The following is a 70000-nucleotide window of genomic DNA, read 5'->3' as shown; positions in this document are numbered from 1 at the left end:
GAAAGTTGTTCTGCCTGGGGCCCGATGAGCCGTTGTCCCGTCATCCAGCCACGTTTTTACAGTATTTAATCATCCATCCATCATGGCAGGTTTACAGTTTGGGTGTGTTGAGCGGTTTTGTAATCAGTGAGTCGTTTACAACATTTATCTCTGACTCTATCACGGACTCACATGTTTCCCCGACTCCTCAACACGGCGTCTCGTCCAGAGTCTTCACATTCATCACTCACGCCATCACTGCCACTCAGGTATGTTGATGGATGGCATCAGTGACTATTTGTGTCAGATGAGTTTTAATGGATGTTTTAAAGAGTAATTTATGGCCACTTGTCACGACCAGTTTAAACTTCCAAATGCCAAAGCGTCCCTCCCTCCCTCTGAAAAGAAAATACCCCCTGCTGCAATCATGGACTCGTCTCGCTGCTCAATACCTGTTATTATCCTGAGCAGGTATGAAGACCTACAACCCGGTTTCCCTCCGCTCACACGTGTTGGGTAATTTCCAGACTTTCAAAAACGAGACGAGGAAAAAACCCAAACCTGCCCCGGTGCAGCTCTGTCTGTACGGAGGTTTACTGCCAGGATTCTTCTGTCTGCGTTCATATATCATTATTTTCACGTTTCCTTCCTGGAGGGTTTGAAGTGCACTCTGAAGAATGAAGGTTCTACCAGGAGGGTCTGCAGCCGACTCCACACGATGGCTTCATCAGCAGGAACCTGTCGGGATTAAGTTGTGAGAACAGAATCGTGCAATTGTTAAAAAATATTTTCAAAGCTTAAGATAATTCATTTGAAAACGTTGCTGTTTGCTGAAGACACGTTAAAGATGAATCAGTTTAAAACAAGATCCACAAGTCGAATGGTTCTGGGAAATTAAATCATGTTAGAGTGGAGTTCAGCAGGGAACCTGTCTAGGTCCTTTGTGTTTGTGATCTGAACACTGGTTTATCAAAGCTGATCCTCAATCAGTTTATCATATATTACTCTTCTGATGCTATAACAACCGGTGCTAAGTAGGAATCTGTAGACATCTTTGTGAAGAGGCTCATCAGGAAACCGGTTTCAGTCCAGATGCAGTTTAAACAGGAACCAGTCATGTAACACAGGAATTTGTCCTGATTGACCTCTGACCTTATTACTACAATCACAAGTTTTCCTAAACTCTGATGCCTGTGTAGATTTAAAGAGCAGATCACCTGCGGCAGGTTTCAGAGTGTGGGGGGGAGGTGAGTCTGAAGTGTGGGAGGCGGGAAAGGGGAGGAGGGTCTGTTCTTATCTGATCCAGACCACTTTAGGAAGACACCTGTGCTAACCAGGACGATATATTACCACCTAAGTAGCAGTGAAGCCCCCGAGGCCCGAGCCGGAGGTGGGCAGCGCCGGCAGACAGCTGCAGGGAGGAAGTGAGGCCGACGGCAGGGAACGCCTCTTATTTATGGAGCGGTGAAACCAGGAGATCCAACAGTGAGCAGAGAGAGAGAGAGGGAGATCCGGTTCAGAGTGATGAATGAAACCAGAGAAAGAAAAGACGACAGGAAGTGAAAACAAGTCTCACATTGACTTAATTTAATTAGGTTCTGACCAGTGCCACGGTTCCTGCTGCTGATTCTCATCACTCACGTTCTCTGGGAACTTGTTCCTGCTCAGATGAATCTATCAGTTTACTCTGGTTCATTAGGTTTTGGTTCAGGAATCGACCTTCATGTGTAAATGTGTCAACGGAGCAGAGAAGGAATCATTAGACCGAAGGAAGTATTCAAATATCTTAAAATCATATTAAGTTCAATGCATCGTGAAAAGACGATTTGGAAGAAAACAAAAATGATTCCAGTTTATAACAAATGTAAAAGAACAGCGTGTGTGATCGTGAGGATTTATCATTTAGTCGTGTTTAGGTTATTTTATATTTACAGTGTTCATGTAAATTTAATCATTGAACTTAAAAACTGCACATGATGTCCTTTGACCTCTTTGACCTCCTTGACCTCCTTTGACCTCCTTGACCTCCTTTGACCTCCTTTCCTCCAGATGGTGTCAGAACCGGTTCTTTGAAGGATTCAGTCTCTGCACCGACACCGTCCAGGTGGAGAAGAGCTCAAACTGGTCCACCCTCCAAACCAGCTGGTGGCGCTAATGTACCAATTTGTTGAATCAGCAGAAGTGAAACCATCGCTATTTGTAAATTCACCTTTTTATATTTCAGAAATGGTCTCCCGGCTGCTGCTGGTTCTTCATCACCTGGTTCTTTCCTGATCTGTTGTATCGTTGGTTTAGTCTCAGTCCTGAGGATCCGGTTGGTTGGTTCTCTCAGAGAGAAGCTGATTGGTCACGAAGGCTCCTCAGCACTGACGCTGCTCCTCCATTGGTCGGAGCTCTAATCTGAAGTCGTCCATCAGGAGACGGAGTGAGAGCTGATCTGAGGTCGGACCTGACGGCCTCGGCAGCGCTTCCATTTGATCTGCTGGTCGACCTGTCAGACGAGCTCAGGGGATGTTTATTCCACAGCTAAAGTGTTGACAGGTGTCATGGGGAGGGGGCTGCTCAGGTGTGTGTCTGTGTGTGTGTGTTGGTGATTGACACTCCCTTTGTGTCCAGGTGTGTGTGTTGCTGAGGGACACTCATGCATTTCTTCTCATTTCTACATCTCTGTGTGTGTTTGTTGGAGTGAGTGTGTGTGTGTTCTCAGTCAGGTGTGTGTGTCTCAGGGAAGGTGTGTGTGTCTCAGTGGAGGTGTGTGTGTCTCAGTGTGTGTGTTTATGTGTGTGCGGTGGGGGGGGGGTGATCCTCCCCTGTGCCCCCGGGCTCTTCCTGTAGCAGCGTCTGTTTCCAGCCCTCCGGCTCGGGGACTTTCAGACTTTAACTGAGGTCGTCTCACGTCCCCTGTGAAGACAATTAGCTGCTAAACGCCTCCCTGCTCGCCGCTGCTTGTTTACCCGCTGACGGCCGCCATGTTTATGGCGTTTGCTTTGTGTCCTCGTTCATGTTTAACCTTCACGCTGCATCCGGAGAGTCTGAGAAGAGAAACCAGTTTGTTGATGAGACTCTGAAGCTTCAGGTGTTTCCATGAAGCTTCTCTCTGAGACAGAACGAGTGAAATAACAACGTAAATATCAAAGTTTAAATAAAGTCAACAAATGAAACTGATGATGTGGGATCGTTTTCTTCTGCTGCTGGTCCTTTGGTGACATACTGGTTCAAACTGGGATCGATGGAAGAGAAGAAGTGAATTTCTCACGTGCAACAGATCCAGAGTCAGTTTTAATAACAGCAGCAGCATCTTTCATTTGTTTTCATCATCAGTCGTCCCCTCAGGCAGCAGAACTGCAGTAATCAAATATAAGTTTAGATGTAAAACAAGACAAAGTAGAACTTGAGACTCACTTGTCTGTGAGAACTAATGTCTGAGTCAGTCTGTGTGGACATGTCCTCTCCTGCAGCCTCCTGGTGAAATGTCCTGCAGCTTCCCAGAGAGCGAGTGGACGTGTTGATGAGGTTTCTAACACGAGACGGACGTGAAACTGGAAGAACACAAAGATCTCAGGATGAAGAAGAGGAGCACAAGGAAGATGAAGATCCTCTGAGGTAGAGAAGACAACGTGAAGGAGCTGATAAAACCAACTTGTCTCTGTTCCACTGTCTTAGAAAGACAAGATGAAAACTAACGTGTTGAAGTTTGGATCCAGGACAAGAAGAAGGAACGAGCATCGGACCTGAAGCACGGAGCGTTCAGACATGTCTGTGGTGAGACCAGCGACATGTTGTTTGATTTTAGCGCCGAGACGTGGAGGCCATTTGCACAGGGAGCCGGGCGGCGGCGAGGTCGTGTAGAGACACATCGGCCATCATCGCCCATCAGCGTCCTCCTCACCCCCCCGCTGAGCCTCGGGCCCCTCAGGCTTCACATGAACACACGAGGTGTCACTTTGTAATCAGCTCGTAGTTTTCATTTTACAGTCGGGCCTGAGGAGATGGAACTTTTACACACCGACTCACAACTGTACACAAACCTCAGGATGGAAAAGTTTCACTTCTGAATGAAGGAATCAAGAGTTTGTGTTAAAATAGTCAAAGTGAAAATATTAAAGTTGTTTCTCTCATCAGGAGAACGTCCTGATCCAGGGTCTGTTTAATTCAGCCTGTTCACAATCGAGCTGAGGTCACCGCTAACACTCGAGTCCCGACCCACATGTCGATGGTTACCTGGTTAATACATGAGGTCAAGAGGAGTTGAGTTGTGTCTCATCAGTGAAACATCTGATGACTCTGTCTCTGTCTCTGTCTCTGTCTCTGTCTCTGTCTCTGTCCTCCGTCTCTGTCTCAGTCTCAGTCTCTGTCTCTGTCCTCCGTCTCGGTCTCAGTCTCAGACTCCGTCTCTGTCTCTGTCTCTGTCTCTGTCTCTGTCTCTGTCTCTGTCTCAGTCTCAGTCTCTGTCTCTGTCTCAGTCCCTGTCTCAGACTCCGTCTCTGTCTCTGTCTCTGTCTCAGACTCCGTCTCTGTCTCTGTCTCTGTCTCAGTCTCAGTCTCTGTCTCTGTCTCAGTCCCTGTCTCAGACTCCGTCTCTGTCTCTGTCTCTGTCTCAGTCTCAGTCTCTGTCTCTGTCTCAGTCTCTGTCTCAGACTCCGTCTCTGTCTCTGTCTCTGTCTCAGTCTCAGTCTCTGTCTCTGTCTCAGACTCCGTCTCTGTCTCTGTCTCTGTCTCAGTCTCAGTCTCAGACACCGTCTCTGTCTCTGTCTCTGTCTCTGTCTCTGTCTCAGACTCCGTCTCTGTCTCTGTCTCTGTCTCAGTCTCAGTCTCTGTCTCTGTCTCAGTCTCAGTCTCAGTCTCTGTCTCTGTCAGTCTCTGTCTCATTCTCAGTCTCTGTCTCTGTCTCTGTCTCAGTCTCAGACTCTGTCTCTGTCTCAGTCTCAGTCTCAGTCTCAGTCTCAGACTCCGTCTCTGTCTCTGTCTCTGTCTCAGTCTCAGACTCCGTCTCTGTCTCTGTCTCTGTCTCTGTCTCTGTCTCTGTCTCTGTCTCAGTCTCAGTCTCAGTCTCAGACTCCGTCTCTGTCTCTGTCTCTGTCTCAGTCTCAGTCTCTGTCTCTGTCTCTGTCTCTGTCTCAGACTCCGTCTCTGTCTCTGTCTCTGTCTCTGTCTCTGTCTCTGTCTCAGTCTCAGTCTCAGTCTCAGACTCCGTCTCTGTCTCTGTCTCTGTCTCTGTCTCTGTCTCAGTCTCTGTCAAATCTCAGCTCTGATGGTCACATTGTTTTAAAAAACTCTATCACTGACTTCCGTTATTTAATTACTGCTGTCGTCTCACAAGCTTTTCCTTCAACAAGGAGACGATGGTGGTCGGACGACATTCCCTCCGCAGGAAACACACACACACACACACACACACACACACACACACACACACACACAAACACACACACACACACACACATGCACAAAGACATTATGTCACTGTGTCAGCTGCTTTCATCTCGGTGGTGTGTGAGTCCTGCAGTCGGCTGAGCTTCCTGTCTGTCTCATCCCGACCTGTCGAGTTTCTCTGACACTAACGAACGGTTTGTGATTCTTCGCTGTGAAGAGACGAAGGAAACCGAAGTGAGGCGATGACGGCGCTGAGCCTCCGAGGCCGAGGAAACACAGACAAAGCATTTTGAAGACATTCGGCTCCAGTGACGCTGACAGATCATCGTTTAACAGCTGAGAGAAATAAAGATTCAAATAATCAGTTTAAAGGTTTGAGGCTTTAAAGATGTGTTATGATTCAAGTTTATGGTTGTGTCTTTTCTCCAGGCTCTGAATTGAGTTCTGTGCTGAGAACGAGGTCGTGAAAGGGCTGAAATGACTTCTCTCCATCGGGGACTCTGCCTGAGAGACACATGTCGGGGGTCGGAGGTGGACCGGGCCCGGGGCTGGACCCAGAACCTGCCGGAGGGACCACATTACCCATCAGGCCTGGCAACATCTCAGGATCCTGCAGGAGGAGCTGGAAGGTGAGAGGGACGTCGGGAATAAGTGGAAGACAACGGTTTGATTTAAAGAATAAAATAGAGAATAGGAAAGTTTACTGCCACTGAGGTATGTGCTCTGTCATGTGACTGATAAGAACCAATCAGGAAGAGAAAGTCTGCATCATCCTTTACGAAAGTCTCCGTTTCTGTTCGTTCAGACTAAAACACCAACCCAGAGTTTTCAGACATAAATGACGAGCGTTTAGAAATGTACGATGTGGAGGTGTGTGGACACCAGATGTAATGAATTATAAAAAAATTATGAGATTGAAAAAATATGAGCGACACGTCTCCACCTCCTTTGAAAACATCAGGATAAACAAACGCTGCCATCTTGTGGTGGTGATGTCAGAGTCAGTCTCAGCTGTCAATCATCTCGTCCCCGCCCCTTTTTTTATATCATCAAATAACGAATTCAAACCAAACTGATCAGAAACTTAAACAAACATCAGAGAGAAGAACGAGCTGGAATCACAGAAACATCTGTTGAACATCTACTTTGGTTTCTTGTTGTTTGGTCCATGTCCCAACTGCTAACATGGAGATTTATGACCTATACTGCAGCCACACACCAGGGGGCGACACTTTGGCTTCTGTCTTAGTAGCTGTGATGTCGTCCATCTTCATTCACAGTCTGTTGTGTGGACGAAGCCTGAACAGTGGAAGGAATCATTTATAATGTGTTTATGTGTTAACTGCAATTTTTTATTTTCTTTATTTCCTTATTTCTTTATTTTATTCTGAGACAGGTTTATTAATATGAATGAGCAGTTTTTGAACGATGCATTGTTCTTCTTGTGATGCCTGACAGATGTGTGACAGATGTGTGAGTGAAATCTTTCCGTCTGTAATTGGAGAAATTCGTGCAAATCAAAGTTGGATTTTAAAAGGGAACTCCCTGGAACCCCCTGCAGGGGCCCCGGTGGGGGGGTGGGGGGGTGGGGGGGGCTGGGGGGGGCTTGAGAACCGCTGCTGCACTCGCCTCAAACTGTCAGTCAGCGCCTCGCAGCGCCGGCGGCCCAGTCGTCTCCTAAACGGTAATTTATGTGTTGTTGCTGAGGACAAATTGCTGCAGGAGGTGCACCATTAGTTAAACTGCATTTCACAGAGACGTGTTTTCACCTGCAGCACAGCTATGCCAGAAATGTCATAACTCAGCGCCGGGCCGGGGGGGGGGGGGGGGGGGGGGGGACTGACAACCTGCGCTGTCAGAGGTTCTGTTCATGTTCTCACACATAAACTGTCATTAACTCACAAAGAACCACACACAGTCAGCTCTGATGGATCCTGGTCACAGGTCCAGTGACCCACATGTCATTGTGAGGCTGTGTCCACACGACACGTCTCACAACACAACACAACACAACACACACAGAGCTTCACAACACACACAGAGTTTCACAGCTGCTGAGACTGAGACACTCGGAAACGCTGCTCGACTCGTTTGAGAAACTGCTTCACACCTTGAGAACCTTGAGACCCTGAAGACTGGAGCCTTCACCTCGGAGTCCAAACGTCACCGGGTCAGGTGAGTGGCTCCTGCAGAATCCTGCAAACAAACCAACAAACCAACGAACAAACCAACAAACAAACAAACAAACAAACAAACAAACAAACCAACAAACCAACAAACCAGCAGACCAACAAACCAACAAACCAACAAACCAACAGACCAACAAACCAACATCCAACAAACCAACAAACCAACAAACCAACAAACAAACAAACAAACAAACCAACAAACCGACAAACCAACATCCAACATCCAACATCCAGCAAACCAACAAACCAACAAACCAACAAACCAACAGACCAACAAACCAACATCCAACAAACCAACAAACCAACAAACCAGTAGACCAACAAACCAACAAACCAACAAACCAACAAACCAACAAACCAACAGACCAACAAACCAGCAGACCAACAAACCAACAAACCAACAAACCAACATCCAACAAACCAACAAACAAACAAACCAACATCCAACAAACCAACAAACCAACAAACCAACAGACCAACAAACTAGCAGACCAACAAACCAACAAACCAACAAACCAACAAACCAACAGACCAACAAACCAGCAGACCAACAAACCAGCAGACCAACAAACCAACAAACCAACAGACCAACAAACCAGCAGACCAACAAACCAACAAACAAAAATCAAACAAACCAACAAAACAACAAACAAACATCCAACAAACCAACAGACCAACAAACCAACAAACAAACAACAATCAAACAAACCAACAAAACAACAAACAAACATCCAACAAACCAACAGCTGCTCCGCCTCCTGCACACGTCAGTTCAGTGATTGGCCTCAAGAAACGTCTGATTCAAACCTTTAAACATATTTTATTTTAGCTCATGAATATTAATCTCTCTTAATTCTAAATGCTCATCATGCAGAATGTTTTGATTAAAATTATTATTGAATCATAATAACCAAACTATCACTTTTATATATTTTTCTGTTTATATTTTAATTATCTTTTACCGTTTATAAATCATTATTTCGTTAGTTTTTATTTTTTATTTATGCTTCATTTAATATATTATTTTATTTAATATTTTACTTTATCACTATGATCATTTAAATATTATATTTAAAGTTTGATCTGAACAACCAGTCGCTCCTCAGCTCATGACACTAAAGCACAGCGCCCTCCAGTGGCCAGACACTGAATCACACACATCACATGTGATTTTAGTTTTACTGACACAAATGTCCTTAAAAATAAAAATAAAGTAAAAAATAAATCATCTTGGATATTACATGTCCCTACTATTAGATTGTGTTTAATGTTTTATATTTAATTAATTTTATATACGTTTTGAATTTGATTATTTCTATAAATCTGCACATTCTTTTTTTATAACTGATGTATTATTTTAATATCACCTTCCGTAAAGGTGCATATTTTCCTTGTAGCCAAATTTTATCCTACTGTCAACACTTTGCTTCCCTTTATTTATTATCTTTAAATATATTACCCTTGTATTGATTAATTCATTTTTCAATATAAAAGTGCAATATACATAAAACCTATAAAAAATCCATTTCATTCATAACCAGGAAATGAAAACACTGGTTCCCATTAAAACCTCAGAACTATGACGTTAACTTCGTTTCTGTCTGCAAATTAAATAAGTTTAATTGTAAAAGTAAAATGTTTCCCCTGATCGGAACTGAAGAGGAACAAAAGTGTAAAATCTCATAAGACTGAAGAACAAACTGTTTCTGTTTTGATGAATTAATTCACTTTTTAAAATTTACTTTACGGACTGAACGTTTTTCACAAGCGAAAACAACTAAAAGTACAAATACAAGGTTTTTTTAATCTGATTAATCTGATTTAAACAGATCATCACCTTTAATAACTCTGAGTGAGATTTGCTGGATGAATCTGGGACATGTTTCATGATTCTGGATTTCTTTATGTCTCTCAGATGAATATTTCCTTATCGTTCTCTCTCTGCTCGGCTCCAACAGATTCAACAAAGAGCAAATGAACGAGTTTGAATCTGAAGCTTCAGCCGGTTTCAGCAGCTTCGAGAAGTCGTTCGTACAAAAGGAGAATTCCAACGTGTGGAGGTCAAATCTTCATCACGAGCAGCAGACACCATCGTCTCTGCAACTCCATGTTGTTACTGCTGCTCTGTTCCTCCTGTACATGCCATACTGTGTGTCTGTGTGTGTGTGTGTGTGTGTGTGTGTGTGTGTGTGTGTGTGTCTGTGTGTGTGTGTCCGTGTGTGAAAATCTGTCCCGATGGTTCAGCAGCTTCCAGCAGCAAAGCAGCCAATCAGAGTGTGACAGACGAGTGAGAGTCTGACCATCTGTAGGTGGACTGATGCCGACACACACACACACACACACACACACACACACACACACGCACACACACACACACACACAGACCCACACACACACACACACACACACACACACACACACACAACTACCTGTTTACAGTGTTTTATCTGCGGCACCTTTTAAAGAACCTGTTTTTAATCATTAATTAAATCTTTAAATCAGTCGTTATCTTTTCTTTTCATCTTGTTGTGATGAGATTTAAATATGAAGCCGATGCAGCAGCACAGACACCAACATGTAGAACATCACGTTCATGTGAGTTAAATGATAAATGTGGTTAAATGATAAAGAAAAGCAAACTGTACATAACAAAAGTTCAAAGATTGTTTTTGATTCATCAAGGTGACGTTGTAACAGACGCTGACTCAGAAGGCGGAGCTACCAACTGATTCTGTGACGTCTTCATCACATGACCTCAGAAACATGGCGTCTTCCCCTGAGACCAACGAGCTTCCATCACATTCATTCAGCCAGGGATCGAACCACCGACCTTAAGGCTACTGGACGACCCTCTGTACCTCCTGAAGGCCTCAGTATGCTTCTCCGAGTCCGTTTCGGAATGACGGACGGACGGACGGATCGGACCCTTTTTGATTTATAGTTCTACGAGCCTTTTTGTTGTGAAAACAATTCACCGCCAGAACAGTAGATGGCGAGACGGAAGTCGAGCTTAGACAAGCCTACCTCATGAGATATATAGAAGAAGTCCACGCTGGTTTATTTACGTCCTCCCGGCTCCTCACACACAGTGAACGATGGCAACTAACAGAAAAAGGATGTTGATGACGCGACAGTTTTTGCTGAATAAAGTGACACCCAGCGGGTCAAAGTGCTTATGTTATCGTGTCTTAGCGCAGCGGTTCCCCGGTCTTGTTTCCAAACTGCGTTGCTAATTCAACAGCTGCAACAGCTTGAAGCTACACGGAGGCAGCTAGCTCCCCCCCCTCAGCTTCCACACACAGTCAACACGGACACCCGATACAACTACTACCAAGTGTTTGCTTCTAACCTGACGGTGTTTGAGAAACAGTGTCATGAGCCGTGGGATTAAAGTCAGCGGGTTTGTGCGCTGTTCCCACCGCAGTTAGCATGGTGGCTAGCCCGCTAGCCCCGTTATCAAAGTTCGTTATAACCGTATGTGACCGTACACACATGCTGTAAGTGATCTAACCAGCCACCGTCAGCCGGACAACGCCGCTGGCTTAACACACTTGTCACATTAATCATAGAGTCGTAGTTGTGATTTTGGTTTATTGTGATGTAGGGAATGGAACAGGAAGTTTCCATTCCGAAATGCTGGCGTTAGCGGACCAATCACAGCCAAGTGCTATCCGTGGGCTGTCCGTCATTTCGACGTATAGTTAGAAAAATGAGAGCTGCACGAAAAGCTCTCCGAGGAGCCGGGAGAGGCACGGAGAGGGCGTTCCACGTTGGAGAGGGCGGTCCTATCTGTCCGTGTCCGTCAAAACGCAGAAGCATACATTGGCCTTGAGCCTCCTTTCTCCTGCAGTGGTATAAACGACTGACTGAAGAACTAGCGCCCCCTGCTGTTTGTCGGTATGATGAGCCCCAGCGACTCAGAACAGCAGTTTGACTTCAGAATCCAAATGGATTTTCTGATAAGATTTCACCTTTGAATCCACTCACAGTGAAATGCATCTCAAACAGAGTCGTTGGCTGAAGGTCGACACACAGATCTCCAATCAGTCGGCTTCATGGTGACTGAACTGTGGTAAAGCACAGATTGACTGAAGCTCTGAGCTCAGAGGATTTACAGACTGGGAGCATCCCAGTGAAGTCCTGTCCTCATCCAACAGGAACACAACAGGAACACAACAGGAACACACCAGGAACACAACAGGAACACAACAGGAACACACGGTCACCTCGAGCAGGAAGTGAAACATCTGCTCAGAGCTGCAGCTTCTATTGGAGATGAAACAGTTGCTTGTGTTTTGACTGCGTCGGGTCCCTTTGTGTTTTATTAGACAAGCAGTGAATATGATTACATGATCTCATTGCTCTGCTTTATCTTTTATTTTTTGCTAATTGCACCATAATAGAAACATAATCTCCCACATTCATTAACAAAGGCTGAAAATGAAGTGTTGGCCCCACATCTGCTGTGGAGCTCTGCTCATCTATAAATACGTGTGAACAGCGCAGCCTGGCTCTCCTACTTATTACTTTACAATTTCCATTATCTTATATTACAGCCGAGATAAAGAATTATAATTACTGAGTGGGGAATTAAAAAATTAGCACAAAGCTGCAGAGCAGGGTGCTGCTGTCGTCTATTTGTGAGCAGAGGTGTCTTTTTATCTAATCATCACAGTCACCTCCAACAAAAGGTGAAAATTGCACCCGTGGGGGAGCAGCTTGGGGGGGGGGGGGGAGATTCACCCCGTCCTCTCTTTGTCTCTGTCGCCATCTTTGGCTCGTCCCCAAAAAATCCACAACTGCATCGGAACTGGTTTCTGTCGACAGGAAACGACTCAGGCATTTTGTCAAAGCAGCCGGGCTCTACAGGGGCTCTACAGGGGCCTCCAGGGGCCCGAGGGGGGCATCCAGGGGCCCGAGGGGGGCATCCAGGGGCCCGAGGGGGCCTGATGTGCAGCAGCAGAGCCACAGCAGGAAAATCGACGAGATCAACATGTGTTCAAACAGCACAGAGGCAGAAGTGGAGAGCAGAAGAATGTTATCTTATAATTCAGTTTATCAAATTAAAGTATATGTGATCTGAGGTTGTTTATATTTACAGGATATTTGGTTATTTCTATAAAATTCCAGATAATTTCCACAACAGCAGAAGTTGTGTGTAAATCTCCAGGATGTGTTGCTCCTCAGGTAGAATCACTGACTCCTCACGGGTGGATTTGGTGAATTCATGAGTTAATAATGAATTAAACATGAATAAACACATTATTTTCAGTTTATAAATTCTTTATCCCAACAATTCAGTTTAAATGAAATGCTGCTGCACAGGATCATTAACACAGAGAGAAGCGAGTTTGAAGAAGAGGTCGGGTCAACTCTTCTTCTTCTTCTGCAGTTTGTGTGGCGAGCGGCAGATGAGCAGCTCCACAGAGGCTCATTAGCAGGATCACAGGCTAACTGGCTGTTCCAGCTGCTAAAGGCTCCGCTCACCCTCCCTCCTCCACCTGTGTTTACCTGCTCTCCTCCCGCTGCTGACTCACACGTGGTGTTAGAAGTCACACCGGCTGCAACACGACATGTGAATGAGGAGCGAAGAGGAGGTGACATGTATGTGGAGGAGCTCACCGACGACCACATGTGTAAGAGGAGGAGACTCGAGGCTGTGAACTCGTCTGCAGCTGCTTCACGGGAACAATCCAGGATTCAGAGAGGAAACAGGGACAGAATGAGAATCAGACATGTTCCCATCATGTTCCTGACATGTTCCCATCATGTTCCCATCATGTTCCAGACATGTTCCCATCATGTTCCCAACCTGAGAGAACACTGATGTCTCAGAGTTCTCCTCCTTGTTGTTTCTAGTAGAAAACTGAACTTTGTGTCAGAGGAAGAATTTTCCAACATGAAAAATAACATGACAACAAAGAAAAAGACACAAACACACAATTGCTTCTTGTTTTTCTTGTATATAAATACTGAATACTGTACAAATAAATGGCACCATGATCTGTGTGAAAAAGAAATCTGTACGACATCTAAATACATTGCCTTTAAACTCCGTGGCGCCCCCTGGAGGCCGACCAGCACATGACAACAGCAGGGAAGAAGACAGTGTCAGCAGCCGAACAAAAACTAAACTAAGAACCAGACTGAAGACAGAACTCGGAGATTCATCTCAATAAACCAGCTCAGGGATCCTAGGATCATTATTTTGTGAACTCTGAGAATAATCAGATGATTGAAGCTGGTGTGAACAACACGTGAATCAGGACGAGAAGGTCTCAGTGTCGGTTCAGACTGAAACATCAGAGTCCATCAGTGAGTTCTCCTAGTTATGAGTTCATAGCTCATCATTTCTTGTATTTATGGGAAAATGAAACTATTCAATACAAGCTTTTGATTATGATACAGAATCCTGACTGTAAAGTAAAGTGTATTTTTCCTCGGGTGAATTCTGAGTCTAAAAATAGATCATGCTGTTGATGAGCAAACACTTAGTAGTCAGATGAATCTTCAATATCATAATTAACCATCTTCTGATCTAAAGAGCTAAAACAAACCCTGTGAGGTGACAGTGAGTTGCTAGTTTCTCCAGATGTGGTGGACATCTGGACAGACGTGTGTGGCTGGAGGTCGGTTCCTTAGCACAGGTCCACAGTAAGAAAACACACTTCAGGTTCAGGTCGTACCAGCAGGATCCTGCTCGTCCAGCTGGACTCAGATCAGCCACGATGTCGCTCTGCGTCCGCTGAGGTTTGAGGTCAAACAGGAAGTGCGTTTGTTCATGGTCATAAGTTTGAAAGCTCTGGTACATGGACTGAGCAGTTTGACAGACAGGAAGTCGCCATCAGGACGTTTGAATCCTTCCCGTCTGAACTGATTCAAACACAAGTCAGAGGTTGTTGGTTCAATCCTCAGATTATTAAACTTCAGCTGCTTGTTTCAGTTCAATGTGGAAATGAATCAAAGTTCAATAAGTCTGTTGGTGTCACTGAAGATAATCCAGCTGCAGATCCGCAGGAGAACAGGATCCCAGTTAAACCATATCACCAGGAGAAGTTTCCAGTCGGGGCTCGAACCCGCGTCACCGCTGAGCCACGTGCTCGTCTACAGCAGCAGGCACCACGGCGTCAGGTCCTGGTCACACTCCAGCTTGGTGCTGATGACGGTGCACGGCGCCCCGCTGATGGTCAGCTCCTGTCTGGACTCCACCTGGTACCGCAGGTTGGTCAGCCCCCCCCCCGGGTCCACCTTGAACTGCTCCTACAGGGAGGGAGGGGGAGGGGGGGGGGGGGACACATCTGGATTTAAAAGGGCTTCTTCAAGTGTTGACTAGCAAAGTTTTTAGTCTTGTTCTCACAGTTAAACAGATATTTCTGCTGTGGCTGATTTAAGGATTTTGATTATTTCATGTTTACAATACAATTGTGATTATATGTTATCGTGACTTAATAAAACACGACTGGTGACGTCATGAAGTTAGAGATGCAGCTGGCCGACTCGTCATCACATGAACGTGATAACATCTCCTCCATCTTAGCTCCTCGGCTGCCCCCCCGTGTTCCAGGATGGATCTGAACGTTTTGCTGCTCTCAACTTTTATCCTGAGATCTTAAGATAAAAACCTGATATTCATGATATGACTGATCTGCGGAGAACAACATCATCTCCTCTGTACATTGACTTCATATTAAATGACTCGTGTATGTTACAGGTTCGTTGAACTGACTACATAGTTTTACACACTTTCCAGTTTAAATACACAAACTTGGAAATGACGTTGTTACTAATGACCGAGGCCGAGTGGAGGATTTGAACAAAAGGCTGCAGTCATCACATCCTCTGGGATCTGCTGTAGTTTCTGAGAAGGTGATTCTGGACGTGTGAGCAGATCCAGGACCAGCAGCTGAATCATAAGGAGTGTTCCTACCTGTTTCTGAGCAGCGACCCTCTTCTGGTCCCTCTTCCTCCAGGCCGGGTCGTGGATGTGGAGGAAGGTTTTATATCCGGTGGTGATTCCACTGGGTCTGAACAGCTGGAGAGGAAACACTGATCAGATCGAGACCCGCCACTCATTCAAACCCCAAATATTAAGATTCATTTCTCCTCAAAACATTCTAATGTCTCTGATTTAACAGAATATAATGAATCATATACTTATAATTAATAAACTTCCTTGTTTTCTGCTTTGTGCAGAATGTTTGAAACGATGGTGAGAATAATAATTTGACATCTTTTACTTTCACCATTTTTCCTTCGACTCACTTATAATTATTACATTTACATAAGATTAATAATTATTCACATTACTTATACATTTCATCTTTATAACGTATGAATGTTAATATTCTGTGAACATGTAGCTCATAGTGAAATGATATATTCACGATGTACTGTATTCTATACCTGAATATATACTATCATCAGTCTATATAGATTAACTTCTATACACATGTAGAAATACATCCTGCATATCTGTAAACGTTCTACCTATAGAACCCTGAGAGCTTCCTCCTGTGTGAGGTTCACTGTGTCTCTGTTGTCCTCTCGTCTCTCGTCTCATTCTGACACAATAACAACGAGTCTCTAACGAGGGAGGACCATTTGTCTCCTGGGACCATTTGTCTCCCTGGACCAGTCCACAGAACGTCTCAGTGCTCTTCACCTGCAGCTCAGCTTTCTTCAGTCTCCTGTAGAACTCGTCGTCTTCTCTGCCCCAGCCCCAGAACCGGTTGGACATCCCGTTACACTGGGAGACACACAACAGGGTTATTACAGCTACACAGCGCCACCTGGTGGAGGAATTACGTCATTACATCACAACATCTGAGACAAGAAAAACTTCTCCACCAGATTCTGATAAACCTGAAGTCGGTATTTCCATGGTTTCCATTTATATATCAAATAAATCATTATGAATAACTATAATATATCTGGAGCACCAGCAAAGTAAAGGATGCGAGCAGCTCAGTACCATGTGGTAATGCTTCTTGGTGAGCAGCAGGATCCCCCCCACGTACGTCTTGTAGTGGTACAGCGGGTGCAGCTCGGGCGAGGCCACGTGGAAGGGCCCCCCCTCGGGGAACCCGTAGTCCAGAGCGTCGTTCAGCGGCAGCAGGTCCACGTCGTGCATCGCCAGGTAGTCTGTGTCGTTCCCGCTCTCCAGGAAGCCCACGTTGATGAGCGACGCTCGGTTGAACCTGCAGGAAACACACGTGTACGTGAACATGTGACACGTGTACGTGAACATGTGACACGTGTACGTGAACATGTGACACGTGTCTACAGCGTGTCTCATGTGAAGGTCAACCCTTCCTCTGGATGATCTCACCTGTAGTGATCCACCTGGTTGATGATGATGAACTTGTGGCGGATCTTCTTCTTGTTGAGGAACGTGTGCATGAAGGGAACAAACACCAGCAGCTCCTCGAAGCGCTCTCTGAAGGGGATGATCAGGGCCAGCTTGTGAGGCCCCCAGGAGAGCTCGTCCACTGCAGACGCCCGGCCGTCCACGGGGCAGGGCGGCTGCTGGGCGAGGTGTCTGTCCTCCTGCATCGGGGGGGACATGTCCCCTGAACAGCTGAGCTGCAGCCACAGCAGAGACACCAGCACCAGCAGCATGCAGAGGCCGAACAGCTTGTAGACGGTGCATCTGCCCGACAGGAACCTGAACCACAGAACACACATGATCCACCACAGACCTGGAGAACATCAACTCCTCTGCAAACACAGAACCTGACTCTGAACCAGTCGCACATCATTTATAACTCTATGTTATTGGCATTATCACCAATCACTGCACCTTAGAACCGCACGCAACTCTCCTACTGTATATATTGTTGTTTTTATATTATTGTTTTTAAATTGTTGTTTGTACAGTGCACCAACCACACCAGGGCAATTTCCTGTATGTGCAAATATACATGGCAATAAAAATAATTCTGATTCTGATTCAGTCACGTTGCTTTGAAACAGGATTCTGATCATTTCACATTCACACAAAACTGAGTCGGACGCATGAGACGGAACTTCAGGAGCTTAGAACGAGACTCTGAACAGATGTGGTTGAGTTAGAGAACCTCTGGAACACAGACAGAGAACCACAGACAGAGAACCACAGACAGAGAACCACAGACAGAGAACCACAGTAGGTTCTTGTCTTCTCCATGAGAAACTCCACACGTGTCACTTCTTCACAGTAGACCCTTTGTGACCTACACTGGTGGATAAATGGAACCCACCTCCTCTCCTCTCCGAGGTACAGACAGAGAACCACAGACCCTAACCCACCTCCTCTCCTCTCTGAGGTACAGACAGAGAACCACAGACCCTAACCCACCTCCTCTCCGAGGTACAGACAGAGAACCACAGACCCTAACCCACCTCCTGTCCTCTCTAAGGTACAGACAGAGAACCACAGACAGAGAACCCACCTCCTGTCCTCTCTGAACCACAGCACCGGTTTCCTTCTGGATGAATACATCATGATTTCTCCCGGTGCCTCGGACACCGACACACCGACAGCAGCTCCGCGGGGCTCGGGGGGTTCCTCTCCGGTCACCTCCAGCGGTTCTCACGGCTCCATGCTCCGGACCGACCCGGTGCTACCTCCCGGCTAACGAAGCGGTTCGTCCCCGCAGCGGTGAACCCGAGCCCTTGGAGTTCAGCGTCGGAGTGCGTGAGGATCCATGTTGGTGCGTCGGGCTCTTCGCTCCCTCACCGGACACGTAGCACCGGGTCACACCGCCGCCGCTCCGGGTCCGATCACCTCCGGCTCTCACCGGGACTCTACCGGCCCCGTGTCTCCACCGGAACCCGGGGAGAAGTGATCGTGAGCGGGAGAGAAGCTGACACACGACACGGAAACATTTAACTGTTATTTCAAACGATAGAAAAACAATCAGCCATTTGTAACACGGTGCCACCAGAAGACGAGTCCGGAGGGGAACGATGGCTTTGGTCTCAATAGTTCCTACCATGCTTTAATTAAAGGGACAGTACAACACAAACACTGCTGACGTGTTCTTTAATAAATCTATTCTAATATTATAAAACATACTTGATAACGATTCTATCTCATAACTGAAATTGAAATTGAATGATAATTGAATTTTAATCTGCTGAAAATAGATCTGAATCATCTCCCACTGCTTTTACATCCCTCCTTTAAATACTCAATACAAATAAATCTCATTATAATTCAGGGGAATGTCAAATGGTGCAAATATTATTTTGTTCAAATACAAATGATGAAATCATTGCAGTTGTTATTTGATTATTGTAATAACCCCGATATCTTTCATAGAATTCCTACAATGAAATTGAAACAGCTAAAACATAAAAGTATTTTTTTACATTGACATCACATTAATACATTATAAATATAATACAATATAAATATATTGTTGTGCTGTTACAGTAGAATCTGAAACGCCCTCATTAAACTAAATGAAAATTATCAGAAATATTAACTTCACTCCAGGAAACTAAATCAATGTTCCATCAGTTTTTCACACACCTTATTTATTACAAATGTTTTATTCAAACACGAAGTAATAAGAGCCTGAAAACTGACTTCATTTTTTCATGCTTTTCAAAAGAATCAAAAGAAACAGCATCATTTAAACCAAATGTGACAAACTTTATTTTTCGAGTGCAACTTTTCCAACTGATTTCACACGGACAGAATCTCTGAAAATAAAATAAATTCACGCCCCTTTTCACCGCTAATGCAATATCTAAAAAAATCAACCCAGCAACATTCACCTGTTTAACACAAACCACCAGAGAACAAAACAACATGAAGGAAAACTGAGGGAAGAAGAGAAACCTTTTCACTTGTTGAGTCTGAGAACGTGAAGTGGTTTCATTTTATGATTTATAATTCTGTGTTTCCGCAGCTGAAGTGAGAAAAGGTCGATGGACTCAGATACAAGATATATATAGATATCATTAAAATTAATATGGAGACTGAGCTGACTTAAGGAGAAACAGCGTGTGGAATTTCTAAACCTTATTGGTCGACAAGCAGTCAACATAAAAACCATCTGATAAACATATGGAGACATGGTTCATCTCACAGGAAGAATGGACGTCTTAACGAGCCCAATCATTCAGATAATAATTTAAACACCAGAATCAGATGAACAGAAAGGTACATTCACTCTGGACACTGTACAAAATGTAGATTCACTCAGTTGAACAAAGGGACAAACAGAAAAAAGGTTTAGGTAGAATATCACTGAGTCAGGCTGAAAGATTAAAACACTAAAAACACCTCCGCCTGCTGAACCGGGAGCTTCTTCTCCTGATCCAGAGTCTACTGCATCATGATCCTGGGATTTAACCAGCGTCTCACACTGTAAAAGATTTCCCAGATTCTCCTCCTGACACATCAAGCTGTGAATCGACCTGAGCCGCTGAAGGAACACGGAGTCTATTGTTATCACTGGAGCTAAAACTGGAGTTAAAGGGTCTGAGGACATAAGAGGACGTGTCTGATAATCCGAGTGAATCGTGATTTATCAAAAAACTTCACGTCAGGTTAACGAACATCGATCACGATGTCCGACAGCAGAATGTTACGTCAGGGGATTGTTTTCAAAGTGTGTAACGGAGAAAACTACCAAATGCACAAATCTGTGGGGATTTAACCATCAGATATTCAGCATTTGCGCTTCAAAAATAGATTTAATGAGTCGATCAATTTTTGCGTTTAACAGTTAGGATTCATCGATCTGCTGCCTGTTGATCACGTTTCATATAATGAATAAATCATTAACATCAGGTATATTTCACATCGCTTCTAGTCTCTTTGTTTTCAGAGTTAAACAAGACTTTCTATTGTATTCATCTTAATCAACAAAATCGTGAGCTTCAACATTTCACCTAATTTTATTTAGTTTATGAAATCATCTCATCTGGTGAAGATACAAAAACATCCATCTGTCCAACTCTTCTACAGAGGAATCCAGATTCGAGTTCCAGTCATCACTCAGAGACCTAGGAGTCAATCAACAGTTTCAAGTGAGGTTCATATAAACTCTAGTGGCCAGTAACACGTCAAGTACTTTGAGTAAGTAACACCAAAGAAAAAGGGACAATTTACAATAATAATAAAAGAAGATTTCAGAACTGTGAAACATGGTTTTAACTTCCCGACAGACGCAGACTAATCTGTCCTCCTGCTGAACTTAAATTAAAGAACTCAAACGTATCTGACACGTGATCGTCTGCTGCAAACGTGAAGGGCTCGTTACAAACAGTGTGTGAGGAAACCAGGACATTAACAACAACAACAATAATAATAATAATGATGATGATGAAAATGTTGTTTTCAAGCCCAATTGTGCTGCTGGGTTCTCATGTGTCACATCTCCTCAGCAGTTCTTCCTCCGACAGCAGCCGCCGCCGCTCAGTAATTCATCAATCAGTAGAGACCACACACACACACACACACACACACACACACTCACACAGACACACACTCTCTGACACACACACACACACATATAGGGGTTACACTAGCTTCTTGGCCTCGAAGAAGCTCTTGAGGTGTCTCATCTGCCAGATGCCGATGGCGACCAGGATGAGGGTCTGGACGATGGACCACCACAGGACTCGCTGGTTGGTGCTCTCGCTGGTCAGGCGGAAGCGCTCCTCACGGTACTGAGGGGACACAGACAGCAGGGGGCGCTCAGTGACACAGACTCAGATCACAGCAGTGAAGTTACCACAGCAGAGATCAGAGGGACTTTGTTCCAGCTGAGTGAAAACTAACAGTAAAGCATTTGAATACATTTGAAAACTCCGGAGGCGTGTTTACGTCCGGACTAACAGAAACTAAGAGGCCCACGTTCTCTTCCTGATTGGTTCTCATCAGTCACATGACTCGACTATCAGCGGTGAAGACAAAGCGTCGCTAACACTTCCTGTCAATTATACTCCCTCTCAGTGGCACTTCCTGTCAGTGGCACTTCCTGTCAGTAGCCCTTCCTGTCAGTCACACTTCCTGTCAGTCACACTTCCTGTCAGTCACACTTCCTGTCAGTGACTCGTCACCATCACTGCTCCTCCTTCAGGAGGAATTTCTGCTACTAAGCAACCAACTGCAGAGGAGACCATCTACTTCCTGTTTACATCACATGATGAGTGTACGTGAACGGTCATGTGACGTGTGTTTCCAGGTTCGACAGTTTGGACGAAGGTCATGAATGTGTCGGTGTGGGCGGGGCCCCAGTTACATTAGTGTGACTCCTCCCACATTCAGGGAAACACAGACTGACCCTCTGGTAGTTCTGCTCCTTCTGGATCTGGTCCACCTGCTCCACCAGCTGACGCACTCGCAGCTGCAGCTCCGTCAGTTTGTCTTTGGCGGCGATCTCAGCGTAGTTGTTGGCGTGCTCGCCCACCTGGATGTCCAGGTGAACCCTCTGCAACACAACACACAATGTTTAACACAACACGTCTACCAGTACAGATAAGACTCCGCCCACATAGGTGATGACAGCAGGACAGAATTCTTTAGTCCCTGAATAACAACGTGAAACCGGAACTAACAGATCCTGAAACCACAGACACATGAAGCTCCAGCCTCTCAGGGTGAAACCTCTGGAGCTCCACACGAACACAAGCAGCTTCCTCACCAGCAGGCCTCCAGCGAACAGGGAGAACTTGGAGGAGTTGGAGTGCAGACAGATCTGATGTTCTCCGGGCGTGTGCGACGTGAAGGTGAATCTTCCCTCGGAGCCGTACTGACGAGACAGGATCACCTGCAGGAGACAGAACAGTGAGACACCTGCACAAACAGACAGCTGCTGGACGAGGACGTGGACTTCTGTCCTCACCTTGTCGTCAGGATCCTTGACCTCCACGAACATGCCCAGACCCTGAGTGGCGGGCAGGTACTCCTCCCGCTGCTTGTCGTACAGCTGCGTGCGGTAGTTTCCTGCAGAGACAGACACACTTCATTTACTCACAGAAATCAAAATGGTCCCCAGTCGTCTCAGTGAATTAACTCATGATCCATAGTTTTTAAAGATCGATGACCCAAACGATCCCAGCACGTTTACATCATTTCAGTTTGATGAATGACAATAAGCAGAACAATCATCTGTCAATCAAATGATCGATGACATCAGGTGGCAGCTGCTAAGATGGCAGACACATGGAAGAAGTCTTTCAGAGTACAAGAAGTGGATTACTCTTCTCACAGTTACTTTGGTCGGGTTGTATTTAGTGGAGAAATGAAAACAGTGTGAATAGTCGGATTAGTTAGTGTCAAACAGGAAGTTAGTTGAAGTTCCGCTGCTTCTTCTTCGTGGAGACGCAGAAACAAGGCTCGTGTGTCTGTCTCGTGTCTCCGTCTCTTTCCTCCGGAGACACTTCGTCCTGTGTCCAAACTGTGAGACGCGTTTTAAAGTGTTTGAGCGCACGAGCGGACTTTAGCTCCAGTTAGCCGATTAGCTCAAGTTGGAGAGCTAGCATTAGCGGTTAGCCTCGTCGGGGACTCACCGATGATCATCGTCTCGTCCGGGATCTCCTCGATGAAGCACTTCTTCTCCGTCTCCCCGATGTGGAAGTACAGCGAGGACACGACGCCGGAGAAGACGTGGAGGAGCAGCACCGACCACACGCACGGCTTCATCCTGACAGACGCCATGTTCACTCCGGGGACAGACCCACTGCGCATGCGTGCTCACCGCAATGCCACGTAAACCCTGGACCGAGGACGGCCAATCAGCGCGCCGCACGAGCATGCTGGGTAATGCAGTTTTTTTTAATGATTCACCTCTTTATCATAAACCAACGCTAGGGGGCAGCAAGTGAACCTCCCCGCGGTTTCACCCGGCAGAGAAGAAGAAGCACTTCCGGCAGGCTGCTGTTTCCATGGCAATCCAACATGGCGCCCGGTAAGAAACGCTCCTTCTGTTCTTCTGTTAATAAATAAACTCGTCGCTACGCAACGTCACCGCGGTTCTAACGTGTTCACCATAAAGATGTGAACATGTATATAATATAGATATAATATATAAAACCCGATCACGTGACTGTTCTTCAATACACAGTTCACATCGATACATGTTCATATTCTGTCCAATCTCAGTTAATGTAGGTAAATATCACAGCTTATTAAAATCTCTGGGAACATTATAACAACTGCCACTGCTCTGTGGATGTGGATGCTAGTATCACTAGTACTACAACTACTACTACTACTACTACTAGTACTACTAGTCCTACTACTACAACTTCTACTACTAGTACTACTACTACTACTACTAGTACTTCTACTACTACTACTACTACTACTACTGCAACTACTAGTACTACTACTACTACTACAACTTCTACTACTACTAAAACTACTACTACTACTAGTACTACTACTACTACTACTACTACTACTACTACTAGTACTACTAGTCCTACTACTACAACTTCTACTACTAGTACTACTACTACTACTACTACTACTACTACTACTACTACTACTGCAACTACTAGTACTACTACTACTACTGCCACTACTACTACTACTACTACTATGACTACGACTACTACTACTACAACTACTACTGCCACTACTACTACTACTACTACTATGACTACGACTACTACTACAACAACTACTACTGCCACTACTACTACTACTACTACTACGACTACAACTACTACTACAACAACTACTACTACTACTACTACTACTACTAGTCCCTCTATACTACTTGTTGCTACTCTGACTGTTATTCGTGTTGCACCTGTACCATGTGACTAACCTGTAAAAGGACATTTAACATTGATGTTATAATTGTTTGTCTTCCAGTGTTTGTTGGTAACAATCTTTAAAATCTGCTGACTCCTCGTCCTGAGCTCGTTTACAACAGGATTTGAGATCTTCAGTGTCTCAGTTACTAGTGTTTCTACTTCTGTTACTTATCCGTTTAGATTTAAATCTATTTTTACCAGAGATACTTGGTCAAGAAGTACAAACAGACAAATACAGCTTCACACACACAATATTCAAATGTTCACAGTAAAACTTAGATGAACCTAATTTAGTTTCCATCTCTGATGATTTCTAATCCTCGTGTAAACGAGCTCAGGACGATGACTCAGCAGTTTTAAACACTTGAGGACAAACCATTATAACATCAGCTGTTAAACAAAGCTTGGACAATAACTGGCTCCTCACAGTGAAGCTTCCTGTGAGTGTTACTGCCTGTTATTCATTTTCTGTCCTAGTTTAAAGTTCATATTTTGAAGCAATGAAGGTTTTTCTGTGTTAAGCTGAATGTTTTATTCTCAGCAGCAGATGAATCTGTTCAAGCTGCACAGAAAGTTAACAGTTCACCAAACCTCAGCTGTGTTTGTTAGAAGGAGAATCATAATCTCAGTAATCATAATCTCCACATCCGTCTAGTGGACAAATATATTGAATCTAAGGCTCCTCTTGTTTCTTCTCCATCTTTAAGGAAGTCAGAGTTCTGTATTATGTCCCTGTTTCCCTGTCTCGTTGTGTTACGTCAGGTTTTAAAGATGCTGACGATGAATCAATCTGATCTTTGTCTCGTTTCTCTGCAGGAAATCAAACAATCGTATCCTTCACAGGAAACTGCTGCTCAGCCGGGCTGCACTCAAAAGAATTCTCTCCCTTCCTACCACTATCCCTAACCACTATCCCTAACCACTAACACTACACACTATCCCTCGACCTCTTACAACATCTTAAGAGGAAGTGAAGCTGTTTGCACTTGCTGTTTTTTAAACTTTACTTTATTTATAACAGAAGATAAGTTCAGAAAAAGTGACAAACTCTGCAGTTCAACTATAATTCAACAAAAGTTGAACTTCTGTTCTGTGTCCGCTGAAATACCTTTGGGTCATTTCTCTCTGTCTCTCTCTCTCGCTCTCTCTCTCTCTCTCTCTCTCTCTCTCTCTCTCTCTCTCTCTCTCTCTCTCTCTCTCTCTCTCTCTCTCTCTCTCTCCCTCTCTCTCTGTGTCTTTGCTCCTTGACTCCTTCGTCCTCAGCTGTCGTCCACTCCTCTGCAGATCCTCCTCTACCTCAACTCCTGGTACTTTGCAGCCTTCTACCTGGCAGAGATTCTCATGTTCATCTATAAAGGTTTGGACCTGTTTGTGTCCACAAGTCTCCATCACCTCTGTGTAGAGTCATGTATCTGGCGGCATCTGCTGGTCGAACTGGGTTATTACACATTAAGTCCTATAACGAGTGTGTGTCTGTTCAGGTGTTTCTCTCCCGTACCCGTCAGACAACCTGGTTCTGGACGTGGTTCTGCTGCTCATCTTCCTCGGACTGGAGACACTCAGGATCTTCTATGGTGCGTGAGACACACACACACACATTTTTGTAAATCTGTTTGATTTGAAAAGTTCCTGTTTGGTTTTACAGCTGCTTTGGTGCCGCCTGGTGGACACTAATAAAAGTTCAGGACGATAAATGTTTTTTCCTCAAACTGCTTCAACGTTTTTACTAAAGATGAAACTAAAGATTATTTTCATTATTGATTAATTTGACTCAATCAATTATTTGATGAATCTCTTTGTCTTTATAATATAAATATGTAGTTTCTCATGTTTCATGTTGACGTCGTTTTCCTTGAATCCAGAAGATTTTCAGTTTCTGATCCTAACGTCTGAGAATCTGGAACCAGAAAACATTTTGCAACTTTGCATTAAAAATAAATGAATACAATAATTTTTGTATTAAAATATTAGCAGATTCTCTTTCTGTGGATGGTCTGACGCACTCGTTCCTTTTCACTGTAGAATGAGTGTTTATGTTAAAAGTGAATTAACACTCAGCTGAACACTGTTTCATTCAGTCAGGAAACTTCCTCGATGAGCGTTCAGGCAAACGATTCATGGAAAAGTAGAATAAACATTATAAAATCCAGAATCTGAGGATTAGAAACAAATAGAATCTGAAGAAACTGTGACGTGAATTCTTTGTTCATCGAACTGAATGAAAACTGTTTTTCTTTCTGAAAAGCTGAAAATGATAAATGGGTTAAATGTGAATGCTGGCGGCCATGATGTGGTCACATGTTCCAGCTCAGTGTGACATCATGTGGTCAACGTGTCACGTGACAGAGCGTCTCTGTGTCCCGGTCCAGGCTGGAAGGGGAACCTGTGTGAGCGCTCTCTGGCCTCGTGTGCGTCGCTCTTCATCCTGCTGCCCTGCGGCGCGCTGGCCGTCTACTTCCTGCTGCTGCAGACCTTCGTGCTGCGGCTGGAGTTCATCCTCGGCGCCGTGCTGCTCTGCTTCTACGCCCTGGAGCTGCTGCTCGGACTCCTCTCCTTATCCGCCTTCTCCAGGTGAACACGTCCAGAGGCTCAGATCAGGTCTTTGATTCTGCTGCTACATCTGGAACATGTCTGAGTTCACACTTTTCTGTTTTGTTTCTGTAGGTCCAAAGTTTACTGAAGAACAAAGTTCACCTGAAACAGAACATGACGACAGATCCACTGTAAATATAAAAGTCAAAATCGGTTTGACACTCATCATCTTCTACTGTTTTGTACAAAAGGTTTTATAAATGTTTCAATGCTTCCATCAAGACTTTGTGTAAATAAATTCTGGTTCATTCTCGATTTGAATGATGAAACAATCTGTGTTTTTATGAGAAGAGTCGACAGAAACCTGCAGCTCAACATAGAAAGTCTTCATCTGTGTCGTGAAGACGTTTTCCTTCAGCTTCGTGTTGGATTGAACTGATGAAGATGAGAGGTCCAGGTTCTCAGGGAGGAAGCTCCTCAAAGCAGAACGAGTGTTTAAACCGTTTTACAGGAAGAGAAGAGATCAAATACCAGGATGTTGGTTTTAAGGAGGAAATGAAAAGAACTCAACCTGGAACACGAATCATACAAACGCAGAATTTCATTTCCACCTTAAAAGGTATTTTTTGGTCTAGTTATTATAAATATTATTATTGTAATCCAAGATATTCTAGCTTCATTTCTGGAGGAAGTGTTGATGAGTCGTTGTCTTTATTTAGAGTCGCTGATCTTCGTTATTTTCATATTTATTATAAAGTTTGTGTCACTTGATTTATTCATCTCCAGTTGAAACATTCTTTTTATTTCAGAAAAGAAACTGGTTTAATTTCTGCTGTGAAACGAGCACAGAAAGTTTTGAGACGTAAAAATCCTCAGAAAGTTTCTCCCTCACTTTGTTTCTGCATATGTTCAATTTACATCAAGTTTCTCAGGGGAAACTTTTCTTCCTTAAGCCTCTAAGCTGAGACGACTAATTTACCAGTAAGCGAACAGGCCGCGTGTGAGCGGCGGCGTCGAACAGAGGATAAAGGAAGTGGAGCCTCGGCCATCGGCTGCTCGGGACCTGCACGCGTTGTTCTGTCTCGTCCAATCGGTGAAGCTTGTATTAAACAGATCAGTGTATTTGCATGTTTCCACGATGGCTCCGTCCTCCTGGTGAATATCAAGTGACAGCAGCTCAAGCTGAGGTTTCATTACAGAGTCACACGGCTCCACTCACAAATTAAAATGTGACACTTTGTTGAACACGAGCTCGGCTCATAGCTGCAGCTTCATCTGCAGAGTGAGTCCACGGCCGGGACAGGAACCTGGACCTGAACAGGAACCTGCACCGGAACCTGAACAAGAGCCTGGACCTGAACAGGAACAGGAACCTGAACAGGAACCTGGATCTGAACAGGAACCTGAACAGGAACCTGAACAAGAGTCTGGACCTGAACAGGAACAGGAACCTGAACAGGAACCTGGATCTGAACAGGAACCTGAACAAGAACCTGAACAAGAACCTGGACCTGAACAGGAACCTGGACCTGAACAGGGAACCTGGACCTGAACAAGAGCCTGAACAGGAAGCTGTACAAGAACCTGGACCTGAAAAGGAACCTGAACAGGAACCTGAACAAGAACCTTCACAGGAGGCTGTACAAGAACCTGAACAAGAGCCTGGACCTGAACAGGAACAGGAACCTGAACAGGAACCTGAACAAGAACCTGAAGAAGAACCTGGACCTGAACAGGGACCTGAACAAGAGCCTGAACAGGAAGCTGTACAAGAACCTGGACCTGAACAGGAACCTGAAAAATAACCTGAACAGGCAGCTGTACAAGAACCTGAACAAGAGCCTGGACCTAGACCTGAACAAGAACCTGCACAGGAACCTGGACCTGAGCAGGAACCTGAGCAGGAACCTGAACAAGAACCTGAACAAGAGCCTGAACCTGAACCTGAGTGGGAACCTGAACGAGAACCTGAACAAGAACCTGAACAGGAACCTGAACAACTCACAACAGACACAAACTCATTTATATCTTTACAGATTTTCTATAAACTGGGATTTAAAGACATCTCATCGTCCTTTAACTTCACCTGCTGGTGGAAAAACAAACTGCAAGATAAATCATCATCTGCTGGAGTTATTAATTTATTGTCTGTGTTCAAGGCCTCAAATGTTCCAACATCTTTGCTTCAGCATTAAAAGAGAAAAAGATGAAAATTAATTTAAATTGAGTTCTTTCTGTTTCCTCAGTACAAGAAAATAAACCAGTATTTTCAAAGGAAATCCTCAAATTATGTAAATTTGTATTTTTTCCGAGTTCTGCTCTGAATCAAATGTTCGAATATAAAGAGAAAGTTAATGAAAGCAGAAAAACTTAAAAATTCTGTGACACAACTGGGTCGTCTTTTAAACATCACTTAAAATCTAAGGTGTCGACTTAACTGGACAAATGAGGTGTGAGATCAAATGTGATTAATAAACAGATTAACAGATAATAATCATCAATCAATCATTAATATCTTTCTAATCACGTCATCCGAAGGAAAATGTGACTGATCGCATTAGAAATTATTTTCCAAACCAATAAAATGAGTCATAAATTATCATTATCAGTAATGTTCATGTTTTTATATTTAATGAGGCCGAGAGGTGACGCAGCCAATCAGAAGAGGAGCTGCCTAGCGAGCAGCAGGAGGCGGGGCCTGCAGGAGATGGATGGCCTCGTTGACAGGAAGCAGAAGATGAAGATTGAGGATCTGAGGTTGATTCAGGCTCGTCCCAGAAGAATAAAGATCAAATTAGAGGTTTATGAGCGGCGCCGTCTGTCCTGACAGTTTTATGAGCTCCGGGCGTCGCTGGGTGATTTATGTTTACAGGAGGGAGAAAGAAATTAAAAAACAAACAAAGTAGAAAGAATGAGGCAGCCTGAAATCACATTCTAATGCTGTGTGGACAGATCAGTGAGGCATGCTGGGAGAAAAGAGTCCGAGGTGACGTTCAGTCCTGAGGACGTTTATCAAAATACAGATTTAAACTGAGGCAGTAAAAACTCTGAGACTCCCAGTACTGCAGTCATCCACCAGGGGGCCATGGAGATGAGGAGGACGAGTTTAATCATCTGGATTCTTCTGGCTCAACTTTCTTCTTGACTCTGATTCCCTGAACTCAACAAACCGTCCAATTAAAAGCTCCTGTTGCTTTTCCCCTCCGGATTCAGAGTCTGGTGATAAACTCACAGGTCGAGAGGAGCAGAAGAAGAACGTGTCTGAAGGAACCAGCTGAGATCAGAAGATCCAACCAGCTGAGGAACATCCTCACTGCTGCCTACAGTATATATACACATTGAAAAAGAGGTTGAATGTGATTATACATATATACAAACATTATACAATTTTACATAAATTTGAGATTCTCATTAAAAATAAGAAGCAATATGTATGCGATTATACATATATCATTTGTTTCTTTGTGGATGTTCTCTGTAGTCCTGTGTGTGTGTGTGTGTGTGTGTGTGTGTGTCAGTGTGTGTATGTGTGTGTGGGTGGGTTTTTATAAACTCTTGCCACTGGATGGCAGTGAAGCTCCACAATCCAACTGTTTGTGTCATAAAAGGTGGTGAAAGACAAGAAGAGGAAGAGGAGTATTCATACGTGATCAGGGAGAGAGAGGGAGAGAGAAAGAGAGAGAGAGAGAGAGAGAAAGAGGGATGTACGAAGCCATCAGGATCACACCACCTGATCAGGAGTCTCAGCTGTCAATCTTCACGTCTGTTTTCATATCATCAAATAACTGAATCAAACCAAACTGATCAGAAACTTGAACAAACATCAGAGAGAAGAACTGAAACGACAGAAACATCTTTACAAACATTTATTTAACGTCTACTTTGATTCTTTAGTCTGGTCCATGTCCCGTCTGCTAACATGGAGGAGGAGGGTTATGAGTTACACTGCAGCCAGACACCAGGGGGCGATAGAGACTTTCGGGAGCCGTCAAGTTGTCAGTCTTTATGTTTTGAAGTGTTTTCTCCAGAGGTTCATACATGATGAGATGAACAAATAACTTCAGATCTGATTTGATGAGAACATCCTTCCACCGAGTTTACTGGAAATCCATCATCTCTGTGAAACTAACAAAGGAAGAAAGAAACAAATCAAACTCCTCCTTCACGTCTCTGATCGTTTAAATCTTCACGAACCTGAAGAAACAGATTCTGTTAAATATCGTTTTCCTTCAGAGTCGAGCTGCTGATCATCAAACGTTCACATGTAACAAAACATGTTCACACAAACTCCACTAAAGTTTAGAATCAGAACAAATCTTTATATTTGTCTAATAACATGTGATGAACATGTGATGAACATGTGAGGAACATGTCAGGACCATGTGAGGAACCTGTGAGGAACATGTGAGGAACATGTCAGGACCATGTGAGGAACATGTGAGGAACATGTGAGGAACATGTGAGGAACATGTGAGGAACATGTCAGGAAACTGTGATGAACATGTCAGGAACATGTGAGGAACCTGTGATGAACATGTGAGGACCATGTCTCTGGGTCAGCTCAGGTCTGAAACAGCCTAAATGACCAGTGTTAATAGTTGAACATCTGAAATAAGAGCTGTGGTTCGACCGTGTGACAGACGAGCGTCTCTGTGTCGTGGAGGAACTTCTTCATGCTCAGCCTCAGGAGACCGGACACTGCTCATAATTCTCCGTCTCCTGGATGTTTAATTCATGTTCCTCTGGCTGCGACACATTCAGCTCCGACAAAGAGCCGCTGCTAATGGTCCTTTCAGAGGAGGAGGATTAGAAGAAGACGAGGAGGAGGATAAACGACAGGAGCAGGAGACGCTTATCACAAATACATCAACTGAGGTCCAAGCCACACGGAGGAAATCAAACCTGAAGCAAAGACTGGAAGTGAGACTGTGACTCTATATTTAATATTTGACTTCATTTAGAAAAGTAGAAAATCAAACTGTTTCCACCAAAATATTCTGGAACGTGTTTTAAGGAACTAAATCGTTCCTGCAGATGTTTCCATCACATTCACACGTCCATGTTCCTCAATCATCTCACATGTTCAGGTTGATACCGTGAAAACCAAACAATGGAGAAATTCATAGATTTCCAAAGGAAACACAATGTGATGGATTATTAATCTGTGGCTCATTTTATTCTCTTTATACTAAACCTTGATGAACTCAATCTATAATTAGTTACATATTGTGATTATAAATTTTCTTTACTTAAAAACATAAAGTAAATCATTATTAACATGGAACAATAAGTCACTTTGGATAAAAGCTTAGTTTTAAAACCCGATTTGGGGAAATCATCTGATCACAGGACATGAGGAAACAGTGGAATGATCCTTTAGAAGACACACACACACACACACACACACACACACACACACACACACACACACACACACACACACACACACACACACACACACAGGTCTCTGTCAATAAGTGATATTTCCGTCACAGTATTTCTCTTATACGTTGAATCATTAAATCCAGAAGAGCCTCGGAGCTCAGATCCTCTCACTGGAGTTTTGCTGACATCTCTCTGAGCGTCTCTGGTTTTAAACTTTAAACACAGACGTGTGCGTCGCTCTCTGAATATTTTAAAGAGAAACTTCACAGGAGACATCTGAAGGTGAGCGGCTGCCGCCACCCAGATTAAACAGAAAGCATAAAACCAGAGTGAACACCGAGTTTTAATCCGAGGGGCTGGATCACCAGAGAGCTCTGCTAGCTCCACTCGATACAGATCCACTCACCTGCAGGAAGTTCTCACCACAGCAAAGTTCTCCTGTTCTTCACAAAGACTTCAAACTTCACCCAAAGACAATGAGAGGAGAACCTTCTGTGTCTTCATCATCATCATCATCATCATCATCATCATCATCATCATCATCATCATCATCATCATCCCTGAGTCTCACCAGAGGAACCAGGTGTGGAGACTGGACCAGAGACAAGAGGACGAGGAGCGAACAACACAAACATCACTTCAGCTCAAACGTCTCCGCTCATCACATGGTCTGTTATCGTAAAGACACTGTCCACAGGGGACAACTCTGTCCCCTCCTAATGGGAGTCTTCAGCTACCAGCCCTTGGTGAGCAAAACGAACGCATCCACCAAAGAAAGGGACCGACCCAGGAAGGAGACGAGGAGACGGAGGAGGCCAAGACTTAGAAAATATATTTTAAAAAAAAATAGACAATTTAAAGGTCCGAATATTTACATATACAGTCAATTTGAAATAGTTTCTAATATTAATGTAAAGTTGAGAAACACATCACTTATTTCGGTTAAGTTCATGAATCAAAAATGTCTCCAACCTCAAAAATTCTGTTTGATAAAAACACATTTTCTTAATTTTTATATATTTATAGGAGAAAACTGAAACTTTCATTTTCACAGTTTGTCAGGAATAGATTTTTTTAACACCATATAAAATAGGTGTTTGTCCTCGTCTTCATCCTGAGACACTTCTTCCGGTTTCACGTCCGTCTCCGTCTCACTCAGACATTTGTGTTTTTTCTGTTTCTCCTCTGGATAAATTCAGAATTCGTGTTTCACGAGGAAACTTTGGTTCTGCTCCTTTAACAAATCGCTCGCTCGCCCTGCTCTCCTCTCACTCTCCCGCCCATGAATAATACAATTCCGAGCTGAATTATTAATAAAGATTTTTGCACACAATCTGCAGGGCCCATTATCCAGATCTGTGATGGATCTCATTTAATTCTGACAGATTAGATGGATCCACAGGTTCCGCCTCCATTGAGGAGCCGACCTGCCGAGCTGATTACAGAAGATAATCTGAGTCAAAAGGTTAGAAACATTCTCCATATGAATGAGGCTGAGGTTTGTTTTCATGGAGCGGCAGAATGTCAGCTCCCCTGACGGACGCATCGTCCCCGAGGAAGAGGAGGGGACCAGTGGAGCCCCCCCCCCCCCCCCAATCTGTGAAAGGTCGTGGTTCAGGCGCTGAGGCCGATTGAGCGCTCACACAACCACTTATCTCCTGAAAGCCCCAAACGAGGTAATCCTCCGGCAGGCGCTCATTACTCGCTGCACTTTCTGCAGCCGGCGATTCAGAATCTCACGTCGAGTCGAATTTCCTTCTGTTTCATTTCCACTAAATATGAGTCGAACCGAGGAAATCATCCGCAGCAGGAAGCAGCTCCGCACATCTCCTCCAACACGGAGGCTTTAAGAGACACTCACACGTCTCCGAGTTTCATCTGCACCAAACATACATTTCATGGTTCAGAGAATTCAACTTTAATTTCCTCACATTTACTCCAGAAAAACAGCTTTTAACTTTAAATGTTGCAATAAATCAAGATAAAAATGTAAAAGCAGGAACTTTATCAAGAGGAAAAACTGAATAATGTTTTCATAATGTTTAAGACGTTTAAATTCAGGTCAAGCTCATATTTAAAGTGACCTTTGGTCTAATTTAAAAACTCATTAAATTAAAACTAACGGTTTTAAAACTTAATCACATCGTTGTGTATTTGGTAAAAATGATCGCTCCATTAAGAAGTTGATAAAAAACCATGTTCACTTAAAATTAAATATCAAAAACAACACTGCTGCAATAATTTATTTTCAGTATTGATTAATCATTGATGATCATTTTCTTTCTCTCAATAAACCACTTTATTTTTCAGTCATCAGTTTAAAACCTAAACTTTGCAGTTGATTGATTTTAAAACATAAATAATTTTATTCCAACTAATTTTCATGCAACAAATCCAATGAAATAAAAAGGGACAAATCAGTTTTTGTGGATAAAGATGTTTTGGTTTGTCGTGAGGAAGAAGAAGAAGAAGAAGAAGAAGAAGAAGACGAAGAAGAAGAAGAAGAAGAAGAAGAAGAAGAAGAAGAAGAAGAAGAAGAAGAATGTGTCTCCACCTGGTCGATCTTTGAACTGCAGATCACCTCTGACACCTCCAGGCTTTAACTGGAGGACAGAAACAGAAAGAGAGAGAGAGGCCTCGACGAATCAGCCGACAGCCTGAGTCTGACGTGGGGGGGGGGGGGGGGGGGCTGCACTCGTCTGATCACAGTCGCTGTTAAACTCCCACGGCAAATCACAGAGAGGACGCAGCTCCCCAGAGACAGAGAGCGAACAGAGAATCACAAAACAGCATCAATTAACATGTCAGAGGAAGGTTCTCCTCCAGCCTCTGTGGAACTCAGACTGAACACGAGAAGCTCTGCTGGAGTTTCTCCACAGTGGGAACAGGTATCGTTCTGTGAAGACGTCAGAGACTCAGTCTGGATCAGAACCTTCAGGAGACAAAGGAAATCCTGAAGAGCGTCTGCCCTGATGAGGATCAGGTTCTGTTACTGATGTGATTGAAGATCCTCTTCTGTTCTGACTCTTCTGTTCATGTTTTAGGATCAGGATCAAACAAGATAAATAAATATTAACATAGGAGGAAGCATGCTGCTGCAGGAATGGAGCTCATCAGTTTCAGTAGGAGGTGGAGGTGTGTACGTGGGCGTCACATCTGGTCTCATCCTGGAATCGAACGTGGGCTCGTCAGGTTAAATCAACGCGTGGGCCCCGAGCCGATGTGCAGATGTTCCTCTTGACTCGAGCTGCAGCGGCGTCAGAAGATCAGTCAGGAAACCAAACGTGAAGCACGCAGCTTTTATCAGAGGAAATCATCAGCCTTTAATAGCTTTTTAATGAGTTTGTGGAATGCACTCTGGCGACAGTCTAATAAAGGACAAGCTCCGCACTGAGACTGGGGCTGAATAATGTATAAGGGCAGAGGTAGCACTAATGAAAAGATGATGAGAGGATTCCTGGGAGAGCAGGCGAGAGGAAAGGTGCCAGGAAAAGTTGAAAGAGAGTCCCAATTAATCTTCATGTGCTTACACAAGAAATTAAACAAAGACGGGAAAATGGACGACGGAGACGAGGCAGCGAACAAAGACACCGTGATGGGTTCAATGGTTCCAGTTCCACCATCATGGGGGGGGAGTCGAGGAGAGAGGACTTCAGGAAAAAAGAGTAAATGACAGATTGTTTGTGAGAGGAAAGGAAGGAGAGGAGGAGTCAAGGCAGGAAAGAAGGAGGTGGAGGAAGAAGTAGGTAAAATAATTAGACAATAACAAAAGGTGCCAAAGTGGCAGGAAGAAAAATGAGGAAATAAGGATGGAAAAATAAATAATAAGAAAAGAGAAATTGATGAGGAAAGGAGGAGGAAGAAGATATTATATTAAAGAGAGAGAAAGGATGAGAACAAACAAGCAAGTAGGAAATTAATAATTCTGAATTTAACATAGATGAAGAAGTTGGAAAGAACATGAGCAAGAGAGAGAGAGAAAGGAGGAAGAAACTGAGACTGAGGGGAGGAAAGAAGATGAGAAGTAGAGAAGGAAATAAGGAAAGTATGAGAAAGAAAGAAAGAACATTGGGGAGAAAATTGGGGGTTGAAAGAGAACGAGGTAGGAAAGAAAGAGGAGGAGGAAAGGAAAGGAGAAAGAAATAAGAAATAAATGATGTGGAGGAAGAAGGGAAGAGGAAGTCAAGTAAACGACAAGTTCCCGTTGTAACAAAGGAAAAGAGGAAACAAGGAAAGTAAGAAAGAGAAGAGGAAGAGTAAAATAGAAAATATGTTTTCAGGAAGGAAGGAAGGAGGAAAAGAAGAAAAGGAGGGAACTGGATCAAGAAGGAAAAGAAAGAGGAGGAGGTAGGAAATGAAAGGACAGGAAAGAGGAATTAGGGAAGGAAAGGAGACATGGATATAAAACTAGTGAAGACAGTGAGGAGGTAGAGAAGAAGGGATGAGATGAAGGAGATGAAGGAGATTCGACTCCTCTTCTTCTGTGGTTGTTTGATGAAAACAGGAGGAAAGTTTGAGTTGAGGCGAGTTCGACTGCGTCTCTTCTTCTTCACTCGTCTTCTTCACTCTTCTTCTTCACTCGTCTTCTTCACTCTTCCTCTTCACTCTTCTTCTTCACTCGTCTTCTTCACTCTTCTTCTTCCTCCGTCTCTTTTGGGCGGTGATTAAACTCTAATGAAAGTGTTGAACAGGAGGGCGGTGGCAGGTCGGGGGGGGAGGATTAACGCTGAGGTTATCGAGCCCCGGTGCAAAGATCAACTCTCATTTCCATAAACGTCCACTTCGCCCGGCTCCTCTAATACTCGCTCAGTTATTCCTCCGCACTCTGCCAGCAGGGGTCAGAGGTCACGGACCGATAAGTCGCCACGACCTCTGAGGTGGCGCCGGTTCTGGGTTCATCAGGCGCCGACACCGAATTACCGGGAAGGACGAGGGAAACACATTGTGCGCTTTAATTGGTCTGATGGAGCAGAACGTCACATTTTAAATAAAGTTGGAATTAATTTTCAAATGATTAAATTCTGACTCTGAAGAGAAACTTTCAAACTTAGAAACAGAACAATCTTCTTCAATGAGCGACAGGAAGTGAACGTGCTCGAGATCTCACGGAACCAAGAACTTTAAATAAAGAACCACGGTTCTAAAAGGTGAAGCCACAACAACTCACATGTTAATAATTCAAAATAACAACTATTATTATTTCACAGTTCAAATTATAACCCTTGATCTATAAACCTATTGATTATGTGTAGAAGACAGAGCTCAGATAGACATTCAGTCTGTCTCTCAGTGTGTGTGTGTGTGTCTGTGTGTGTGTCTGTGTGTGTGTGTGAGTGTCGATGTGTGCGTCTGTGTGTGTGTGTGAATGTGTGTGTAATGTTTCACACCTGACCCCCCCCCCCCCCCTTCACTGCGTCTTAGCCTCAGTCATTAGTTCAGCTCTTGTGCTTTTTATCCAACGAGCATCTTTCAATAACTATATCCACTCATTGACCCCCCCCCCCCCCCGTCATCTGTCCACCTGGTCCCCTCCTCCCTCCTCCCTCCCTCCCCCCTTGCTGCTCACCATCCTCCATCTTTGTGTTTTCACACATAAATCCAAACATGCGTGAAGAACGTGCACCTGAGCCTCTGATGATCTGAGGTCAGAGGTCGTGTCGGAGGCGTCGCGTCGCTCGACTGAAGCTGAGTAATGCAGGAGGGAAGGGGGGGGGGGGGGGGGGGGAGGACAGAGCTTGAGGAAAGGAAGGAAGGAGGCTTCAGTCTATTCATTCAGTGATGTGGTGGGTGGTTCCTCCAGCCTGTCTGGTGAATTATTATTATTATTGATTGGTGTTTAGAAAGGGACGCTGCTGGCCACGCCCCCTGTGACCAGCAGCTCAACATGGAAGCTCACCACCTTCGTCTTCACCTGACCATTCAAGCAGTGACTGGCAGCGCTGGTCCCAGTGCGTCGGTCGGTGGTCGGAGACGTGAGACTCTTAAATGGACGAGCGTGATGTCCTGACTCTACACTGCCCCTACAGGTCATGTTTATACTTCATCCTGTGGACGTGTGGCGTTGGAAGTGGCTGAGCAGCCTCCTCCTCCTCCTCAGCTGTAAACGGACTGAGCATGAATCCAGATGGCGTTGTGTTAATATTGTTCCGTCTGACTCCTCCTCCATCATCTCTCCTCGCCGTGGAGAGAGCAGTGGCCCCCACGCCCAGGGGCCACGCTGCCATCTTCTATTATTTATGAATCTGATTAACAATCTGCCGCCCTGCTGCAGGAGAAGCTGAGATCCATGATAGAGAAGCAGCAGCAGCAGCGCGGGGGGGGGGGGGTATACTTCCACTTCAGCAGAGAAGAGGAGCAGAGAAATCATCTTCTGCCCCCCCCCGCTTAATGAGAACCAGGTCCAGACTCACTTGTTAAACGGAACTTTACCTCCAGGTCTCGTGTGGTTCAGACCTTCTGACTTTTCAGACAGAAAACCAAACATTTCTTGACATTGTGTGATCTCAGGTTCTCAGGACCTGTTGGACGGACGTGTGGTGAGGACGTGTGTCCCTCCTCTGAAGTGAACAGACTGAGAACAGGTCCATTAGACTAAAGACAGAATCTCTGGGGACACGTTAGATTCTGTTTTTGTTAGAAACACAAAGAACCGTGATCACCTCCTCGCTCAGTATCGACCAATCGACAGAGGTCTCATTGATCCGTGAACACTCCTGCAGCACACTGTCCTCCACAGAACATCCATGAAGACACAACGTCTTTTCACCTGCTCCACTTTCCCACAATGCAACACACAAACACACAGAAAGTGAATCTTAAACCAACAATAAAATTACTAAATCATTCATTGGATTTCACCTAAACTGCTGCAAATAAAACTTTGACAAATCATAGAAAACTAACAAATCCTTCCTGAAGATGAATGGAAATCGTTGCAGTAGTTTCTGTGTGAAGTGAAGAGACAGACACCAAATGGACACCGGGGGACAGAAGACGTTCAGTTTGAAATAGAAGCTGAAAAATCCTCATGTTCTGAGTTTCTTCTGAGTTTCAGTGTTTGTTCATCTTAGTTTCCAAACATAGGACTTGAGGACTCGCCCACCTGCACCCATTGGACGGCACTATCTGTCAATCACACGCTGGTACCCCCCCCCCCCCAAACACATCCGGTGTTTTATGGTCTGTATGATCATAATTCACTAAATGATCATCAGCTGTTTGAAGAAGACTTGAAACTACACTGATAAAAGTGATTCTGAGAGCATGTAATTGTAACACAATTATATCTATGATATTAACAATAAATATGTATGCTTTTAGTTCTACAAAAAATATATAGTTGTCGACTTAATCTGCATCTGTTGAAAATACAAGAGATTATTATTTTTTTTCTTAACAATATGTATTTACGAAATCTCAACTAATCTTCTTCCATACAAACATGCAACACACATTTTATTGTTGCATTTACGCTGTAAAGTGGCGGGAGTCACGTGATTTCATGCACCTGCGTAGTGCTCTGCCATAGGCTGTGCCTATTGTGGTCTGAGGTCAGGAGGCGGGGCCCCATTTTTGGCTCAGAAGAACTTTCTAGCATGGCGACGGGTCTCATCACCTTCATTGATCAGGTAAACTTTGCGCCAAAATATGTTTCTGAAATATATGCACTGCAGTAACACAATGTTGTTTCATTTTAATCAGAAGATATTTTTTTTACAGTTTCATTGGACTTTGTGCATGGTGAAGCCAGTTTGTCATCGACGGTTCGACAACTTCCAGGTAAGGTTTTCACATTGTTAAAGAAATAAAAATAATGTAAGAGGGTTTTTATGACGATAATATTAGTAAGTGGCTTTACACAAAGTATATTTAAAGAACATTTTTAGCGACACTAATAGGGTTTTCATGGTGCCGCAGCGTTTTCTTTACCCCGGGGCCGCACTGTCTGCGTTTGATCTGCAAACGGCTTCGTGTCGCGGTTGTCAGTTATTCACACCGGCTTCGGTTGAGCCACGGCTCCGCAGGCGAGCTGCTCTTGTCAGCGCCATGTTTTAACATAGGTCTGACGTTGCAAATGGCATCAAAAAGGTCCGATATGGATAGTTTATTTTTTGCCTGCTGCACACGCATGTGACACGTGCATCTCTCGTGCGCGCGCGCTCTCTCTCCCTCTCTTTGTCTCTGTCTCCCTGGCCCGCTCGCTCTCTCCCTGTCTCTATCTCTCTCGGTCTGTCTTTGTAGACTATACAGTCTGTGTAGACCGCGACACGAAGAGAAGCTGCGCCGGAGAACAAGTGAGTTGAAGTTTCACTGCCACGGAGCAAAACGATTTTTTTACAAGCTTACATGAAAGCTATCGTTTTTCTTGGTTTGACATAATCTTAAAATGAGTCAATCTAAGGTAAACTCAGCTTCTGCGTGAAAGAGCAGCCCCCCTCCACACACACACACACACACACACACACACACACACACACCCTCTGTATGTCTGCTGCACAGTATGCAGCAGAGAGGAACGGTCCACAAAGAGGACTGGTCTCTGTGATCTTGATCTTTTCTACAGCAAATTATTCTGACCCATCCACCATCGTCACACAAACGGTCTCACAGATGCTGGAATTCAATGAAAATGCTTGAAATTACGATTGTGTTAATTTAAATAACCAAATCCTTTTTAATAAAATAAAACTACTCTATTGTGACTCAGCAAGGCTGTACAAGATACCCATTTGTCAGCAACTATTATTTTCATTGTTGATTTCATTATTGATTAATCAATCCATAAAATTATGAAACATGTTAATTAGTTTTTTCCCAATGCCCAAGGTGATATCCTAAAATGTCTTTACTCTCACAGTGGAGTAAAGAAATCATAACATTCACAATTGAGATTGTGAGATCTGAGTATTTGATTATGCTTTCATAAAAAATGCTTAAAAATTATGAATGAATAATCAAAATACTTGGCAATTAATTTAATGGTGGAAAAGTAATCTATTAACTGATTAATCATTGAAGCTGTAGGAGCCAAGTCTACTTACAGACCGGTGACACATTTTAAACATGATTTATGTTTTCATTAAATTTATCTCCCTTCAGTAGAATCAACATAAACAAAATTATGTTTTATGACAATAAAACATAATTTTGGTTGTTTGACTTAATGTATGACTTGCTTGATCAGTAACCATCTTGATGATCCAGTCTGTGTTTCATAAAGTAGCGTCATCTTTCTAAAGCATTCCAAGCAAAAGTAATGATTTTTAAACAAAAATTACAAATCAAACAAAACAAACTGTTTGCATCCTATGCCAGTCCTGAGCCATGCATGCACAACTTTTTAAATGAAATGAGAATCATCAGGCCAAAATCGTATATCGTAAATCATACTATAATCGCAAAGGGCTTTCTTTAAGTGAGGTATATTATAAATACAATGTAAAAGTAATGCCATTCAATATTCTTACTATTGATCACACAGTAAAATGTTTCCATAAACAGAAAAGTTCAACAAATGTGTGTGTGCTGTCTGTTGTAGTTCCTGAAAGAAAAATTAATTGGCAGGTCAGACTAAAAAAGAGATAAACGGAAATCTGAATCAGCTAGGAAAATTGCAGTCTATTTTTAAATGACTGAGCAGCAAAATTATTGTCTTATGTTTATTTTTATTTTTACTTTTGTCGATGGACAGACGGACCAAGAAATGGAGAGGTGAACAACGTTTAATGGAAGCCAAGCTCCCTGCCCTAACAATGCCTACATCAAGAATCTCCTGCAGAGTCCCACCCTAACCTTCCCCAGAGACCACTCACTTTGCTTCTCCTTCGGGGTCTGGATGTACTTGGATCTAGCCCCTGGGTTTCAGTCCTAATGGGATGGATTTGCAAGATCTGTACTTTTGTTTGCCCTGAAACAAATGAACTTTTGAAGCACTATAGGTTTAGGCACATCCACAGAGAGTTTCTTCCCTGTTTGTATCCTGATTGCCCTTGCTCTTTCAAAACCTGGAATGCCCTCAAGTCACATTTGTCAAAGAGACATCCAACTAACAAATCCACACCAGAAGTGAATTGTTTTAGTTGTGAACTTTGCAGTTATTGTGCCTCCTCTGAGAAGGATTACTTCCAACATCTTGGATTTCATCTTAGGAAAAGTGAAACTGTGCACTGTGTCTTCAGGGAGTGTGATTTTTACACAAATGTGTATGGAACATTTGCATCACACAGATCCCGACAACACGCATCACATTCTTCAAGTGACTTCCGGGTTGAAATCGTACATGAGTATGTAGACCAGTCAAATATTACAGATGATATTGCTGTAGCACAATGTTCTGAGGCTGAGGGTTCAGCAGAATATGACTGTTCAGGAGAGGAAGAATTGAAAGAAGAAGAAATTGAACTGAAGCTAGGCCACCTTTTATTAAAGTTAGAGAGCATTTATAATGTGCCAAGCAATTGCATTAGTGAAGTAGTAGCAGAGCTCCAGTTTATATCTTCTTCGGTGTCAGTTTCTGATATAACAAAAACTGTAAATTCATGTTTAAGGAAACATGAGGGGGTGCTTAATGACTCTGCCATCTCCGATTTAGTCAAACAGTTGTGTGAGACAAACCCTATTGGCACAGCTTTAAGAGCTGACGGTCCTCTTGCCACCTCTTACAAAAGGCATGAGTTTTTTAAGAAGAAATTTCACGTGGTAGAGCCTGTCGAATACATTCTGGACCAAAAGGAAGGTCAAACATTACAATACATTCCCATTCTTCAGTCATTGTCACAGATTTTAAGTGTGAAAGACATACAGGAGAAAGCTTTCAACTCTTCATATACTACTCTCGATGGATGTTACAAGTCATTTCGTGACGGAACACATTTTAAAGAAAATGCACTTCTTTCAACTGAAGACATAACTCTTCCTCTCATTCTCTACATTGACGATTTTGAGGTTTGCAATCCTCTGGGGACATCCCGAAAAAAACACAATCACTGCAGTGTACTGGGTATTGGCAAATATTCCACCACAGTTTCGTGCTACATTGAAGTCAATTTATCTAGCTATGCTTTGCAAGGCAGTTGACGTAAAGAAGTTTGGTTATGAGGCAGTGCTTGAACCACTTTTAAAAGACCTTGTCCAGTTGGAAGAGGAAGGGCTCTTTATTCCTATGTTTGGAAAGAAAATCAAAGGCACAATAGTTTGTGTAGTAGCGGACAATTTAGGTGCCCATTCAATCAGTGGCTTTTTAGAAAGCTTTTCTGGATCTCATGTTTGTAGGTTTTGTTTGGGAGAGCTGTCTGAGTTTCAGAAAAAAGAAGTAAGAACTGGATCCTTCCGAGGAAGAACGAAGCAGGAACATTCTCTTCATGTACAAACTGCTTTAGAAAGTCCCACTCTCACTCACTGCTTTGGTGTGAAAAGGCAGTGTGCCTTGACCAATACATTAAGATATTTTAACGTTTTGTCAGGGTATCCACCAGACTTGCTCCACGACCTTTTCGAGGGAATAGTACGTCTGGAGTTGGCTCTGTGCCTTAAGGTTCTGATAAAGAAAAAATACTTTACTGTATTTCAACTCAATGACCTAATCAGACAGTTCAGCTACAGGTGGACTGACAAAGCTGACAGCCCACAGCCTGTGCCACTGAACTTTGCCACCCAAAACAGCGTCGGTGGAAACGCCCATGAAAATTGGTGTTTGTTGCGCCTGCTCCCTCTTATCATTGGTTTCACAGTGCCAGAGAGTGAACCAGCATGGCATCTTCTAATGGATCTAAAAGACATTGTTGAACTAGTGGTTTCTCCAGTTCACACCGATGACACAATCAGATACCTTGACACCAAGATATCAGAGCACAGGCATAGATACATGCAGGTTTTCCCAGAGGCAAAACTTCTGCCAAAGCACCATTTCCTTGAACATTATCCACAACTAATCAAGGCTTTTGGACCGCTTGTAGCTCTGTGGACGATGCGCTTTGAAGCGAAACATAGCTTCTTTAAGCGAGTCGTTCGACATACCAGGTGTTTTCGCAACATTTTATTGACTCTGGCGGTTAAGCATCAGTTCATGCTGGCTTACCATATGCATGGCAGAGACATCCTCAAACCTGCCCTCAATGTCTCAAATCTGTCCACAGTGCCTGTGGATGTCCTGAAGGAAAACATACAGGATGCGGTGCAAAGAGAGTTTCCTGGAGAGACATGTGTTCATGTGGCCAATACAGTGATTTGCCATGGCACCAGTTACTCAGTGGGAATGATCTTGGCCTATGGATCCACTGGAGGGCTTCCAGACTTTGTTGAACTGAGTCTAATCCTCATTGTCCATGGCGAGCCTGACTCTTACCCTCTTGTCGCATATACTGTTCAGCAAAAGCGATTTGTCACCTTGAAGCATCACATTCTCCTGCAAGATTAGGTAGTTGTATACACTATACATTAGCAGGTTTTTAAATTGTTAAATTGTTGTCCAATATGTACCTATGAAACTGCAAAGGACATTATCTACTTAACTGAGAATACCTCATGCTCTTAACACATTGCTCTAAATTGTTAAAAGGTCCAGTGTGTAAGATTTAGGTGAAAGGGATCTATTGGTAGAAACTGTATACAAATCCTAATCCTAGTGATGTTTTCACTAGTGTGCTTCATCTAAATTGTATGCATTTGAGTTTTCTTTGCCCTAAAATGGGCGCTTTATGTTTAAATACTTTATATTAACATCAGTAGTGGGTCCTCTCTACAGAGTCCGCCATGCTTTTTACAGTCATCCAAACTGGACAAACTAAACAACTTTTTTAGTCTTTATGACAACTGAATGCTGCCACAGGTTCTAATGTTTCTTATGTCTTTTTCTTCAACTACAGAATCATCAACATGTCTGCCAAACTCCGAGTCATACTCCGAGAACAAATAAGGAAGCTTCCTTTGCCCTCAGGAATCCCAGAGACTGTGGAGGATTTGAAGAATATCGTTCAAGAGACATTTGCAATCGAGGAAGATTTTAGTTTGCAGTTCCAGGACCAGGAATTTTATGGTCAGTTTTTTACTCTCCTTAAAACATGCGACATAAAGGACAAAGACACCATCAAGGTGGTTCCTGCTGAGCCAGTGATCCTGGAGAGCTTTGATAGCAGTGGTGCAGACTTATCAGAAGATGTTGGTTCCACTGCATCCAGTGATACCATCATTCTCTCTTCTCCAAGGAGCACCTCCTCCCTTCGTACTGTGTCATGGCCAGCTCAATTTGAGGTACCTACCTTCGCCTTTGACACCGAGCTTGTTTTACAAGCTGCAAATGAAGTTTACCAAAAGGATGGAACCCTTCTTAATAATCCTTCAGTAAAATCGGACATTCTGGAGAAATTAGCAGAGAGTATTTTTTTCTACACTGCGTATCCTTCACAAGCACAAAGAGAGCAGGTAGCAGTGGCCCTAATTATGAAGCACCCTTGTTTGAAGGACCCAGTTTCATTTAATGGTTTGTACGGCTGGCACAACAGCCTTAAGTACAAGATGGGGAATTACAGAGCGAAGGTCAAACACCTTGGACTACCAGAGTTACAGGTTAATACTCTGAAGAGAAAATCGGCTGCAGATAGCACTCCAGCAAAAAATGTGAAAAAGGCAAAGAAATCGGAGGTGAATTACCTCCCACCTCCTCCTCAAGGCGAAAGTTTGGAAAGCCTTGAACAGGTGCGAGTGGAGCTTCTTTACGAGTTCAAGAAGAGGGACAACGACAGCGTGATCAATGATAAGATGGCAACAACCTTTTCACTGCGTCGAACCGATGTAATTCTCAATAAACCACCGGTGATTGACTTCAGGGCTCGATGGCCTGCCCTGTTTGCGCTTTCCCAGGTATGTTGAATATTTTAATCGTGTCCTCTCTATTACAGGATGTTGTTAGCAAAGTTAAAAATGTAATTTCTCTATATGGAATTAATCATTATCGGCTTGTATCTCAATCTTTGTCTTGGTCTCTCTCAGGTCGAGGAGGAATTCCGGAGGATCACTTTGAAGCCACTCCAGTCCACATTCCTAGGGAAGTTGGATCAATATACACCCCAGCTGTTGAGCTTGTTCAGGAGGAAGGGAGGAGCTGTCGGGAGGAAACTGGATGAGACCCTTGACATGTTAAATAAGGCACGTACTTATAATAGTATAGCAGTTAGCTTTGTGTAGTAGCATTCTGATTCTACATAATTTAATATTTAATATTTTTGTAGGACAACAGCATTGAATCTAGGAGAGAAGCGGTGGTCAGAGGCCTCATTCTCTACCTTGGAGAGAAGCCGGAGGGATTTATCAAAGTCTACCAGGTAAAGATAAAATACATCTGCCTTGTGTATATATTTCTACTGAAGTATTCATCACATTTTCAGGTTCTAAACAAGGCACAATTTTGGAAAATTAATATGCACAGTATAGTTAAATGTACTATAATACAGCTGGAGTAACCTCCACTATGCAAAGTAAATGGCATTTAAAATTAACCTTACAAAACAAGAAGATTTTAAACATGCATAATAGAGATCTGTTTCAGGCATGCAAACTTTAAATGTTTTGGCAAAGTTAGTCTTTCCTCAAATTCTTACTTTTTTTGCATTGCTGCAGTGCTTAATTAAATGCAAAGATGATTTATCCAATGATGGGTCTTACAATTTTGCTTCTCAATGGTAAAACCTCAAGTTCTACTTTTTTCACGATTAAAATGTAGTTAATGAAAAGTGGGTCAGTTTGGACCCCCTTCCCAATTCAATTAATTAGCGTCTTTGTCAACAGAAATAAACCAAACAAGTGAAGTGTAATTGTAACTTCTGTAGAGCTAAATGAGTAACAACAGTGTAAATTTAACTTAAGGTGGAATTAGTGGTTATATACTAAACAGAATATTCAATCAGTGGCATTTCCTTGAACTTTTTTGTCTCCTTATGTCCTCAATGTAAAACAACTCAGACGTGATTACAACACTGTTTTTGCTTTCAAACAATGCTTTTGTTAATCATTGGATTTACATAAAAGGGATAGAAAAAAAATTGTATTCCCTAATTATCTACTTCTCCACTATGCCGATGGATGGTAGGGTGAAGTGTTTGAGTCCACAATACACTTCAAGAGACTTAGGAGTAAACTGTGTTGCAGCCGAATACAATACATTGAAGGCAATTGTGACCTCCTTTGTTAAAATAAAACACCATTTTAAAAAAAACTAAATGCCTCCATACTGCTTGTGTGGCGTCACCCAAGTGTCTGCCTGCCACTACCCTAACCCTAGACTCAGCCAGTGGTGAGTTGATGAGTGATTTTTTCATTTTCTGTGAACTATCCGTTTAAAATTAAAGTGCTTTAAAAAAGCTATTAAAGCTTTAAAGTAAATTTACTGACACCTGTCTTTATGGTATATTTTACAGATTTTTGACAATGACGATGCTGCAGCTTTCCAAGAGGCCATCAGTACAATGGTACTGAACATCTTTATGGTCAGCAAAGCCAAGGATGAAGGTCTCGACAACCAGATAGGAATAGCCATCGAGGGAGAAGAGGTGCTTTTCGGTATTTCTGATGTTGCACATGCTTGTGCCTTCCTGATCGGACTTACGTATGCCTTGGAACTAAGCTATCCTAAGAAACTGAAATATACCTTTGAGGTTTTTCAGAAGATCTTTCTAGAGCTGGAGGATGTAAACCTCAAAATGTCCTCAAAGGTTCATGATCTCAAGGTCATGTTGCATGCCTAAAAGTCAAAATGACGTCATAGGCCAATAGTTTGAGTGACCTTCCTCTTTTCAAGTTCAGCAGGTTTTACTGTTTCAAGGTCAGTTTACGTGTTTAAAAGCCATACAGACATCATAAAAGGAAGAGAGTTGAGTGAGCTTCCTCTCGGCTAGTTCTTTAGTTTTGGGTTTTACACAGCACTTTCTCAGGCTCTTCTAATGCACTTTCTCAGGTATACTGAAAATGTAAACGACTACATTTATATTTGTGTTGCTGTATGCTTTACAATAGTTCCTTGCACTTTAAATTGTACAGTCAGCTAAAGCAAATGGCTGTCACCCAGGGCTGGACGATCATTACAATTATCATTTATAATTTTTAAGGGGAATTCTATTTTTCATAATTTGGTTATTTTGGGATATCGTGATGAACAATTTGGATTTCTAAACTGATACAAAGCTAATTTTATTGTAAATGTTAGACGACTAACAAATTGTTCAGCCCTGTCAGATGATAATTTCATATGTGTATCGTGTTGTTTTAAGCACCAATTGTTTCGGAGTGAGAGACTTAAGGATTAAGTTGCATTTCAAAATGTATTTCACCTTGTGAAGTGCTTTAAATAAATGTTTATACCTGATGTGGGTATTGTTCAGAGATATGTGATTTGGAGTTAATGACAGAGCCAATAAACCCTGTCAATTTTGATGACTATGAATTCTCCTTTAGCACCATCATGTTGTTATCACAATATTGACATATACACAATAGGTCAAAAATCTGAAGGGCAGATATTGAACGCTGTTAGTTTTGATTATTTCATGACCAAAATGTCAGCTTTTAAAAATAAGGCTGAAAAGTGACAAATTGATGTCCATTATATTTAACTGAAAAATAGTGTTTGATCTACTTAGAACAATTGAGGCAACTTTTTGCATCAGATTACTATGTACAACAAGCAAGACTGGTCTTTGTATGAAGTACTTAATTATTTGTATGTATGAAGCACATTTTGCCAGTAAAGTCAGCTTAAACTTTCTAGTTGAATAACGTCAGTTTTCAAGTTAAGTCAGCAAAATTTTGCTAGTAAAGTAATGCAATTTGTTGAGTAAAGTCAACTTAATTATGAAAGTAAATTTAAGTTAACTTTACTTGCAAAGTTTAGGTGATTTTACTTGGGAAAATTAAATTGACTTTACTTGGAAACTTTAGATCTTGTCTAGAAAAACTTAAGTAGTTCATACATAGCCCAATCTTGCTTGAACTAACTAATATTCTGATGCAAAAAGTTGCCTCGATTTTTTTAAGTAGATCAGGCAGGAAATTTTTATCAGTGTAGAGACAGAAACTCCTGAATGTTCACTTTCTATAGAAACTACCAGTGGAGTCGCCCCCTGCTGGTCAGACGAGTCGGCTTCACTTTCTGGACCCACAATCTACGAACACTTCTATCAACACACGTCAACACATCCATCGGTTCAGTGTTTTCAGGAGCAGAGAATAAATCATTCTGGATCTTTTTAATGGTTCCACTTAGATCCAGACGAGGGAAACACACACACACACACACATACACACACACACACACACACAGACACACACACAGAAGCCTGTGATGTCTTCACGTCACAGAGACGAGAGCGATTCTTCCTCCAGTGACATCAGCTGTCAGAGCAGCGAGGAGCCGACAGAGGAATCAAGTGAAACGCTCAGATTCACTCTTCGCTCTGCGTTTTAATTTCCTTCCTCGTCTTCATCACCTCCGAGTGAACGATGGCTCTTCCTCCGGCAGCTTCAACCCTTTCAAAATAAATGCTGTGCTGAGTGTGGTGGGCAGTGAGACGTGGACTCGCTCTCTGATGCTCTTCAACCGGCAGCAGGAAGCAGATTCACAGATCTGGTGTAAATGATTTGAGTTAATGAAGCAGCCGACTCAGCACAGGTCACCTCTTCACTGGGAACCAGTGAGGCCATCATCAGGAAAAGAATCAAGACCCAGGAAATCCAGAAGCTGATCAACAACATGGAGACACAGCTTTAACTCTAGAAGGTCTGTAACTCGTCATGTGACCGATTCACATGTTTTATAATCTTTTCTTTGGCATTTTATTAGATTTATTAAGATTTGAAATCAAAATGTAAGACCAGCTACAGATATAAAACTGTCTGATGACTTCAATGTGGAAAAGTTACGGTTTGAACCTTTGAATAATCTATTTTATAAGATTTAAAAAAATCTATTTCTGACCAACTTTGTGAAAATGAAAGATTCAGTTTTCTCCCATAAATATATTAGAAGTAAGAACATGAGGTTTTATCCCACAGAGAAAGTTGGAGCAGTTTCACCATAAGGAGACATTTTGGATTCATAAACTTTAAGCCTGTTGAATTAAAAACCAGATACCTTCCTAAAAACATGTTTTATCTGAATATGAGATTTCCCTAAAGAAGCTTTATATTAATATTAGAAATCATTCACATAATTCACAAACTTCTTTGTGATGAAATGGACGAACCTTCCTCCTTCTCCTCCTCCTCCCCCTCCTGCTTCTCCTCCTCGTCCTCCTCCTCCCACTCCTGCTTCTCCTCCTCGTCCTCCTCCTCCCACTCCTGCTTCACCTACTCCTCCTCCTGCTTCTCGTCCTCATCGTCCTCGTCCTCTGGCTCCTCCTCCTCCCCCTCCTCCCCCTCTTCCCCCTCCTCCCCCTCCTCCCCGTCCTCCTCGTCCTCCTCGTCCTCCTCGTCCTCCTCCTGCTTCTCGTCCTCCTCGTCCTCCTCGTCCTCCTCGTCCTCGTCCTCCTCGTCCTCCCCCTCCTCGTCCTCTTCGTCCTCCTCCCCGTCCTCCTCGTCCTCCTCGTCCTCCTCGTCCTCCCCCTCCTCCCCGTCCTCCCCCTCCTCGTCCTCTTCGTCCTCCTCCCCGTCCTCCTCGTCCTCCCCGTCCTCCCCGTCCTCCTCGTCCTCCTCGTCCTCCCCCTCCTCCCCGTCCTCCTCGTCCTCCTCGTCCTCGTCCTCCTCGTCCTCCTCCTGCTTCTCGTCCTCCTCGTCCTTGTCCTCCTCGTCCTCCTCGTCCTCCTCGTCCTCGTCCTCCTCGTCCTCCTCGTCCTCCTCGTCCTCCCCCCCCGCCGTCCTCCTCGTCCTCCTCCTGCTTCTCGTCCTCCTCGTCCTCCTCCTCCTCGTCCTCTTCATCCTCCTCCTCCTCCTGCCCCTCCTCCTCCTCTCTCTACGCCCCCCCCCGTCCTCCCTGTGGGGGGTGATTTCTCATGCGTGTCCTCTGTGGGACGTCTCACCTGAGCAGCGTCTCTCTCTCTGCTGAAGATCTATGAGCCCAGGATTTCACATTTCCAGGTTATTTACCTCCTCGTTTGTTTTCATTCTTCTTACGGATTCGGGTCATTTGACAGTTTGGAGTTGTTTTCGAACCTTCGTCGCACAAACACTCGTACATTACAGCTCCCCCCCCCCCCCCCCCCCTCGCAGGCCGCCATCGGCTGTGCAGAGAGGAGGAAATATGTTTCCGCCACATGCTGATTTACAGCGAGCGGCTGCAGGAGGCTCACAGATATTTGTTTCCTCGCGGCCGCCGGGCGTCAGATGGCAACTGTGGCTCGGTCTTCATCTCCTCCTTCCTCTCCTCCTTCATCTCCTCCTTCATCTCCTCCTTCATCTCCTCCTTCATCTCCTCCTTCCTCTCCTCCTTCATCTCCTCGACACGTCCTGATGAGCTCTAACGTCCTCGCATGGAAAACCTCAGCCAAGGTGCGGCTGAGGAAGAGCTGCAGCTGCAACGTGGATCATGATGGAGAGGCCCGAGGATTCTGGGAAAAGTTAAAGAACTCGTGATCTAACTTCAAAATGAGATTAACGTACGATTACGACTTAGAAGAAGATTAAAAATCATAAAAATATCTTCTTTTAATGAACAATAGAATAATTAGTTATCTGAGGAAATTAGGTCTCTATTCACTCACTCACCTTATAGAACCAAGCTGCATAGAAGCTGACACGAGGTCTGTTTCCCTGCAGTGTAATGAAGCTAACGTGGTTGAGACTGAATGACACATTAGTGTTTAACCAGTCAACAGGTTAACAGCCTCAGCTGTGGAGTTAAATCAAAGTGATCTCTTTGATTTCTACCTGTTCAATCAATCTTGACTTTGTTTATAACTTTGTCAGTTTAGTCTCAACCATCATTTTCCAAACGTCCCTTTTCCAGTTGGATGATTTTAATCTGGTTGTTTCTGTTTTAATTTGAATGATTTTTTATTTCATGAGTTTGTCCCGATCACGATCCTGAACCTGAAATGAATCTGATGAATCATGAGGTGATTAAAACTGTTCTTCTAATATCAACGTGACTTTCAGTTCAATCCGTTTCTCTTCCACTGTTTTCAATCTGAAAACCATTTGATCTATTTTCCAGTTTGATCTGATGCTTGATGATGATTCCAGGAAGTTTCCTCTGATGGAAGCTCTCGTGAATTTCAGATACACGACGTCCAAACATAATAGTCCTCAACAAATAGTCTTTTAATTTACCTTTGATAGAAGAGCAATGAAAAGTATGGAGAGTTATATGGCTGTTAGAAAATAAGCTTTGTGCTCCATTATCCCATCACTCACACACACACACACACACACACACACTCTCTGGGGTCTAACAGCTTTACGACATGGACAGCGGGGGGGGGGGGTCTTCTCTCCTGGACGTCGGCAGTAAAAGGTTCACGAGCAGCCGGTGATGAATGGCGGCCGTAAGAGGATGATGAGGTTCAGTGTGATTTTCTCTCTGTTAACAACACATCACATTTTACTGCCACAGGTCAGAAGCACGGTCCGGTGGAAACCAGGAGTGAGGTCAGGTGACACCGAACCACAGAGCGTCCCGGCGGCTCGAGTCCGGGGAGAAGAGCCAGGAGATGGTTCTGGTCTGGACACGGTGAACTGGTTTCTGCAGAGTCATGTGTCCACCAGTGAACTGATGACAGGGAGAATCACAGAGTTTACATGAATCTGTCTCTTTATCAGATTTATATCAAAACAATCAACAGCAGGTTTTACACATGAATCCTCCTCCATGTAAATGAACCAGCTGAATATTAAAGAACAATCATTACCAGATTAATAACTTGATTAACTGATTCAAACCAAACTGATCAGAAACAATGAAATGACAGAAACATCTTTACAAACATTGATTTAACTCCATGTCCCATCTGCTAACATGGAGGAGGGGTTTATAGCCGATGCTGCCTCCGGCCACCAGGGGGCGATCCAGATGCTTTGGCTTCAGCTTTAAAAGCCATGAGATAAAGATTTTGTTATCATAAATCAGTTTTACACTTTTACACTTTTAATAATAATGAAATAATATAAATAATACAATTAATACACATTGTTTCATTCTGTTTTTAGACCTGCTCTGAATTGTAATGAGTTTAAACTCAACTAAAACAACTGAAGTGGAATCTAAATGTATAATATTCAATATAAATGTGTTTGATGCAAATATGATTGTCTTCAGTTTGATGACATCATCTCCCGGAGTTTCAGACGTGATCTCAAGTTTCTTTGTTTAATTTCCAACGATTAGGAGGAAGTTGATTTATCTGGATCCTCCGACGTGTGTGTGTGTGTCGGAGGGAAACAGACGAGCCGTCCACCGAGGCTCGGAACCAGGAAGCATCTGGACGGGAGCTCGGTGCGGAGCGGCGACTCCCTGCAGACACTCACATGGAACTTTAATTAATGGGGGGGATGTGTGATCACGCTGCGGTGGATCAGTGGCCTCCGCGGCTGAACCGGGCTGCCTGACAACAACAACCTTCCTGCTCGGGGGGAACCTGACAGTGGCGGCGCCGGGTTCGCACAAGAAGAAGAAACTAATTAAATCTGGGTCTCGGTTCGCTGTCTCCTCTCAGTGCGCCCGGGGGGGGGGGGGGGGGGTGGACAGGGACGAGGGAGACGGAGCAGGGAATTAAACGCCATCGCTGTCGAGTCCGGCCAACGACGGGTGAGACGGGACATCCCGGTGTCCATGTCCGACACCGAGTGCTAAATACAGGACAGTGCACTCAGGTGGGGGGGGGGGGGGGGGGGGGAGAGGAAAACACGACGGGTAAAGAACCAGAACAAGAGATCCACCAGACAGAAGCACAACAGAGGTGAGAGAGTTACTTCCTGTTCACATGTGACCCCCGTCTGAGGTCAGATAGAAGGAGCCACTGGTTGGTCCAGGTTCCCACAGCCGACGCCTCACTGGACCACAGGAAGCACCTGATGTGTCTGTGGTTGTGTTTCCATTGTGAGACTTTTGTGTTGTTAAAGACAGAAGAACATTTGTACTAATGCATTTTTATTTTTGCAGTATAATTCTGACTTTGACTTGTAACTGTTTGGATCCGGCTCCAGGTCCAAATTCAAACTTCAACACTTTGTCTTCATCTGCTTCGTCTGTTCGTCTCAACACTTCAGGAGGACTTCCAGTGAACCTCATGTGGATGAGGATCTTGATGGAATCAGAGTCTGACTTCCAAACTGAGCTGAACCCAGAGAGGAGTCGAGCTCCCATTATTAACTTATGACAATACAACACAAGCTTTCTCTGTTCAGCCGATGAGAGAGAGATGATTGGACAGTTTTTTCCGGAGCAGCTGAAAAATGTCTGAAGCTTTGAATTGAACTGAAGTGAGATGTTCCAGCGCTGAGGTCTTTTCTTTCTGCTGAGCTGCTTTTACTCCGTTCATGTGTGAGCAGCGAGCAGCAGCAGCTCAGTGATCACAACACGGTCAAGGCCCCCCCCCCCCCCCCACTGTGCAAAGCTCTAAATGGTTCTTTCTTTCTGCAGTTGCACGTCCTTCACATCCGACCGGCTGCTGCTCACAGAGCGAGGCCACATTCCCCCCCGCTCACATTCATCTTCATGAACAATGTGGATAAAAGCTCAGTCACTGAATTAACGTTATGTGTAAACAAGAATCTATGAGATCATGTGAAAGAAACACAAAATAAAATCCAGTTCATATCAGATGATATTCAGTCTGTAAAGGAGATGAAGTCGTGAATTCATTCAAGATTATTTCCCTGTCTTAAAAAAACATGAAGACAAACTCAACGCTGACCTTTTAAAATCCTCATTTAACTTTAATTATCATATTAATTCATTAATTTGAACCTTTTTAATTGAAGCTGCTTCCAGACCTGCTCTAAACTCCAGATAATCTCCTGAGATGATCCACTTGTTAAATCAGTTTCTTATGATTGTGATGTGTTTCCTTCAGTTTCCTCTTAGACTCTCAGATGTGGAAGAACCTCCTCACACCGGAGAAGCCTGTGAAGGAAGAGGTTGTTTGTTTGTTTGTTCTCATGCAGATTGTGCGTCAGGAGCCCGAAGCAGCAGAAGACACAACATGTGTGAGCGTGATGAGGAAGCTCGACAGCCTCTGTTACTCCTGTCAAACATGAAACCGCGGGAAAAATCCAATAAGGTTAATTGCAGTGTTTTGTGTCGCAGGGGCCGTAATTAGCTCGGCTGTGATGTCCCCTCTGCTTTGATGAACTCGTGAACATGAAACTCTTTCTCTGTGAGAAGCCTCGCGGTCGCCTCAGATCAGCTGATACGGGCACCACAGTGACGTGGGCTTTGATCTCTCCACAGCAGCAGAGAGGAAACGCAGCTCCAGGATTCTCCCACATGCAAATCAGCGCCTCCCAGCTCGTCTCCCACTTTCACAGGATTACATCACGAGCTGAGGAACAGGCTCCGCTTCTCTAACGACCCGACACGCAAAGACTGAGGAGACACAAGCTGCTGCTCGAGTGGAAAACATCCATATCCTCATCCAGACACTTTCTGCAGCTGATCCAGGGTCTGTCCACAGAGGCTGCAGGTTCAGTGAAGTAGAGACGTCCCCTCGTCCTGGAGGACGTCCCAGGAGGTGTCCTCTCTGGTCTCAGGTTAGATGACTGGTCTGAAGAACACGTGAAACTTTCCACCTCCTCAGTCCAGACTCCAGAATCAAGTGTCAGTATCTTGGTGGGAATAACAGGTGTTTTTTAAAAGTTATTAAAATAAAGATTTTAATAGTTATTTTGCTCACGAGTGAAATAATATAAACCTGATTTATCCAGAAACATCTTCAGGAAACAGTTTACATGGATTGTTTCACATCTTTCCTTCAAATGAACAGAGAAGTTTTAACACTGAGACGTTTGCTTCTGAACAGAAAAACAGGCAGGAAGCTGAAAAGACTCCTGCTGTGATAATCACTGCTTCCTCCACACGGGCTGCCATGAACAATAAACCTGTTAATTCACACAATAGATTCACAAACATAAACACAGAGCAACACTCCAGACGTGATTCCACCTGCACACACACACACACACACACACACACACACACACACACACTGGCTGAGGACATATGAAGATGTTATAGAGATAGAGAGAAGCATCTTTCATTCCTGTAAGAGAGAGAGAGAGAGAGAGAGAGAGAGAGAGAGAGAGAGAGAGAGAGAGAGAGAGAGAGAGAGAGAGAGGATTGATGAAGTGTGAGGACGAGCGGATGTTTGCTGATCAGGAGGTGATGCAGCTTTTTAAAACCTACTAGACATGATATGATCCAGATGTTATAAACTCACCTGTTGTGTTTACTGAACAACATGTTGCTCTGGGACTTTAGCATGAAGCCAGTGGCTGATGCTAGTGAAGATGCTAAGCTAACATCAACCAGCAGATCGATGTCAGATCTGTATTTTTTAAACCCTGGTGTTAGCAGCTTGTTAAAGCTCCTGATTGTTTCCACTCCTCGTCAGAGTCTTCCTGCTGATGGAGGATCTGGAGCCGGAGAGGGTTTCATGGTGAGACCTGGAGATGTTTGGTGGAGCAGCTCATTGAGTTTCCCCTCGCCCTCCTGTGGGATCACTCACCTGATGTGATCGGGCTAAGTGAGGCCGCTCGCCGCCTTGAACTCATGTCTGAAACCCGGCCTGCGTGGAAATGGGTCCTCAGCGATAGGATCAGATACAACCAGCTCTGAAATGAATAAACCACTTCAAGGAGCCGCAGCTTATCTCACTCTGCTTATCTGTGGTTTCTTCCACCTGCAGATTGACGCCAGCGATGGCATCAGCTGCTATCTCACACACGTGCGTTTAATCCAACAGGAAACACACCTCATCTCCCACAACTCTCTGATTCAGGGTCAGATCTGAACAGGAAGCACAGATTCGACCTTTAGCTGCGGCCGGACGTCTGGGAGCTGAAAGTCAAACGATGACAGAACCAGGTTCTACAGAGTTTTCTCCTGCGTTCAAACATTCATAAAGTTTTCTATAAAATACACTTCACCAGGTTATGAGTTAATGTGGATTAACACACATGCTGTCCTCTCATATTTCACTCTCATGTTATTTCTATGGAGATCTTACAAACAAACCAGACTCTGAACAAGTGGACTTCTCCTCCTCAGCCCAGTGAGCATGCTGCCAAACTTTTCTTTTAAAATAAAATGTGAAGATGATTTTCTGCAGAAACATGAGACAGTGGTTCAGTTTGAAGAACAGATCCTTTGAGTCAGACGTGAAGCAGCTGATCTCAGCTGTTTTCACACGAACAGAAACAACCTGTGTCTTCTTCACTGCGATGAGACGATGAGCAGAAGAAGAAGAGACAGACCTCGGTCTCCAGGCTCAGGGCTAACCCTAACCCTAACCCGAATATATGGGAATATACGGGAATTAACGGGAATAAGCTGAACATTTTGTGGGTAATTTATACTAACTGTATTTACCTTGTCATAAACAGACATAAATATAAACATTTGTTTTGTCATATAGGCTGATTTGAGCCCTGAGGAAACTTTGGGCACTTGACTACATGCTTCTGGATCTTAGTGTCTTAGTTCTTAACATAGGTCTTTGCACAGTATTCATAAATGTACACATCCTTTCCTCCTACATTGGCTGAGGTGAAATGTCTCCACACACGAGATAGTGCACGTGGAATTGTTCTGTAGAATAAGATGAGGAAAAAGTTTGTAAAAAAACACTAATGCAATGCCAGAGGTATAAATATGTATTCCATACATCTTTAAAATAGACTTTTGAATGATGTTTTTATGCTCAGCTTTTAATTTGAGTATTTTTTTTCCAACTCTACTCGTGGTCCAACCGAAGACCTCACGTCAGGAGCGTGGAGCAGAACCCGGGGGAGAGGGAAACATGTCTCTGAGTGAAGGCAGCTGGCAAATCAGGAAAGATTGGGGAATTTGTTCAGTTAAATATGAAATCTTCTCCCTAAAATATGAAACTGTTCAATGAGAAGAAAGATTTAACAACAATGATTCTTTCAGTTTATGAGCGTCTGATGTTAATTGAACAGATTCATCAGGAAGTTTCACAGCTCAGAACCTGAGGCGTCTTCAACAAGTGGACAAAACAGAACCTGAAGCTCATTAATAAGTTGCTTTGCCTGTTTCTGAAATGTATTTGATCCCATTAAGAAAAGTTGAACTACTGTTTCTCAACAGATCTGACATGTGTTTGCTTATGTTCAGTCTCTGAAGAAACAAAATGGCTGACGAGTGTTTTCAGCATCAGCTTCTCCTGAGTTTGAGAACATGAGGATGTTCTGAGTGGAGCCGGTGGATTGAACCCTGCGGTCGACCGGCATCAGATCCATTTCAGTCGGTCACGGAGTCGCCCGGCGCTGCGGCATCGAACCCGCGCACAACAGAGCTCGTATTAATCACAGGTCCGGTGGCGGCGGCGACTCGGCCGCTCCTGCATATTTCATTCATCTCCTCCGCACCACGACTCCATCAATCCTCCATGAATAAGAAAACAGTCCCATTTAAACCAGGGTCTCATTTGCATCTGTCCGACTTCCTCTCCATTCGCCGCCTGTGACCCGCCGCCGCCACCGCTACTTCCACTTCCACTTCCACTTCCACTTCCTGCGCCACCGCCGCCACCACATCACACGAGTCAACACCACGATGGATCAGAAGGAGGCTCAACAGAAACACCAGGTGATCAATACAGTTTCAAATGACACTGAAAACTCAGGGAAGCAGTTATTTAATAAATCAGCACTAATTCATTATCAACCTTTAATAATTAATAAATTAATCTTGTTCTCATTAAAATCTTAAACATTTTGGATTTTAAATCAAAACGTCTGTGATTCGGCTCCTGGATTCCAAACTGAATGTGTGAGTGGCCCCAGACCTCTGAGACACACACACACACAGACAGACACACACACACACACACACACACACACACACACAGATTTTATTATCATTGTAATTATGCTTCAAAAATACATGTATAATACAATATACAATATCATTTGTTTGTTTAAGTCATATTTTTAACCAGCCACATTATCATGATCCTCAAAATATAATCTAACACATCTAGAGAGCCAGTTTTAATATATTGTACTTTAATATAATAATAAAATGTGAAAACATTGGTATGAATTATAAATTATGATTTTAACAGTCCTCCACCAATAAATCCACGAACAAACAATTATACGTCGTAAACTTTGTAATTAAATCAGCAGGCTATAGTTTAAGTTTGTTGGGAAATTGTAAATTTTAATTTAACGCACCATTTAACACTAATTTGTTCAAAAATATGATTTTTAAAAGAAGAAGGAAACAGATTATTTGTGATTGTGACGAGTTAATGTCTGAAAAGAGGAATTCAGAGATCCTAGTTATTTGATCTATTATCTATATATCATTTTCTATTATTTTCCTTTCATAACTTTCAATTCTATCTTTCATCTTTCTTCTCTTTCCTCTTCTCTTTATCATTTGCTTCCTTTTTCATCCCATTTTAAACATAATGTCACTCAAACCTTTCCTTTGTGTCCTCCATGATTTCCTTTCCTTCTTCCTTGACTCTTCTTCCCTCCATCCTTCTCACTTCCTGTGAAGATGACTCCCTCCTCTCTTCGTCTCTTTCCTCTCGTCTGCATCACTCTCACTTCCTCGTCCCTAACACCTTCAATCCTTCCCTCCATCACTCTTCCTCTTCCTCCTCCTGGTGAATTTGAATTGCCGTCATGAATCTCTGACATTGACGCGGCGCCTCTAGTTTGCGCTGCCGCTGCCTGAATCACTTTGGTGAATTTGGTTTTGATGACTTTAATATCGGCTCTGACCTGCATCCTGTTCCCAACCTGCAGGTACACGAGCAGGTTTCCCTCATAAATTATCCGTCCTGCTGGCGGGAAATAATAAACATCAGAGCGACGGCGGGGGAGGATTACTAATGGGCTGCAGCTAAAGATTTGCAGCTCGGCCGATCTGTCAAGAAAATAATAATAATAATAATAACAGTGCCTCCGTCAGACAGGAAAACACATCTGCCAGTGTGTGTGTGTGTGTGTGTGTGTGTGTGTGTGTGTTCCTGACGTGACTGGCACCCAATAAATAACCCATTTCAATTTTTGAAGCAGTCATGATGATAAACTCCACAACAGGCTTTCACGCTCACCTGTGTTGATGCATTACGTCCTCTCACATGACAAAGTGGCTGTTTAATCACAAATCTGTCGCCACGCTCCAGCAGCTCCTGACGGCGGGGGGGCGAGGGGGGGCGGAGGACCGGGGTTCCCTCCAGCTTCCGCCCTGCGACAGAAATACATCTTAAGAGGCCTCGGCAGTCGTAATGCCAGCAAATCAATCACAGATACGACTGTAAATCTGCAGTTTGTTTGTTTCCACTGATCCGGTGAAGATGTTGTTGTTTTTATTTATTATTTATGATCAGGGAATAAAATATCTCAGTGAGATGAAGATGTTTGTATTGAAGTTAGATAAAATTCAGTTATAATCAAGGGAAATTAACTTATGTAAAAACAGTAAATATGAATTACTGTTATAATGAAATGTAACAATGGTCATAGACAGGAAGTGTTGTTTTGACATCGCCATTAAACGTGACGATTAATTCACTGCAACAAACGACTCATACTGATGCTAACAGGCTAACAGATAGCTACTTTGCTAAATACTGGCTTGGTGATTAAAAGATGGAGAATAAGGAGTTTGAGAATGAACTGTGGTGAAGATATTAATTTGGTTTTACTCAGTTGTAGCAGGTGACAAGTACATTTAGCTGTTTTTAATTTGTTATTCAGTTTTCATTTAATCAAATATTGTTTTTAAATGTTTCATCAGAAGGTTCAGAACTTTCCTCTTTAACAAAGTCCTGTTCAGTTCCAGGTTGATGAACCTCAGAGGTCACGTGTCCCGTGTGGCGTCCTGTTCCTCACGCTACATTTAAATCAGCTGACTTTCCCTTGTCTCTAAAATAGTGACGGAGGAGTAAAGGTGGAGGGATCAATGGAGGGAGGAAGAAGAACAGAAGTTTGTGCTGTGATTAGATGAAGAAAGGTGTCGGCGGTCTGAGTCCCACCACCGAGCGGCGTTCTCCGGCAGCTCTCTGACCCGTCTGACGGCGTCTAATTGGACTTCTTTAATTAGCCGGCTGAGGTGTCTCCGTCCCCCTCGTCCTCAGCCGACAGAAGACGAAGGTTTGGCGGGCGTGTGGTTCCTGAGGCTCAGCGCAGGGACCTCCTGATTGGGCCCTGAGCTTCTCTGCCGACCTTGCAGAGCCGTTTAAGTTTGACTTGAAACGGCGAGGAGGGACTGTGGGAGGAGTGAGCTGTGATGCTGTCAGACGCTCCAACAGCTTGTTTGTTTTCCTGAACGCCGCTCCTCTTCCTCCGGGGGGGGGGGGGGGGGCGAGCACTCGCTAATTTAAGACTAAGTTGATTCAACTGCAAATTAAAAGACTTTATTCCAGCGTTGTTCTTGAGCCTGCTCTGCATTAGCAGCAGTGTTTAGTTTATTGCCGTGGATCATTTTCTGCTGCTGAACTTTCAAAGATGTCAAACGTCCGAGAGAAGCTGAGGAGGCGTCACAACGTTTATTTTAAATCCCTGACATTGTGGGCGTGGCATCTGAAGACGAGGCCACACCCCTCTGAGGCCTTTGTAGACAGTGGAGTCAGATCCAACATGTGACGGAGGATTTCCTCACTGGTCATCAACTCATCCTGAAGCATCATTAAACTGAGCAGCTGCACTCACACAAGCTCCGCCTCCCGCCTCCCTCAGCAGCGTTGTCCCTGGGGCACAATGCATCCTGGGATATGTTGGATCTTTCCCCTGCAGATCTGTGGTAGCTCGGGGATGTAGCTGTGCTTGAGGTCAAAGGTTACGGAATTAAGATTCATTGATTTCACATCTTCAGATAAAACAACAGAATCGCGCTGCAGGATTTCTCCTGAGCTCCCATTGGTTCACGAGCTTCATGTTGTGGTCAGCGGCCATCTTGTTTTTTGGAAACCAGAAGTAACCAGATTTGGAGGAGTGGGGGAGGAGCCTGACTGAGAGCTTGAGGACACGCCCACCTGCACCTGCCACCTACACCCATTGGACAGTACAAGCTGTCAATCACTCTGTAGTATCCACCCCCCCCAACACATCCGGTGCTTTCTGGTCTGTTTGAATTAAAATTATCATAATTCACTGAATGGAAACTAGAGACAGAAACTCCTCAATGTTCACTGACGTTATAAATCAAGTAAAGTTCATTAAAACTTGTCCACATGAAAACTGTTTTCATGATAAATTAAGAAAAATGTTGTCAATATAAATATATTAATCGACTCGTCGTTGTGTATATTGCTGTGAAGCAGATACTGTTGCCATGGATACTCTGTGGTAAATGTGTGTGTGTGTGTGTGTGTGGGGGGGGGGGGGAGTGGGGGTGGTGGAGGATGATGGGGGGGTCCTGTGGGGGGGAAGCGGCCCTGGCAGGCCCTAATGCAGCTGTCAGGCGTCCTGGTCCAGCGATGCGCTCCCCCCCCGCTCCAGCTCCGTCACCACGGAGATTCTACGGTTTGTAAACGAGGCGGCGCCCGGGGAACACGCCTGTCGCTGCGGCAACACGAGCCATGATTTGCCGTGCCATTAATCTCTCCGGTTTGTCCTCGCCAGCAGATGAAGCTGTAAGACGTCTCCTCCTGTGACGGAGCCGGCTGATCGGCCAATCAGAGCCGGGCGCAGGCACCTGAACGCCGCCCACACCCCGTCGGGCGGCTGATCGGCCAATCAGAGCCGAACGCGCCCGCACGGTGGGGAAGTGATTTCCTCCTGAAGACGGATGGAAGTGAAACTGACTTCAGGTCGTTCATCACTGACAGGAAGAGAGAAAAATACACACAAACATATTTATTATTTGTTTTTCATCCAGGTCATTGTTTACTGTCGTTGCTCATGTGTACGTGTGTGTTTCCTGAGAAATGTTTACAGTGTGTCCAGAACTTCGTTCAAACAGGAACACGTGAGGTACACGTGAGGAACACGTGAGGAACACGTGAGGAACACGTGACTAGAAAGATATTAAAAATAGAATGAATCCCTGTTGTTACGAACTAAAGATACAGGAGCCTAAAGACAGAAAGAAGTATTCATAAACAAAGAAATTAAACATTTAATTTTATCAATTGTGTCCAGAGAGAAAAGTTAAACTCTTGAGACATTTTCTGTTTATGAAAAATGTAAACTGATTAATATAACACTGAGGGAACAGTTTTAAAAATCCTCTGTAAACAGGACTGAGTCCATATTCTGAAATCATTCTTATTATTTGAAACTTTACTTGTTATTTTATGTTGTTGTCTTGTGATTCTGGTTATAAATTTGTGCATTGTTAAAACTAAACGCTTCATGTTATTGTTGGTACAAAACTTTAATGTTATTAATAAGGAAGGAGACGGATGGAGCTTTCATATTTTCCCTTTTCTTGATTGAAATGTATTATTTATTAAACTATTCTCTGGTTATTTTTAGAAACAGGTTGAAATAATCAGATGATGTTGGATTTGTTTCTGTTGTTTGAAGAAAACCAGACTTTAAACCTTCAGAACACAGAGAAGTGTTTCTTCTTCTGTATCTCTACAGTTTCCTGCTCCTCAGGATTGTTCATCACCAACAGCCTCCTGTTTCTCCGGCCCTGTGCCCGGCCCCCCGGGGCCCCTGAGAGGCCCCTGGGACACCCGGAGGAGCAGGATCTCAAGTGTTCCTTCTTTGTTTGGTTTCTGTCTCCTCTCCTGGCGGCCATTAGGCAGCGAGCCAGCGTGGTCGAGCATCAGAGGACGAGAAGCCGGGAGAGAGAGGGACGGTTTTAATGGAACTGGGAAGGGGAACTGGGTTATGTGCCCTAACTGGTCTCCCAGGCCCCCCCCGAAACCACCGCCTCTCCATCCAGAGAAGCATACTGGGAATGATGGTGAGTAGTTTATTTAAGTAAGGCCTGGGAGCTCCTGTGGGGGGGGGGGGGGGGTTTGTTGGGGAGTCGTGTTCTACATCAACTGTTGTTTCCGCCTCATAAAGGATCTGAAGCTTTTTCTCCTCTGTGAGGGTTCGATTCCCCGGCTGCCACGTTACACATGAGCTTTCTAAATTTAAAAGCTCGCTGTGGAAAAAATTAAATAAAGTAAAATTAGACACGAGGGAAAGAAATCTGCGTCCAGCACTGCAGAGCACACGTTTCCATTTATGAATTAAAAACCTCCATCATAAACTCATTTGTTTCTCTCTCTGTTTTTATGACACTTTCATTGGGTCCTGAAATACATCCTCAGAGCAGCAGCAGGGTTCTACTGAGTCTAATCTGTTCATATTCAAACTGAACATTCTTTAAGATATAAAACTTCTGGTAACATGATCTTACTTTGTCCTGCTGTCAGAGAGCAAAGCTGTGAAACTGAAGATCCATTCTTACAATATAGGCTCAATAGTAAAATATCACATGGTGTAACTGTTGTTAGTGAGAAACCTTGAATTATCTAACTCGATGTTTAGTTCTCACTGAAGATGAATGTGAGACATGTATGTTCTCTCCTTTCATTTAATATTATACATTACAATCTTTACAAATAAACCTCACACCAGCTTCATGTGACATGTAGAGCTGCACATTACTGTAAATTCCTACTTTGTAAACTACATCCTCAGAGATGTCATGAAAGAATGAATATAAAGTTTTGTGTAATTTCCAAGAAGTGAAACCATGAATGTTCACAGAATCAGCTCCTGTCAGAGTTTATGTTCAATCACTGAATCCAGATCAGGGAATGAATTTTAAAATGTTCTGATTCTGACTCTTAAAGACTCAGAATCAACTTCACAGATTCCAGTGATTTCAGCAGCAACAGGAATCAGCTGAGGACAAACACCTCAACTTCTTCTCCTGGGAAACATGTCCGGCCTCCAGAGAACCCCCCCCCCCCCCCCCCCTCAAGTCAACACCCAACATAAAGTCTCCAGGAGCTTTTGGTGGTGAAACCATCGGAGCTCCGAACGTTCAGCCTGGAGCTTCGTCTGTGTGATGGAGGTAATCAGGGTGAGAGTCGTGGAGGAGCTGTGGTGAAGCCGCGGCTCTCGGCTGCTGATCTGAGAGCTGTGAGCAGGTACTTACTCCAGCTGGGAGACGCCAGCAGAAGCACTACCTCGCTAACGCCGGATTAGCGGCGGGGCTCTGTCACTTCGGTGTCTCCAGCGGCGTCACAGGGTGGAGGAGCTCCAGCTCTGATCAGAACGAGGGCCCGTGGTTTCCTAACGGCAGCTGCAGGTGATTTACATTTAATGATGTGTTTCTGGATCAGTTTGAGATAAAGACATTTATAAAGTCTAATATCAGAAGGGTCAATAAAGTATCTGATATTTCTGCAGAGTTCATTTGATCAACATCTTTCAAACTACAAACAATAATTTAGATTGAAGTCTCACGTTGCACTAACTGAGACTTTCACTTCACACAGGCTGAGAATCCTCACGCTGCTGCTTTGTTTATAATATTTAAATTATCTCTCTCCAATTTTCTTTTAAAAACTATTATATATTTGTATCAGTTATTTTGTCGGTTTTGTATTTTATCTTTGTATTTATCTCTTGGTTGATAATATCGACTTGAGCCTGAAACAAACTTTTATATCATAGAATAAAAGATGTGTGTGTGTATTTATATTCAGATTTAATGTAAGAACAATATGTTTATTTTCTCAATCAAAGATCATATATATATATATTTGGCTGTATTTGTGTTTTCTTTTTATTTATAGCTATTTAATGTCAAGTTTATTGTTAAACTGTAAAATATCAAACGTCAGCTACATTTCTTTGTCACAAGGATTCGATAATGATCTTTGAAATCTTTGACTTTTGGTTTTAAATAGAAAGTTTCTGAAGAAATTCACTGTGAAAAGAATCCAAGCAATAAGAACATTTTTACAAACTATCGTTTTTTTTGTTACAATTTTCTGACAGGTTCAGAGTTATTATTTTTCACGACCTCAGAATTAGTTAAAACCTTTAGAAGAAACTCGGACCTTTCCAGTGTCGATGCTCCACGTGTGAGACTCTGGGAATAAAGTGTGTTAACGGGTTCAATTTCTCTTTGGAACAAGTTGTTTAAAGTTTTGAGTCTTATGAGAATCACTGATTTAAGTTTAATCCAAACTTATAAACCTTGAGTGGAATAAAAACATTTGTAATCTGTGACGGAACCTAAGCTCCGACTCTTTTGGTTTTATGACCAGAGACTGAAACTCTGTGGAGGATTTAATCCGCTCTGATTTACAACAGACTTCAGACCAGCGTCTGTCTTTAGAAATTACTTTTTAAAAATCATATTAGTATTGAAGAAGAAGGAAGGTGAAAGTAGAAACTGGAAGATTTAGTCAGTTCTGCTCGACCAGTGGCTGGAGTCCAACCTTTGTCCTTCGGTGTTGACGACGTCCCTCAGTCTCCAGCTGTCGTCCACTCGTCCCTCGGAGGACGACCATGAGAGACATCCTCGTCCTCCAGTGAAAACCTTCGCCCCCCCACTCAAATAAGAGCGTCCCCCCCCCCCCCCCCTCCAGGGAGTGAATGGAGGGGCACGACGCCGCCGCTGCTCTTAATTCTCATTTCATCCGACACAAGTGGTCGTTTGCATATTTGTGCGGCGGCGCAGCTTCTGTGTGTGTTTCTCTTTGTGAGTCCTCGGCCTGTAAGTCGCTGCTGAGGTCTTTGTGGAGGATTTTGTTAAATTATACAGCAGCTGATAAAACCAGTGCAGCTTTAAGAAGCGACAGAAGAAGAAGATGGACTGGAGAGCAGTGGAGGGGGGGGGGGGGGGGGGGGTTGACTTTGAAGAGCAGCTGGCAGATTGGGATAATCCACTCGGAAGATTTGACGGCACAAAGAGAGGAAGACGAATCCAGGCCGACTTAAAACCTTTCCCCTCTTCTTCCTGCTCTCTTCTTCTTCTTCTCGGTGCTCCTGTCTTTGTTGTCTCCGCTCAGACTCTGTCCCCCTCGTGTCCCTCGTGTCCCTCGTGTCCCTCGTGTCGCTCGGGGACGACAGGAATTACTGAGGATTCACACACACTCCAGAAAGAGCATGTAATAAGTCCTTCACTCCATTATGAGACATAAACCCAGTGAAAGAATCAGACGAGGTCAAGTTCAGAGCAGCTGATAACTTTTCATCTGGAGGATTCAAAAGAACAAGGTTTAGAAACAAATATGTTATTCATTCAAATATCTAAAAACATTAATATCTATTTTATGTGTTTGACTTCTTTACTTTCCTTATCCAAAATGTTCCCAGCAGCGTTCAATCCAGTTAAATGTTTGTGATTCAACATTCATCTCAAATATGAGTCGTGAACATTAACTTTAGACGTAAATAACAAAACTAACTAATAATCTAAGACTTTTATATATTGATATTATTTTCACGTTGTTTCTCAGATTAATTTGATCTTTTCTTTCCATCGTGAGGTTTTTGATGCTCCTGGTTTCATTATATTAATCATGAGATGTAATTATTATTATTCTCCTCCTCATCATATAAGTTAGATTCCGGACTCTGGACCTCGTGCTCGGCTCTTTGCTGCAGCGCTCGTCTTCATCTTCCTCCGGATATAAATCACATCCATTGAATAATAAAAAAATCCATGTTTCTCAGCAGACAGACTTTCTTTCCTCCAACACAATTAATATGACGACTTTGAAATAGTAACTGGAGTCTGACTTTCTTCCTTTTTAATATTTTTTATTAGGTCCCTGTCTGATGTCACCGGTCCATTTTCATGAAGTTCTGCTTCTATCCGTCTGCAGCAGAAGAATTAGCTTCAGGAGTCTGAAATATGATTCCTGTAATCACTGCGAGGGAGAACGAGGCCGCAGAGTTCACAGCTTCTTAATTAGTTTGCAGTATATGTGTAATTATTCCTGCATTTTTAAATTCACTTAAGGCGCCGTTTCCCTTTTTCCTCTCTTCATTCTTAAGGATCTGGTTCAAGGATGTCCTGCAGTTAGATATCAATCCCACATTAGGCCTCGAAAGCTCCAAGTAATTACAATCTGTGTTTCTTCTTCTCCGGCTGACGACGAGCGGACGAGCAGATTTAAAACCATTTTTAGATTTTCACACTTTCTCCTCATCAGTTAAAGAAAGTTAGTGGACAGGCTGCAGAGGTTTTCACATGAAACATAAAACAGACACGATTTAAAATCAGATCAAGTAATTGTTTATAATAATTCCTGTTAAATCTGATTAAACTGTCACAAAATTAAATATTGGTTTCAGATGGTTTGAGTCGATAGAAACACAAAATGGAAGCAGAAGAATCTTTCTCATTTCTCTTTCTGTTTAGATAAAAAATTAAATAAACCAACTGAAGCCGAGTGACAGAACTCGACATCATGTTTAATATAATCATTTAATATAACTGAGGATTCTGAGAATAAACTCGATTATTTAGATTACAGTCTGAGGAATTTTTCTCCTCCTCGTCCTCCTCGTCCTCCTCGTCCTCCTCCTCGTCCTCCTCGTCCTCTTCGTCCTCCTCCTCCTCCTCCTCCTCGTCCTCCTCCTCCTCCTCCTCCTTCTCCTCCTCCTCCTCCTCCTCCTCCTCTTCCTCCTCCTCCTCCTCCTGATTGTAATGTAATTCTCTCCTCAGTGTTTTTCTGGATCTCTGCTCATTAACAACCTGCTCAGCTCGACCAGCGGCTGTTTGGACCCTGCAGCTTCTCATGAAAACACAAAAACACAAACAACAGCGCTTATTATCAAACTCTGTGTGTGTGTGTGTGTGTGTGTGTGTGTGTGTGTGTGTGTGTGTGTGTGTGTGTGTGTGTGTGTGTGTCAGTGTGTGTGTGTGTGTGTGTGTTATATAACCAGTATCCTCTGATCAACACGTTAGGACGATGTACTACACAAGTTTTAAAGACTGAATTATGTCAAATCACATTAAATTAGACCTAATAGAGAGAGAGAGACAGAGAGACAGAGAGACAGATAGAGAGACAGAGAGAGAGAGAGAGAGAGAGACCCTCAAAGTGTGGTTCAGTGTCATCACCGGAGCTTCTGACGTCTCAGTTTCCTCTGAGCCGACCCGGTGACGGTGACGCTCACGGTTCAGTTCATAGATGAAAAACATTGATGAGACTCGAGCTGAGCGATGGAGGACAGGACGCCATTTGTGCTGCGTTCACAGAAATCTGGATTTCTTTATGTCTCAGTTTCCTGCAATGTCATCAAGTTTAAAAGTCTCAAATCACAGATATGACTTTTCTCATCCCGATACCAGACCTCTGGGTTTTGAGCTGAGGATGAGGAGCTGAAGATGAAGAGCTGAGGAAGAGGAGCTGAGGATGAGGAGCTGAGGATGAAGAGCTGAGAATGAGGAGCTGAGGATGAAGAGCTGAGGACGAGGAGCTGAGGACGTGGAGCTGAGGATGAGGAGCTGAGGATGAGGAGCTGAGGATGAGGAGCTGAGGATGAAGAGCTGAGGATGAGGAGCTGAGGATGAGCAGCTGAGGATGAAGAGTTTAGGATTAGGAGCTGAGGATGAAGAGCTGAGAATGAGGAGCTGAGGATGAGGAGCTGAGGATGAGGAGTTGAGGATGAGGAGCTGAGGATGAAGAGCTGAGAATGAGGAGCTGAGGATGAAGAGCTGAGGACGAGGAGCTGAGGACGTGGAG

The 70000-nt window shown here is 43.6% G+C and overlaps 4 protein-coding genes across 5 annotated transcripts; 2 read left to right on the top strand and 2 right to left on the bottom strand.

Moving 5' to 3' along the window:
- Window positions 1-13325: 13325 nt before the first annotated feature.
- b4galt7 (xylosylprotein beta 1,4-galactosyltransferase, polypeptide 7 (galactosyltransferase I)) lies at window positions 13326-18453 on the bottom strand. Its single transcript, XM_053428885.1, has 6 exons — window positions 17972-18453; window positions 16870-17205; window positions 16513-16738; window positions 16204-16287; window positions 15469-15573; window positions 13326-14801 (listed from the first exon to the last, which is right to left on the bottom strand). The coding sequence occupies exons 1-6, from the start codon at window positions 18022-18024 to the stop codon at window positions 14646-14648; spliced, it is 960 nt and encodes a 319-aa protein (XP_053284860.1). The 5' UTR covers window positions 18025-18453; the 3' UTR covers window positions 13326-14645.
- A 705-nt stretch (window positions 18454-19158) lies between these two features.
- On the bottom strand, window positions 19159-23235 carry tmed9 (transmembrane p24 trafficking protein 9). Its single transcript, XM_053428897.1, has 5 exons — window positions 23052-23235; window positions 22385-22485; window positions 22184-22309; window positions 21824-21970; window positions 19159-21206 (listed from the first exon to the last, which is right to left on the bottom strand). Exons 1-5 carry the CDS (start codon window positions 23227-23229, stop codon window positions 21057-21059), a joined length of 702 nt encoding a protein of 233 aa, XP_053284872.1. The 5' UTR covers window positions 23230-23235; the 3' UTR covers window positions 19159-21056.
- Window positions 23236-23400: 165 nt separating this feature from the next.
- On the top strand, window positions 23401-27158 carry tmem216 (transmembrane protein 216). The gene is made up of 6 exons (XM_053429076.1): window positions 23401-23449; window positions 25122-25135; window positions 25569-25662; window positions 25787-25879; window positions 26675-26876; window positions 26970-27158. Exons 1-6 carry the CDS (start codon window positions 23440-23442, stop codon window positions 26983-26985), a joined length of 429 nt encoding a protein of 142 aa, XP_053285051.1. The 5' UTR covers window positions 23401-23439; the 3' UTR covers window positions 26986-27158.
- A 12556-nt stretch (window positions 27159-39714) lies between these two features.
- On the top strand, window positions 39715-48803 carry LOC128445397 (uncharacterized). Of its 2 annotated transcripts, XM_053428028.1 has the most exons (6): window positions 39715-39850; window positions 39942-40001; window positions 45086-46079; window positions 46209-46364; window positions 46448-46540; window positions 47633-48803. In XM_053428028.1, the coding sequence occupies exons 3-6, from the start codon at window positions 45096-45098 to the stop codon at window positions 47957-47959; spliced, it is 1560 nt and encodes a 519-aa protein (XP_053284003.1). In that variant the 5' UTR covers window positions 39715-39850; window positions 39942-40001; window positions 45086-45095; the 3' UTR covers window positions 47960-48803. The 2 variants fall into 2 exon arrangements, with proteins under 2 accessions (XP_053284003.1, XP_053284004.1); XM_053428029.1 differs by lacking the exons at window positions 39715-39850; window positions 39942-40001 and adding an exon at window positions 40454-40516.
- Window positions 48804-70000: the final 21197 nt, after the last annotated feature.

The sequence above is a fragment of the Pleuronectes platessa genome, chromosome 8, assembly GCF_947347685.1.
Source record: "Pleuronectes platessa chromosome 8, fPlePla1.1, whole genome shotgun sequence".
NCBI lineage: Eukaryota > Metazoa > Chordata > Actinopteri > Pleuronectiformes > Pleuronectidae > Pleuronectes > Pleuronectes platessa.
The sequence above is the reverse complement of the archived record's forward strand: the minus strand, read 5'-3'. Positions and strand labels throughout refer to the sequence as shown.

What these genes read in the sequence shown, in the direction of transcription:
- b4galt7 (XM_053428885.1), bottom strand. Translation starts at nt 18,024, where the DNA reads ATGATGTATTCATCCAGAAGGAAACCGGTGCTGTGGTTCAGAGAGGAC. An exon ending in AACCAGGTGGATCACTACAG is followed by an intron (nt 16,739 to 16,869) that starts GTGAGATCATCC and finishes TGTTTCCTGCAG; the next exon opens with GTTCAACCGAGCGTCGCTCA. An exon ending in TGAAGAAAGCTGAGCTGCAG is followed by an intron (nt 15,574 to 16,203) that starts GTGAAGAGCACT and finishes TTTCCTCTCCAG; the next exon opens with CTGTTCAGACCCAGTGGAAT.
- tmed9 (XM_053428897.1), bottom strand. Translation starts at nt 23,229, where the DNA reads ATGCGCAGTGGGTCTGTCCCCGGAGTGAACATGGCGTCTGTCAGGATG. An exon ending in TCAAGGATCCTGACGACAAG is followed by an intron (nt 22,310 to 22,384) that starts GTGAGGACAGAA and finishes TGTCTCCTGCAG; the next exon opens with GTGATCCTGTCTCGTCAGTA. An exon ending in TGTTCGCTGGAGGCCTGCTG is followed by an intron (nt 21,971 to 22,183) that starts GTGAGGAAGCTG and finishes GTTGTGTTGCAG; the next exon opens with AGGGTTCACCTGGACATCCA.
- tmem216 (XM_053429076.1), top strand. An exon ending in TCTCATGTTCATCTATAAAG is followed by an intron (nt 25,663 to 25,786) that starts GTTTGGACCTGT and finishes GTGTCTGTTCAG; the next exon opens with GTGTTTCTCTCCCGTACCCG. An exon ending in GACACTCAGGATCTTCTATG is followed by an intron (nt 25,880 to 26,674) that starts GTGCGTGAGACA and finishes GTCCCGGTCCAG; the next exon opens with GCTGGAAGGGGAACCTGTGT.
- LOC128445397 (XM_053428028.1), top strand. Translation starts at nt 45,096, where the DNA reads ATGTCTGCCAAACTCCGAGTCATACTCCGAGAACAAATAAGGAAGCTT. An exon ending in CCCTTGACATGTTAAATAAG is followed by an intron (nt 46,365 to 46,447) that starts GCACGTACTTAT and finishes ATATTTTTGTAG; the next exon opens with GACAACAGCATTGAATCTAG. An exon ending in GATTTATCAAAGTCTACCAG is followed by an intron (nt 46,541 to 47,632) that starts GTAAAGATAAAA and finishes TATATTTTACAG; the next exon opens with ATTTTTGACAATGACGATGC.